This window comes from Sorex fumeus, unplaced genomic scaffold (genome assembly GCF_029834395.1).
Source record: "Sorex fumeus unplaced genomic scaffold, SorFum_2.1 ptg000014l, whole genome shotgun sequence".
NCBI lineage: Eukaryota > Metazoa > Chordata > Mammalia > Eulipotyphla > Soricidae > Sorex > Sorex fumeus.
This window is the reverse complement of record NW_026606071.1, coordinates 4,738,350-4,810,438: the sequence shown is the minus strand read 5'-3', so window position 1 is coordinate 4,810,438 and position 72,089 is coordinate 4,738,350. Positions and strand designations below refer to the sequence as shown.

Sequence of the window (72,089 nt, the reverse complement as noted above, 5' to 3'; positions counted from 1 at the left end):
TTTAAGTTCTTACATTATAATGATAAAGTATGATTTGAAAAAAAAATTGTGTATGGGGGGATGAGCAGTGCTTAGGGGCATCCAAAATAACTTTGGTGACATCAGACAAGACTTTGCCAACAAGATTTTGAATGTCATTAAATTACTTCCTTCTAATAATTTTTATGACAAATGTTAATGGAATAATGTCTAATGAAAAGATTTCAGATGAAGAATTAATACAGATTTGAGTTTTCAACAGTAGTTGGTTTCTTACTAACTGCAAGAGGAAAATAATGGTTAGTTGAATTAAGCTTTCAAATTTAAATGTTTAGACTCCCACAATTTAAAACAGGTTAACAGTAGTTGTTTTAGAATATTAGGATTTAAATAATTATTTATAAAAGGTATGCAAACATAGCAGTTATATAAATACACAATGGTGTTCATTATTACTATTATCATCATTGTCACTACTACTATTATCATTCACATTTTAATCAGGTAATAATAAAAATTAAATAGTAGAAAAAATATTGTGTTTTATTCTTAAGCATCTATATGTTTTGATGTGAAGCAGAATGAGGACTGGACCTGACCTCTCATACCAGTAAAGAAGCCCATCCTGCAAATTTCTAGCAAAACTTGCCTTAAGGTCAAACATTACTGAGTTTACAATTCTTCTTTACAATTCTTTTTGATTACAAACTTTGTCCAGCAGGGCAGAGGTGAATTGCTAGCCCCATTACTCATGCAACCTCTCAGTTACAGCGAACTTCCTAGCATGGAATGAAGTAACAACTCAGTCATCTTAGGCCATCGGTACCATAGCAGAACCCATTTAGGCATGCACAGACCAGTGAGTTATGCAGAGTTTCTGGAACTTAATACATTTCCTAGCAAAGGGCAAGAGAGCTGCAAGACTGGACAAATACTGATGGTTTCCAGATCTGAGAGTTTAGAACCCCTTACCAAGTCCCCTCCAGAGAGTCAGTCATACCTCTGTGCTGTCTCAGTGTAAATCCTCTTCCCTGTCCTTCCACTATCTTCTTTCCCCAATAAACTTTCAAAGTGAATTTTAGTCTCTTATAAATTTCTATTTCTTGAGTTAAAGAAATAGTATGTCTATAAAATATGTATATGGGTATTTTTACATTATTATAACAAAATTCACTTAATCAACCACACCAAAACCATCTTTAAGTGAGAAAGCAAGGAAATATAATTATGTAATGTAAAAATGAACCAGAATTAGACAATCACCTAAATTTACAGCCCAGACTAGAAATTCAAAGCACTTTTTATGAAGTTTTTCTGACAATCATAGGAATGGTGAAGCAAAGAGAAGAAGGAAATAAGAATGAAGTTTCTTGATTGTTTTTTTCCCCCAAAATACACTGGGTACATTGAGGCAGGAGGGGCACAACACAGGACTTAGAGGGACCCTTGTTGCTGGAAATCTTTATGGTGGATAAGTTCTGTTTTAAGTGCTATAGAGACATTTATTAATTTATTAATTGTTAGGTGGTCCCTCTCCCCTTCCTGCTTAGGTAATAGGTTTGGCTGTGTCCTTCTATTCTGTTCTAGTCAACTTTATGATTTATGACCTATTCATCCATATCTGTCCACTTCCCAGAACCAGCCACTCAGAGTAACTGCCTCTGGCTACCTTCCTGCTTACCTGTGCTTAGATACCTGCTTATTTCTTAACCTTTCCCATCACTATAACAATACATCAAGATAAGGCATTCCTTAATTCAAAGGTTTTAGGGAGGACAGAGCAAAAACTGCAATTTAACCCTTACATATCAAATTTTTCTATTTTGCTTTAATGAAAATAGCATTTTGTTCTCCAAAGTTTGAAGATTATTCATGTTTTAAATAATTAAAATAAGCATTTAATTTTCTTTAGTTTCCAATTTAATCATTTTAAAAGAAACATATGGACTAACAAATGAGAATTCTTACTATTCAATAAAAATCATTATCACTATCCTCCCATTGTTCATCCATTTGCTCGAGCGGGCCCAGTAACATTGTGAGACTTGTTACTGTGTTTGGCATATTGAATACGTCACGGGGAGCTTGCCAGGCTTTGCAGTGCAGGCGAGATACTCTCGGTAGCTTGCCAGGCTCTCCGAGAGGGGCGGAGGAATGGAATTCTGGTTGGCCATGTTGGCTGTGTGCAAGGCAAACACCCTACCCACTGTGCTATTGCTCCAGCCTATTCAATAAAAATAATAAACATAACAATGTAGGAATAAGTAAAGAATATACAAGCAAGTTAAAAATGAAAAAAAACAAAAATGTTTAATAAGGAAGTAAATGTAAAATGTCACCATTACTAGCATACTCAATGGAATGCAAGCTATGTTTTGCATATAAAACAGAAAATATGAAAACCTTATAGGTGTTCACATACAGAAATAACCATAACTATGAAGTTCAAATAGGTAAGAACTAACATCAAGTGTAACTACAGAGATAGTACAATCAGTGGGGTACTTGCCTTACACACAGCTGACCCAGGTTCTGGAGTTCAATTAGGGAACCCCCTATGGCGGAGGAGGAGTAATTTCTGAGTGAAGAGCTAAAGTAAGTCTTGAGCACTGCCAGGTGTGGTCCAAAAAGAAAAAGAAAAAAAAAACTGATATAAAGTCTTATTTTTAATTGAAAACTTTCTATCATAATTTTAAGATATTAAGATATGAAAAGAATAAATGTTATCACATTTCAGTTATTGACTAATAAGTAAAAACATACAGACTATGTACAAGTTGGATGAGGGGGTGGTAGAATTTTATGTGATGCTCCTCGGAAATTTTTTGAAGCAGTTTTAGAAGATATTTTAAAAGATGAGAGTCTTTCTTTTGTTTTCTGTAATCATCACTTGTTGATTAATAATTGCACAGCGGTAGGGCATTTGCCTTGCACGCAGCCAACATGGCCGACCCAAGTTCGATTCCTCCGCCCCTCTCGGAGAGCCCGGCCAGCTACGGAGAGTATCTCACCCTCACGGCAGAGCCTGGCAAGCTCCCTGTGACGTATTCGATATGCCAGACACAGTAACAACAAAGTCTCCAATGGAGACGTTACTGGGCTCGCTCGAGCAAACCGATGAACAACGGGAGGGCCTTTACCTTTTTACCTTTTTATTACTAACATTCAATTAACCAGACCCAAAATTAAAATTCTAAACGGACAGTTTTGTTTTGCTCTTTTCTAATTTTTAGATCCTAAGGAGTGTTTTTCATATAGTTGACAGTCTGCCAATATGCATATGTGTTATGTGTGCATGCTACTTTATATGCAATCTTAAAAATTTTCTATGAAATTTGTAAGAAAAATATTTTAATATAATGCATAAATTTATAACAACTTTTTAAAAATCTCTAAAAGTTTCTCTATTAGCAACATTTTTGTGATTCTTAAAAAAAAATTAGTCATTCTGCCTGCCAACCTTTTTTCCTTTCTATTTTTTTTTTTTTGGTACCTGTGTTTAGTATCGTCGGATAAGGGGAACTAGATAATAATTTAATTCTTTAACTACCACTTCATGAATCATTTTTCTTCAGAATTCCAATTGACATTAAATAATGCTTTTGTGGTTCATCTTAGAAAAAAATATTAGTGAAAATACAGACATACATATAACAGAGATTTAAAGAGAGATATGTATGAGTTTATAACAGAGAATATATAGAATCTTAAATAATATCAACAGTTGAGGTTTATATGTGAGTAATATGTATTTGAGTTCGGTCTTTTCCATACTTATACTGCTTTCTATCATTAACAGATACTTTTTATTATTCATTTCAATCTGGTGCTATTTAAAATGAAAATTATTTACACTGACCACATTTTTTTACCAAATAACTTTTCTGAAGAACCAATTGACAATCACAGTGTGAAATTTCAGGAGGAAGGGCTCAGAGGAAGAATGTGGGACACTGTCAGTCAATTTAGGAACAGATGGTGAGATGGAAACCCATATGCTATTATGTTTGCTAGAGTTGAGTTCATGGCAGAATAGCACTTCTCAATAAGGTGTAATTTTCTCTTCCAGGTGAAGCTGTCACTATTTAAAAGTAGCTTCTGACATCTGGTTGAGATCAGTGATGCTAACTAAATATCCATTCTACAAATCACACCCACTGTTATGAAGATCATCTCTCCCAAAGTATCAATAATGACAAGGCAGAGAAATCTGAGGGAATATAAGACTTACATTCTTAGGGACCAGAAAGATAGAACAGTGAGTGAGCTACAGTGGGTAAGGTGCTTGCCTTGCAAGTGGCCAAGCTAGGTTCCATCCCTGGCACCCCATTTAGTTCCAGGAGGCCCATCAGGAGTGATCACTGAGTGCAGAGGCAGAAGTAATCCTTGAGCACTGCTGGGTGTGACCCTAAAAAGAACCCAAAAGAGAACAAATTTAGTTGCTGAGGAGGTCAGTAAACCCAATCTACCCCCAACTGGGTTTGTTTTTGTCTGAGGGAAGGAGGAAGTGTTTAGGAACTGGTTCTCTTTCAGTTTGGTTTTATTCCTGTTTGAATAACCGAGATTATAATCACACAAAGAGAAAGGAAGGATAGCTGGCCTCTTACTCCTTTATCAACTCTAGGTAGATACACATTATCTAATCTGCTGTTCCCTCTGGGGAAGAATCTACAAAGGGATTAATCCATGCATGTAAATTTGAGGGGAATAAAGTCCTAGCTCTTCTAATTTACACAAGGATACATTTGCACCTGGGGCTCATTATTACATAATAATACATTTAGTAGAGTAGTCCTAATACCTGTGATGCAAATGATCAATTAGTTAATAAATCCAATAAGAAGTTCATTAAAATAAAATAGTATACACAGGATAAACAATACAAGTAATATAAGTAAGAGAATGATTGACAGTAAAACTTTACAAAATAATAACAATTAAAAGACCATAAAACTAAAAACTTAAAACCAGTTTTAAGTACAGAAAGGAATTAGAAGCAAAGCAGTTAAGATCTTGAAAACTGAATAATAAACACAAGTTTGTTAAAAGTATGAAGTTCAGGTCTTCTCATTCCAATGTAGAAGCAAACTGGTTCCAGAAATATATAAAAATCACAAAAGTTAAGATATTCTTTTGTCATTATTTTCTTATATATCATTGTTAAGTTCAAGAATTTTGGAGTTAGATTTATTCCTTAAAAGTTATTTTTCCCAAGGACTGTGGGTATAGCTCAGTGGTAGAATACTTGCTTTGCATGAGAGAGGTCCTGGGCTCATACCCCAGCACTGCATCAAAAGCCCCTCTTTTTCGTACGTTATTTAAACTTTATGTCTGATATCATAGGACGTCTCTAAAAAGAAAAATTTATTTAGCTAAGGTTTTTAAATGTAAAATAAAAACTATTAAATAAAATGTTCATTTTTAACTTTGAAACAAAGTAACTGAGCAGGCAATGTATTATTGTTATTGTTATTGTTAATAGTTGCTATTTCATATAAGCATTCTTTGAGATAAAGGATTGGGCAAAGGGCTGGAGAAACAGTACAGGGGTTAAAGCCTTTGTCTTGTGCATGAATGAACACAGTTTGGTCCCAAGTACCACATAGGATTCCCCCCACCCCCAAGTACTAAAAGAAGTGATCCTTAATTCAGAGTCAGGAATAAGAGCTGAGCACTGTTAAGTATAGTCCTCAAAAAAAAAAAGAAAGGTGAGCACATATTTTCCTACTTAACAAATTGCATCTCTCAGGAGACTCACTTTCTTATCACAACCTTTTGCTCTCAGAAAAGTTTTGGGACGTGGTGAAGAACAGGCTGGACAAGCGAGCCCTGTTGTATTTTATTTTTCATGTAGACCTGAGGAGGACAGAATGGAACAAGAGAAATTTTTATCTGCTGAACATCTTAAGTGCATATCAATGTTTCACTGAAGAGACAAAAACACAAAACTATTAATCACATGTACTTTCTCCTGTAACAATAATGGGTCTTATTAACAATGATGGGTCTCATTCTTCTGACCCTGAAGGAGCCTCCAATGTGGCACTTGCTAAAATCTCAGGGCTAGGACGAATGGAGACTTTACTGGTGCTTGCTTGAGCAAATTAATGAACAACAGGATGACAGTGATACAGTGATACTTTCTCCTGTACTGCAAAATAGTTGACTGTAAGTTTACATTCCATGTAGCAAGTCTAAAATGGTATCAAGAGCTATCAAAGTTTCTAATTTACTCGCACAGACCACATTAAACAGAGTTGAGCTTTCTGTTTATAAGAAGTAAAGTAGCCCATTCTGGTGAAATTTGATTTCCTTCATAACAAAAAGGCAATGACAGCAAAAAGAAGCCTCTGGTGAGGTTCATATTATAAAGACACTTTTCTTGCATATCTAGGGTAGAGTTATGCTACAATTTATGCACTTTGTTAGCATGATCACCTTTGAGGGAAAAAAGCTACTAAAAAAAAGGAAAAACTTAAAAAAAAAAGAAAGAAACTTTGTAGCTTTTTTTTTTTTTGCTTTTTGGGTGACACCCAGCAATGGCACAGGGGTTACTCCTGGCTCTGCACTCAGAAATTACTCCAGGCAGTGATCAGGGGACCATATGGGATGCTCGGAATTGAACCCAGGTCAGCCGGGTAGAAGGCAAATGTCCTACCCGCTGTGATATCACTCCAGTGCCCACTGTAGCTTTTTATCTCACTTGATCACTTGATCACTTGATATCCCGTTACTCATCAGTTTGCTCGCATGCGCACCAGCAATGTCTCCATTTGTCCCTGTCGTGTGCTAGTGTAGCCCGATAGAACACGAAGAGCCTCAAACCATTTGTTCAGGGTCTTGACAAAGAAGTCTGACAATCTTGTAGGTGGGCGGCCACATGTTCTTTTGACATCACGTGGAATCAGTCAGTAACAGCTCTAGTCCAGCAGTCTTCTTCAAATCACATTACGTGTCCAGCCCTTGTGATTTTCAAAGCCTTGGCAAACGAAACAGCGTCCCTGATTCTCAATGGTCAACAGAGGTTGGAACTCCGGATTCCTTCTCTCATTTGAGTGAAGTGTAATACTCCAAGCATAGCTCTTTCAATTCCTCTATGGGAGGCCTGGATAGCGTTCTCGTCCCGTTTTCTTAAGGCCCAGGTTGCTGAGACACATGTTAGTGCAGGGAGATGTGCCCAGAACCAGAGATTCTTTGTCCTCTTAACTAGTTCTTTGACGCTCTTGAAGGCATTGCACGCTGCTATCTTCCTCCTGTGCGACTCAGGTGCTAGGTCATTTGTCATGTTGAGTTCTCGACCTAGATACACATAACTGCTACATTCAGAGCTGTTTATTTCGTTGAGAGCAAATGAAATGTCAGGAACGAGTGTTTTTCATAAACATTGTCTTAGTGAGCATTGTCTTAGTGAGATTCAGCTGCAGTCAGTTTTTCCACACTCACGGTCAAAGTTAGCCAGCATCTTACCACTTGGCTAATGTTTAATGTTATTAGAACGATGTTATCAGTGAAGTGGAGGTGGTGTAGTTGCCCACTGTCTATCTTTACTCCCATTCCTTCTCATTTCAGTCATTGCATGATGTTCTCAAGGATGGCACTGAAGAGTTTCAGTGAAATGGTATCACCCTGCCAAACCCCTCTCTTGACATCGATGACCACTTCCTTGTAGAATGGTTAGATCCTGGTGTTGAATCCTTAATACAGCTCATGGAGTTTGAATGCCCTGTTTAGGGCTTTCATGACCGCTTCAGTCTCAAAAGAATCAAAGACCTTCTTAAAATCAATGAACGTTAGACAGAGTGGCATCTTGAACTCCTGAGAAACCTCAATGAGCTTGATCACTGTGTGGAGATGGTCAATTGTGCTGGGTCCTTTTCGGGACCCTTCTTGTTCAAATGGCTGTCCTTCATCTAGTGTTCTGCCAATCCTACTTAGGATTACTCAAGTGAACAGCTTGTAGATGATGTACAACAGGCAGATCAGGCAATATTTGCCAATGTCGTGGATGTCTCCTTTTTGTACAGTAGAATGGTCCTGCTTGTTATCCATTGGGATGGAACCTTGCATTCAGACAGGTAGCATGTGAAGAGCTGAGCCAGTTTATTGACGAGTACTGACTGCAGATTCTTCAGGTGTTCGGGTCTGACCTTGTCTGGGCTGGGTGCTGTTCACTTCTTTACCAACGAAATGGCGTGTTGGATTTTGGAAGGTAGAACATTGGGAACGACATATCCATCCTGTGGAATTTGGTATGTGGGCAGTTGGATGTGGCTATCAAAGAGTGAGTAAAAGTCCTGGTTAATCTTCTCCATTGCCCTTCTGGAAGATGTGATAGATCCATCAGGATATTGGAGGGCAGTCATCTTGGTCTTGTAGTTTGCGAAGGACAGGCAGGCATTGTGAATGCTTTTCCTGGCTTCTGACACATTGGCCAACACTGCTACTCTTCTCTCTTTGAGGTCTTCCTTTATTGCTTCTCTGCACAGTTTTGCAAGCTCGGATGTTTGCTTATGGTTTCCTGAGGCTCACACCAAGCCACGTTGGTGAATGAGTTCGAGAGTTTCTGAAGACAGGTATCTTTTTTGTGGCTTTCTCTCTCTCAGCGTTCCTCGCCCAATCATGGTGGTGCTGAACTAGTCGATCATATTCCTGGTCAATGTCATCAACAACAGCATCTTCCCATGTTGCCACAATAGTGCCAAACAGCTCCAAGTCGGTGATTGTTCTGGGAGTTCTCTTCTTAAACTCTGCAGCCTTTTCTCCCTGCTACGTGAAGTGGAATGTTTCACAAAGGAGCCAGTGTTCCAATCCTGTTTGGAATTTTGGGACAACAGCAGCACTGGTCAGGCAAAACCTTTGATTGAATATGATGTGGTTAATTTTGTTGTGGAACTGTTCACCAGGAAACTCCTATGTGCAACATTTAGAGTCGGCCTTCTGGAACTGTGAGTTACCATAGATGGTTTTGGTCAACATGATGAACTCAGACTGTCTCTCACCCTGTTTGTTTCTTTGTAACCCATGTGGAGTTCTTTGGGTGATCTTCTTGGTCCTATCTTTATCTCACAGTGATTTAATAAATAAATAGATAAATAAATAAAGAGAAATCAGTATGTGCTTTAAATCAGTATGTATTAATTTTAATACATATTTATAATGTTAATGCTTATTGGTTCTGAATTTTGTAAATGTGACAGTGCAATTAGCTAGGAAAGACAAATTTATCATCCCAATACATTGTTTTTGATGATTATATTATAAAGAAGCAGCATATATTTATTCATTTATTTTTGGTTTGGGAGGCACACCTTAGTGGTGTTCTGGCCTTAGTTCTTTCTCTTCACTCAGGATCATGCCTGGAGGGCTCCCAGAAACATATGGGATGCCAGAGACAGACGGAACCTGGTGAGTCACAAACAGGCAAGTGTCCTAAGGGCTACACTAACTCTCCAGCTCAAGAGTAGTCTTATTTTATAAAATTAAAAGACTACCTATTCTTGGACTGGAGCGACAGCACAGCGGGTAGGGCATTTGTCTTGAATGTGGCAACCGGGCCAACCCAGGTTCAATTCCTCCACCCCTCTCAGAGAGCCTGGCAAGCTACCAAGAGTATCTTGCCCGCACGGCAAAGCCTGGCAAGCTCCCCATGGCATATTTGATATGTCAAACACAGTAAAAACAAGTCTCACAATGGCTATGTTACTGGGCCTGCTCGATCAAATCAATGAACGATGGGAGGACAGTGCTACAATGCTACCTATTCTTACCGCCACACTGTGATAAACATGATGCAAAAAAGTTTTAATAGCTACTGCATTTTAAAAATATTGTTTTGATGCTAAGTTATTACCTTGCCTTTATTTAGTCAGATTTCATATTTTTAAAAATAAAACATTTTTGGGGAAAGGATATTCGTCAAATACCCATCCGACAAGGGGTTGATATCAAGGATATACAAAGGACTGGTTGAACTCCACAAAAAGAAAACATCCAACCCCATCAAAAATGGGGTGATGAAATGAACAGAAATTTTCTAAAGGAAGAAATCGGAATGGCAAAAAGGCACATGAGAAAATGCTCTATGTCACTAATCATCAGGGAGATGCAGATCAAAACAATAATGAGATATCATCACACACCACAGAGACTGGCCCACATCCAAAAGAACAAAAGCAACTAGAACAAAAGCAACCATATCCATTAGTGTGGATATGGTCAGAAGGGGACCCTCCTTCACTGCTGGTTGGAATGCCAAATGGTTCAGCCCTTTTGGAAAACAGTACGGATGATTCTCAAAAAATTAGAAATTGAGCTCCCATTTGACCAGCAATAACACTCTTGGGAATATATCCCAGAGAGACAAAAAAGTATTCTCGAAATGACATCTGCACTTCCGTGTTCATCGCTGCACTGTTCACAATAGCCAAAATCTGGAAAAAAACCCAAGTACCCGAGAACAGATGACTGGTTAAAGAAACTTTGGTACATCTTCACAGTGGAGTACTATGCAGCTGTTAGAAAAGATGAAGTCATGAAATTTACGTACTAGTGGTACTACATGGAGAGTATAATGCTAAGTGAAATGAGTCAGAAAGAGAGGGACAGACATAGAAAGATTGCATTCATCTGGGGAATATAAAATAACAAAATAGTGGAACAATATCCTAGAATAGTCGAGAAAAGTACCAGGAGGTTCACTCCATAGCTTGAAGGCTAGCCGCACATGCTAGGGGAAAAGGCAGCTCAGATAGCAAAGGGAACACCAAGTAAAGGGTGTTGAGAGGATCCTTCCCGGATGGGTGATACATGCTGAAAGTAGACTATAGACTGAACATGAATGTTACTCAGTGCCTCTTTTGCAAACCTCAGCACCCAAAAGGAGAGAGAGAACAAAAGGGAATGCCCCTGCCACAGAGGCAGGATGGGATGGGGGGAATGGGGTTTGGGAGGTTATACTGGGATCAGTTGTGGTGGAGAATGGGCACTGGTGGAGGGATGGGTACTCAATCATTGTATAACTGAAACTCAAGCACAAAAACTTTTAAGTCCACAACTGTACCTCATGGTGTTTCACTAATAAAAATTTAAAAATAAATAAATGAATAAATAAAACATTTTGGAGACGTGTGAAGAGTGAAATATTCTCTAATATTTTATTCTCACATATTTTAACTTATTTTGAATTTGAGTGCTAGTAATCAGAAAAATGCAGGAGCAATAAATTATTTAAAATGTCAAGTAATAATAATCTACAATTGAAGAATATGATATTTCAATTGTATTTTCTATGTATTAAATTTAGTTTTTTCTTAAGAGATCTATGTATTTTTTATATAGAAGTATGTATAGAAGGCTATATAGCATTTTATATAGAATAGTGCAATATTTTTATATGAGATATGTGAAATATCACAAATACAGTTGAAGGCTACATTGTGCTATTGTCTTTTCTGGTTGCATTTCACTCATTTTAAGCAAAAGCAGCTAATATCTAATGTGTTTACTATTACCACATGCATACTTATATAAAGTAAGTATTTTTTGTGTGTGTGCATTTCTAAGCTCGAGGAAACAATATTGTTTCTGATTTTGTATTTTTTTAATTTACTGGTTTACTTTCTAGTTCTGGTTGTGTTCATTTATATCCATGTGTATCTACTTTTCTAATCAATGGTATTTTATCAAATTCTAATGACACAATGTCTCGATATTTTCTATGTTAATTTATTTTTAAATTATTTCCATCTTTATGTTTTCACAAGATTGCTTTTGGTATCTTTGTAAATATTGATTGCTATGCAAATTCTGGTGTGTGTGTGTGTGTGTGTGTGTGTGTGTGTGTGTGTGTGTATGTGTCATTTTGGAATTGCAACTAATGGTGTCAGACTTACTTCTAGATCTGAATGCAGGGACTATAACAGGTGTGGTTTGAGGTACCATATGGGATGCTAGAGATTGAACCCAGGCCACTTGTGTGGAAGGCAAGTAACCTACTCACTGCACTATCATTCCAACCCCTGCACAAAAACAATTTATATATTTTTAAATATTATAGAATTTCTGATTATAGATTTTACACAATTTCAACATTATTTTATGTGGTCTTGGAACATTTTTCTATTCAACTTAGTAAGATGATAGGTATTTACTTATAGATTGTAGCTATAAAATCATAAATATGCCAACATCTAAAAACAAAGAGACATTGTACTTAGTAAAGACTCAAAATCCAAGCTCTTTTGTTTATTTATTTATTTTTTATGTAGGAGTACTGCTATAAAATCCAAGCTCTTTAGATTTAAATTCCATTCTTATTGGTAGTCTGAATTAGCACAAATCACTGAATCTTTATGAATTGGGAATAATATGGGCCATTTCGTGTTGTTATTTTTAAAAATAACACACTTAGAATAATATCTGACATTAAGCACAGGCATTAGAAATTAGTAATTATTGCTGAATTTTTTTGCATTGTTATTTTTATGTGTGGCTATATTATTCTTACTTTAATTATAGGATCAGAAGGATTCAATATGAGGAAGCTTTTCAGAAGACATCTTATATTGGATGAAAAAGAATACTAAAAGACCTGGAAAATTATCTGCAAAATTCAGGTATTTGTATTTTTCCAGATTTTTTGTCAGTCTCATAGAATTTCATGATTTTTTTGAAATATTTGATATGTTCAAATAAATTAGATTTATAAAATTAAACATTGGAAAATGTTTCAGTGAATAAAATTAGAAAATAAAGCATAAATAAAAAAAAGAACCTGTTATTTTAATATAGTGGGCAGAAATAAAATAACTCATGATAAAAGCCTGGAATATTATTCAAATTGGAAGTTGAAAAGAAAATTAACAGAGTATGATGAGTAGTGATAAGGAGATATTAGCAATAGATAGGTACTTAGAATATCTGGGAACATCTTGGTAGGTACTTGGAACATATAGATTAAAAGAGTTATAACTGATGGAATAGAAAAATGGTAATAAAATCACAGGAAGAATCTCTTGCAGAGGGACAGGGAGATAGCTCAGAGGTCATGGAATGAAATATCTGACTTTGCTCCCGGGCACTATATGCCCCCACCAAGAATCACTGGGTATAGTTGCCTCAACGGCGCGGGGCCAGAGTAGCATCATAGCAAGGCCTGATCATTGGACATACAGTGTGTTCAGCTGTATGGGAGTATGGTGCCACCAGCAGATCAACTTGTGCCTGCCGGGAGAGTGCATCAGCAGCCTGATGGTGCCTTCAGGCTTCCTGATACCCCCAAATTGATGCTGTGCCTATGGCCAGACACCAACAATTTGGGACCAAGTTTACCAAGAATTTTACTGACCAAAGTTGGGGATGTGGGAGCCACACCCACAAACCACCTCCGACTCAGCTATACAAGCTCATTTACTGGCCTTATTTCAGAAATCCATACATAAATCTCAAAAGAGATCAAAAGCCACAGTTAATCTTGGACCCACAAATGGCTGAACAGACTGGGGTAAATCAGAGGGGGGTGGGTTGGCATGGTGACCCACCCAAGCAGAGCCTTCGGGGAGCTGCCTGCTTATGCAGGGTCTTTAAGTGGACCTAGCTCTGGGAGCTGCCTCATTTAAAGAGCTAAGTGTACTTGGCATAGCTCTCTGTCCTGCCACCTCTAATATGTGGAGTAGTCATTATGTCGCTGACTCAAGTCTACAGAGAAGTTAATACTTCATCATCCTCAGTTTGCAAGAGAAGTTAATAAGAAATGGATGCATTGTGATTTTGTGGCATATGCAGGAAATAACACCTTGGTAAATCATGAAAAGTACACAGGAAGGGTCAGAATGTTCTTCAGTATACTTTGCTATTATTTCTACTGTGTTCTTATTTCCTATTGCTGATCTAAGTAACATTGTTTTCATTATATTATGCTTCCTATATTTGTTATGATCAAAGAATGTATGATCTTGGGAATGTTTTTTTGCAATTACAGTGGATGATTTTACCTTGCAAGTTCCTTATAGAGATGTATAAGAGGCTGCTGAAATAAAGATCAATGCTGCTATTCCACAAGAACTCAGCCTCTTAATCACTTGCATATAGTTTCTTTGATCCTCACCTTCCCTCTCGACCTGTTCGACTGCCGGTTGGTCCAGCAAGAGCCCCCAGCAACTGCTCGCTTCCACAATCCAAAATTGCCTCAATATCCCTGGCCAAACTCCACTGCCTCAGGACAAGACCTCACCAAGTTATAATCTGCTGAAAATTCTGGTATGTGAGTTTTGTGACCTAAATCTCCAAGCTTTCTCAGAGTTGGGGTGAGCTACCTACCCCTACTTCCCAACAGACATGGAAGCACTGACAGTCACCTCCATCAACCAACTCCAGTACCACTCTTTAAGCTCTACTGCTGGCCTTGCTTCAGAGACCACTAAATAAATCTTGAAAGAGATCAAAAGCCGCAGAAAAGCTTGGACCCATTCATGGCTGAATAGACCAGGGTAAATTGGAAGGGGCAGGTTGGCCTGTGGCCGTCCAAGTAGAACCCTCAGCAGTCACTTGCTTCCACAATCCAAAATCACTTCCATATGCCCAGCCTGACTCCACTGTCTCAGGATGAACTTCACTGAGATATAATCTGCTGAAAATTTTGTATGTGGATCTTAGCGTACCAACAGCCCTGACTCAGAGACACAGCAGCAAGTCCTGGAAGACACCATAGTGCCGGAGATCTCTACGGGTCCCATACTGAGCCAATTTCACCAGGGCATCCCATATGGAGCAGGTATGCTCTCCCCACCTACTCCAGATGGAATCTCAGTGACCAAGAGCATCCACAAGCAAGGCCCAGGTATGCGGGTTCAGGAGTGAATCTCCAGACCGCATGGTGGCAGAGAACCCGAGCTGTCCCTCCCCGGATCTGTGCCCACCCAGAAAGAAGACTAGCTGTCACATCCACAATTTGCCTCCGGGCGCCATCTTAGCGCACCAACAGCCCTGGCCCAGAGACTCCCAATTGAATCCCAAAATGGATTAGTGCCATACAGAGATGTCTCTGGATCTCAACAATTTGCAATCTAGAAATTTACATTTATAATCATGGTGGTACGGGCTCTCATGATATTCAAAATGAGCAATGGAAAATAAATTATCTAGCAGCTGCCCTGGCAGGTAGGTTGAATGGTGGGAGGAAATTTTAAGCAAAACATAATGCCCAAAATTAGAGAAGAGAGTATTGGGGAAATTGTCTGCCATAGAGGCAGGGTAAGGACTGGGATGTGGGTGGTGGAAAATGTACACTGGTGGAGGTATGGGTGTTCCATCATTGTATGGCTGAATCTCAAACACGAAATCTTTGTAACTCTATCTCACAGTGATACAATTAAAAAATAAAAAAGTAATGTGTAGTTCATGCCCAATTCAATCAGCTTCAATCAATAGCTGAATAGCAGTAAAGGTAAAGGTAAAGGCAAAGGCCCTCCCGTTGTTCATCGATTTGCTCGAGCGGGCCCAGTAACGTCTCCATTGGAGACTTTGTTGTTACTGTGTCTGGCATATCGAATATGTCACGGGGAGCTTGCCAGGCTCTGCCATGTGGGCGAGATACTCTCGGTAGCTTGCTGGGCTCTCTAAGAGGGGCAGAGGAATCGAACTTGGGTCGGCCATGTTGGCTGCGTGCAAGGCAAACGCCCTAACGCTGTGCTATCGCTCCAGCTGAATAGCAGTACTCCTACGTTATTAAAAAAAAAAAAAAAGTTTAAAAAAATTGAAAAAAAAGAAATCAAAGGAAAAAAACAAAAAGTTGAATGAGAGAATGAGAGATGGAGAAAATGGGGAAGTGAAGATTTTCTGATCCAAAGACTTCATACCTTTATAAATTATACATTTAAATGTTTCATTTAAGTAATAATAACAATATAACATAAAACCAGAGTAAATAAACAGGATAGCTAACATTCATTAAAGAATTGCTATTGGGGATTGTCTCGAGTGCTTTGTATGCTGTATGTAAATATATACATATATATTTATTCTAGTACTTACAAAAATCCCTAAGAATTTTTGTCATCATTTTAGAAGAAAGTAAAGAATTAACAGATCAAATAATTAACCAAAATTTCAAAGCTAGTGAGTAGCTATAGTTACTCATAATCTAACATTCTGCAGTAAATACATGATATTCCCTCTCTTATCAGAGAAATCTTCAAAAACCCAGTCCTCAGATTTTTTAATTAGTAAACTCACAATGTGGATGAAATTACTAAAAAAAGATTACTTTTAATTTTACTAACAATGAAATCACAAATATATATATATCTTAAAACATATATATATATATGTATATATATATAACTATGGGTGGATTCTTTTTAACTAAATACAAAAAGAATACTGGAAACTAAAATATTTACTTAAAATAGTTATGTCTGAAGTTCTCCTGTAAGTGGTTTCTTTTGTCTGTTTCCTCCACAACAAAAAAGGCTTTTGAAAAGTTTAGGGAAATTAGCCTAAATAGAGGGCAGAGTGACCTAAACAGGAAGCCTGGTTATTCCCAACTGCCACTGATCTCTGGAACCAGCTCAGAGGCTGTCTCTTTGCTCCAATAGACAGGAGCGACTTTGGGCTGAATAATCGTCAAATTCTTAGCCCTTTCCTCCTGAGCAGAATCAGATTGCATTTCTTTCACTCTTCTCCACGCCCCCTGGTTCTTGATCAGTTTAAAAGAAGCAGCAGAAAGGATAAATCCTCACTTCAATGCCTGGAAAGGAAAACAAAATAACCTCAACTCCGCTTTGAGAAAAATCTTTCCAAGAACTTTCTTCAGAGATTTTGCTCGTGAGTACTTGGCAATATACTTTTTAACTTATGAGAAATAAGAATTGGATCTTTTTCTTGGGGGATAAAAGCAGGGTAACAAGGAAAGGACGATAGGGAAGACTATTGTTTGTGACCCCAAAACAAAAATCAACCTTCTCTGTAAGTATACTCCTATTGCCATACCAAAATAAGTTCTCAGGACTGTATTTACTTCTTCAGGAAATATTTGTTGAATATATATATATATATATCTATATTTTTAAAATCATTCCCATTTGGGTAATAAACTGGTAAAACAGAGTCATCTAAATAATTTTTTGGATGCAATTACAGCAACTTTATTTGATGGAAATTTTCTGACTTGGTTCACCTTAAAACATTTTTTAGCAACCTATGAAGAAAAACAACAAAGAAAATGACTCATAAGTCAAGCAACTCCTTTATTTGTCATTAATTGTGACATTTAAAATAAAGTATTGAAAATAGTTTCAATGACTTGAGAATTCTTAGAGTTTAAATTAAATATTTTATGACAGAATTAACTCATCTAAGGAAATATTTTAAAAGTTTTCTAAGACTAGAGGTTATACTCTAGCTAATATGTTAATAAGAATATAGGATTAATTCATTATGTACAAAACTATATAAACTAAAGCAAAAGATTACCAACTTAAATGATGTGCTCTCATGCTCTTCTTGATTATAAGCAATTTCAAGCTTTGCTCCTGGTAATAAAAGAAAACATATAATATAGATGTATACAATTACAGAACTGGAATAGGACAAAAAAAGTAAAAAAACAAAAAAAGCCAACACCTATTGAATTATGGAAAAAGCTCATTTGAATAAATAAATTATCAAAAAATAAGAACCAAGAGCAGTGTTATGGAGAGGGAAAAAAAAGTAAAGATAAGCAACTGCCACAGTGTGACTCAGTGCTCTGAAAATTAGTCACAAAATGACTTTGTATAATATGTGATAACATAAGCACAAAGGGCAGAACCCAGGCAGGAAACCTACAGCCTGGGGTGTCATAACTTATGTGTAAAAGCATATTTACACAGGAGACTGAAAGTTGCATCAGTTTTGAGGGATTGCAGCTTTTAGATCAAACAAAATCCTGTCATAAAATATTTTTAGATTAACCAAAGCACACAATTCTGATACATAATTAAAGATATCTATTGTGTATCTCCTCTAATTCTTAAGCTAATGGCTGAATATTCTTTGATAATTTTTGGAGTTAAAAAAGTTAACATTGAATTATTTTTATAAAATGGTGCAAAAATATAAAAACTGATATTGAAACTATTAAAATAAATATGCACATTAATAATCATGAACTTAAGAGTAAAACTGAAAATAGTTTCAGAAATTTCAGCGGTTAGAGCAGGAAACTAAGTTTATCTCATTAGGTGAGTATAGAACCATTTGAAGAACTTTAGTGATGTACATAATGCTTTGATTCCTCTCTTTAATAAAGAATGCTGAATTGCAGATTCTCTTCTTTTTAGGAATATAGTTTTATGATACATTTAAGCATTACATCCAATACCTAGATCAAAATACATTTGGGAAATGTGACTTCTGTTGAAATGAATGATAACCATTCATTAGTGCTAACTAGTTCTGATTGATGGTACATGCGTTTTGACTTTATTTGTTAGCTGTACAGTTATTATTCAGAGACTCTTTGATTCTCTTTTTTTTTCTTTTTGGGTCACACGTGGATGCACAGGGGTTATTTCTGGCTCATGTACTCAGGAATTGCTCCTGGCAGTGCTCGGGGGACCATATGGGATGCTGGGAATCGAACCTGGGTCAGCTGCATGCAAGGCAAATTCTTTACCCACTGTGCTACTGCTCCAGCCCCTGATTCTCTAATTAACAATTATAGTTATATTGAAAAATAATCTGTGAAGTGAATTATTTTTATCATAAACTGTGATTTTCATAACATTAAATTTCATTTTCCTTACAAAATCCTGATTTATATGAGCTAAAGAGATAGTTTAACTGTTCCTACCTTTATGGATAGAGCACTTGCGTTGCATGTGACTGACCTGGGTTCAATCCTGGCTACCATATGGTCCCCCGACCACCACAAGGAAAAATTCTTGAGAGTAGAGCCAGGATTAAATCCTGAGCATCACCATGGTTTCCTAAACATGCCCAAATTTTAAAAATAAATTTAAAATTCCTGATCTTAGTTATCTTTTTATTCAAATTTTAAATAATTGAACCATATGAGAAGATTTATTTATTTCCACAATATCGTATAACCGTACCAAATAATAATGCATTACAGGTAATCTCTGAATAGCCGATTGAATGAAGATCGGGGTTATTTCATTGGTTTCAACTCACATCTATAAAAGATAAAAAAATGCAAAGAAAACATTCTTTGAAAAAAGACGACAGAAAGAATATGAAAAGTAAGAATAGAGTTAGAGGGGATAGATTCGGGAGAGCCCCCTAATAGTACTCTGATGTTGGGAGGTCACTCACTGTAATCCGTAGCCTGGATCAGAAGTCCTGAAGATAGCTGCATGGGTCTAAAAGTGCAGTGCTACTCGGAACCAGCAACTCTGGTAGCCACAAGTACCACCCCAGTGGTGTTCTATGGATCGTAGAGCTCCAGAGATTTCACTCGGGGGCTCTGAGTGAAGGCATATCCACCAGCCTTTGAGCTATCTTCCAGGCTCTAAAATGACAGAATTTTTAAATTCTTGCTTACCTATTCCATAAATCAAATGACAAAATTGATCAAATTGGCTAATTAAATCACTAGTTTTTGCCATGTAGAGAAGATCTAAAAACTGTGCCAAATTCCTCTCATATATCTTTAATAAAGGTCATCACCAGCCACTCTGCTTTTATTTATTGTCCAATGCATTTTATTCAGGAAGTATAGAGTTACATTTCTCAAGACAAAACAATTTAGAAATGTATAACATCAGTTATTATTATTTTGGTTTGGGGGCCACATCTAGAGGTATTGAGAGGCTGCTGCAATCTTGGTGCTTGGAGTGTCTCCCAGGGGTGCTCTCCCAGGACCAATATGATGCTAGAAATTAAACCTGTGGCTACTATGATCAAAGCACACACCTCAACCTCTTGGGGTAGATATACAAAGTGTATGCCCCTTGTTGTATATATTTTATACAAATAATATGCCCCACAGAATAAGAATATTAAATACTATAATTATTCAGAACATGGATTTATTGTTTAAAAAAATAATCATTCCTTTTTTGTTTGTTTCATTGCTTTTTGCTACACAAAGCAGTGTTTAGGGTCTGTTCCCAACTTGATGTTTCGGGGGTCACCCCAGTATGAATGGGATCCATGTGGTACCAGGAACTGAATCTAGGTCTCCTGCATGCAAAGCATGCTCTCAGTCCAAACAAATTTTTCTTGAGATTAAATTTATCCAAAATAAATGAAGGATTCAGTTAGTCCACAGAGTTGTTTATTTGCTCCTAGAACATCTCTTTGAATCTCTGCCTTCGTAAATGACTACTGAGTATCCTTTCTGTTTGTTAGGTTTTCTCTTTTCTTCTTGCCCTTTCTCCACTTCTCCAAGCGGCAGATGCCATACAGAACCAGATGCTAAGATAAAGCTACTGAAAGACAAAGAGTTATTTAGTCATTTCCACTGTTATTTTTTTCTGGCACTTGACCCAGTCTATTAGAGTTCATATTTTTTCAGTCCCCCCTTGGGTTTCTATGTTCTGTCATAGAACAATCACATTTTTAAAATAATTTTTAAAATAAGAGTAGAGGACACAATGGCCCAAAGAAGTCCCAATACTGCACTATTTCTATCCCAAATGTTGCTTCTGGTGGACCACATATCCTTGAGGACCTATTTTGAAAAATCTTCTAACTGAAATACAATAGTAGCCTTCTTTAGACTGAAGAAATTGCATTTGCTGTCAATTAAGCAATTTCAACTTCAGGAAGTGTATGTGCTCATAAATGTTGCGCAAATACAAGGTAAAAAAATGTTTCTGTTACATAGTTTTCCATTGACACCATTAAACTGCACCACCTCTTCAGTGACACATCACTCTGCAGTCAATCCCATTCTATCAATTCCATTCATAACTCAATATCCATTGCATTCCTGAATCCCATTACAACCCACCTGTAAGTCTCTCCTCATTCCTTATTTCTCAGTGCTTAGTTAGAAATTGAGTAAATCTTAGTGGAATGAGTACCTCCACCCCCCCCCCCCCCAAAAGTGTTTATTGCAAGCTTTTGATAATATTGTTAAAGTTCACCTAGGAAAATCCAAAATATTTACATAATGAGTCAAAGTTATGCTATAAAAATATTTTTACTCTTTTTATTTATTGCTGATTTCATTTATTGCTGGAGAAATAGCACAGCTGTAGGGCATTTGCCTTGTGTGCAGCCAGCCTGGCTGAGCCGGGTTCAATTCCTTGCCCCTCTTGGAGAGCCCGGCAAGCTACCGAGAGTATCTCGCCCGCACAGCAAAGCCTGGCAAGCTATCTGTGACGTATTCAATATGCCAAACACAGTAACAACAAGTCTCAGAATGGAGCCATTACTGGGCCCGCTCGAGCAAATCGATGAACAACGGGAGGACAGTGTTTATTTCAAGTACACACACACACAAAATGAGTGAACTTATGACTCATAATACATGGATAAACATCAAAAATATTCTAAGAAAAATAAATCAGGCATAAAGGAACCAAAAAAAGAGAGATATCATTCTATTTACTTGGAATTTCGAGAATAGGCAAATTCATCAATACAATGTTAGTTATTATTTCCTATCAAAGTAAGACATTTTAACCTGATTTTCTAACCTAGAGGTTCATGGTTTTGTTCTTTTTGTTGTCATGTTTGATTTTGTTTCATACACAACAGTGTTCAAAGGATAACTGTGGTTCTATGCTCTCCTAGTGGTGCTTGAGGACCATGTCATGGCAGGCATGAAACCTGGGTCTCCAGCCCATTTAGTCATTTCTCTGATAAGTAGAGACAGACTCATCCCACTGTACAACTGAGGCAGCTCCATCCCTTATGGAAACTCATCCCACCCCACAAATGCGGCATCTGTTTTCCCCACTTGCACTGGGATGGAAGTCAAAGAAGGGAATTAAAAAATAATTATTGAATGTGCATTTTTTCTGACTCCCCAAGTTCCCATTTTATAAGTGATTCAAAGTCAACTACATTTACTCTATGTTTTCCAAAGCGTTTTTCCCCCGCAATGTTTAATTAAAATATTTGCTTAGAAAAAAAGGGAAGGGGGCTACTTCTGACTCTGTACAAGGCAGTTTCTCCCAGTGATTTTTGAAGACCATATCAAGGCAGCATGGCAGTCTCTAGAGGCAATACTGTAAAATATTTGTAATTATTTCTCATTTTGGCATCAGTGTAATTCATGCATCATAGTAAAATTGGAAAGTACTGCTCTCCTTATGTTAAATTTTGTGCAAAATTTGTCAAATAATAACTCCTATGAGAAGTTATCAAAGACTGATCAACAGTTGGTAGGGAGAAGTAAAATTAGGTATTCTTTGTCTAGGAAATTTTTTTATTTGTTCTTTTGTTTGTTTTAGAGCCCAACCAAGGGTCACCACTGGTTGTGTTCTAGGGAATTGCTTCTGACTAGACTTGAGGGTTTAGGACCTAAGCCATCCACATGAAATGTGCTCAACCTATTGAATTAGCTTTTTTAGCCCCAGAAAATCTTTTTTAAAAAGATAAAAAAAAATGTTGAGAACTACACAAGTGATTATTAATAATTTCTTTCCATTCTTGTCATGTACTCAGACAAATTCTTTACTCAGCTTTAAAACTGATATGTATAAAGATTGTAGCACTGTAGCACTGTCCTCTATTGTTCATCAATTTATTCGAGCGGGTCCAGTAACGTCTCCATCATGAGACTTGTTGTTACTGTGTTTGGCATATCGAATACATCATGGGTAGGTTGCCAGGCTTTGCCGTGCAGGTGAGATACTCTCGGCAGCTTGCCAGGCTCTCCAAGAGGGGCGGAGGAATAGAACCTGGCTCGGCCCAGCTGGCTGCTCGCAAGGCAAATGCCCTACCACAGTGCTATCGCTCCAGCCATGTATGTAGATTATAATTAAAAATTTAAATTAAAAATTTAAATATTATGTGTGTAGATTATAATATTTAAATTTTTAATTTTATTTTAGTCATCATGATTTATAATACTGATTATGATAGGGTTTCATGCATAAAACATCCTCCACTATTGTCTATTTTTCTCCACCATTGTCCCATCATCCTTTCACTAATTCCTCTCTCCATTCTCCTGGCAGTGATATGTTTTCTAAAGTTTCTGTTGCCTTTAAGCACGTGTTATTACTCTTACTCTGTTTCTTTATATCCCAGATACCAGATACCATTCTGTGTCAGTCCTTCTCGTTCTAACCCACTTCACTCAGCATGATACTCTCCAGCAACATCTATGTTGCAGCAAATTGTGTGACTTCACCTTTACTTATTACAGTCCACTAGTATTCCATTTTATATATTTGATATTTGCAGGGTGCAAAAAGTAAACAGCGTCATCTGTTTTGCTCATTTATATATTAACACTAAAATTCAAGGGGCTATAAAAATAAATCTGTGGTATTAATTTCAAGAAAATTATGAGTCGAACTATATATTTCAAATGATATAATCCAAATTATAATAATTAAATAGGCAATTAAATATTTTCTTTAATAAGAAAAGATTGTTTTATTCTGGTTAGACAGTTAAGAGTCAAGTTATAATTTGAATAGGATAAAAAGAAATGACAATTTGTACAAATTAACTGGTCTTTATAATATTATAAAATAATGAGCATTCAGTGTGAGAAAGACAAAGAAAACTTTACTGAATCTTCTGAATAAAAAAGGAAGTGCCACGAATTCTCTATCATTTCCTGAGACTACAGATCTTATTTTTGGCTGGAAATGGCATTTACAGACTGAATGGAATGGCTGGAGATCAACTTGTTAATAGTTCCTGGAGGACCATGACTCAGCTGCCTGTGGTTCCCCATTCCTTTCCAGGGTTATTCAGAGCTGACCTCAGAGCCTCTAAATGTATGACTAAAACCCCACAGTTGCATAAAAGCTCAGACCTCTCTCCAGGTACTCTTCACTAAGTCTTATTCAGAAATTCCTGGGTTTTTACACATGCAGACATAATTTACCAGCAAAATTACCCTCACTAAAGAGTAAGAAAACTAGTTGTTATTGGTTTCTTATGTTTTCTTACACTGAAGGTGAAACATTATAGCTAATAGCAATCTCTATTACAATGTTATCTGAAGCAGAAATGTCCAGCCTCAAATTTACTGAATTCAAATTTTGCTTTTATTTATGAAGGAAATAGCAATAATTTGAGAAATTTGAGAAATTTCTATATATGGGCCAATATTTTAGTCTCCATTTCTCATAGAAGTTGAGATAATTGAAAGCAGAAAGATAAGTTCTCTAATATATGTGTCAAGCAGAGACAAAATCTGGGATGACTATAAAATGGAATGAGGAAACTGACCTGACTTTACCTATTGATCTTGAAATAACAAAAGGCAATATCAACCTTAGTTATCTTAGCCCTGAGCCAATATTCTAATTTGAAATGCCAGGAAATTCTGCTCTGCCATTCTCCTCCTGTCCATAGGTATCACACCACATATAAATTTGTAGATTAACTAAAATTAATAATAAATTAATTCTATATTTAACTTCAGATAAACAATCGGTTTATAAATAATAGTTAGACAGACATGAAATCAATGGAGACAAATAGCACTTTGTCTTATTTAATAGGTACCTAGAAAGTCACTCATAATAGCATAAAAAAAGTTATTTTAGGTATTTTTGTATTATTCTCTCTTTTTTTAAATGATGGAACACTTGTTCATAATTTTATATAGGTTCCATATGTATAACATTATAATTTGATTCATCTATACATTACAATGTGCTGACTACCAAATAATAAAAGTGTGGCTTCTACCCATCATCATAAAATTGACCACCTCAGACAAAACTTCCCTAATTTATAAACATATCTGAATTATTTCTGCATCTAAAACAAAAAGAATAACCAAATTTTTTTTATCAGTGAAGCTGCTACAATCTAAAAACATATTTGGAGTGACTTGGCTTTTCAATTAATTAGGGAATTCCAGGTCCCCAGAAACATGATGTTCCAAAACAAAATCCAAATGTACTACTTAGTTTCTTAGTGAATAAGTCAGTCTTCAGTAAGCATAATTAGAATTAGTAGTCTAAAATTCTTCTAAAAAGGTTTTTATTGTTGACTTCATTCTAGTTTTAAATAACTCCGTTTCAAAATTAATTTAGTTACTAGTTATAGAATTTTTGTTTCTTTCCCTACTTTATCTTTAGACTGGATGTATTTTAATTTTACCTAAATATTTGACCTTGTAACAAAACACTAGGAATTATTTTTATGTTAAAATAGTCTTGTTGTGTTCTTAAAGGATGGAATATTTTTGTAGCTTTTTCAGCCTCTTGTACATATTCTAGTTTGATCAGACACTAAAACTCAATGACTTCAGTTTTTTTATAATTTACAGTGCTGGGGGTAAAACTCAGGGCCTTGCACATGCAAAGCAAACATTTCAAAGCAGCTTTAATGATAAAAAAGGAATCTGATCTAGAATTTGAAATATTGATAACATGTCCCTATTCATCAAGTATCTTTTAATTAAAAATTAAGAAAATCTTGATTAATGACAGGTTTAGAAAAGCCATATAGCTGTCACTTAGGTTTCCTATTGCTGCGGATAGAAGATCAAAACTTCAATAAAGAGGCTACTTCTCATTTCACATATAAACTATGAAAATAGGATGCTTCAAGGCAAGTTAATTTAATGTTGATGCAGGTTCTTTATCATCTTATTTCCACCATTTGCAGCAGGTCAGCTCTCAGAAGCTTTGCTTCGATGTTTGGTTGTTTTTGTCACATGGCTCACATACAGACACAGTAAGAGGAAGGAGATACCATGTGTCCTTTTCCAAATAGCTCCAATTAATGCAAGAATCCTTTTCAAAAGCACTACATCCGCAAACCTGGGAGATATTGAAGAATATAGGAAGAAATAGGAAGGCTACTCTCTCTTCTCTTTATCCCCAACCCTGGGAGATATTGAGGATACTCTCTTAGGTCAGAATTTTTTTTTCTTTTTGGGTCACACCCAACATTGCACAGGGGTTACTCCTGGCTCTGCACTCAGGAATTACTCCTGATAGTGCTTGGGGGACCATATGGGATGCTGGGAATCGAACCCGGGTTGGCCGCATGCAAGTCAAACGCCCTACCCACTGTGCTATTGCTCCAGCCCCAAGGCCAGAAATTTTTCATACAAAAATATAAAAGCAAAGCACTCTTAAGAGAAATGGATTTACTAATATTACTTGGATGAGCATGGGCTTTCCTTCTCTGAGAGCTAAATTTATCCATATATTTAGGACTCTGCCACCAGCAGAAAGCAGCAAAGTTTGGCTGTTTCAAAAGCAAACAAATGAAATAACTAAATTATCATTATAAATTTAGTTTAGCACTGTAGCATCGTAGCAGTGTCCTCCCATTGTTCATTGATTTGCTCGAGTGGGCACCAGTAATGTCGCCATTGTGAGACTTGTTAATGTTTTTGGCATATCGAATATGCCACGAGGAGTTTGCCAGGCTCTTTTGTGGGGGCAGGATACTCTCGGTACTTTGCTGGGCTCTCCAAGAGGGGCGGAGGAATTGAACCTGGGTTAACCACATGCAAAGCAAACGCCCTACCCACTGTGCTATTGCTCCAGCTGTAAATTTAGTTTATAATGATAAATCTGGATTTATCATCAAAATGAAAATGTGGATTAGAGTGAGAGTTTAAAGGGCTAGTGTGCATGCTTTGTGTGAGGGAGGCCTAGTCCCAATACAGCCTGGTCCTACAAGTATTTCCAGAGCCACAAGCCAGGAGAAGCCCCAGAACATCACTGGGTGGAGCCCCCAAAGATTAACACAATGTAAAAAGAATGCTCTCATAGACTCATTGACTTACTTTATTTTTCCTTATCAAAATCACTTCTCTATCAAAACATTTTTCCACAGCTGTCATAATGTTGGATACCTGCATTTTTATTTTATAAAAGGCAGTATTATTTTCTATGCTAACTAAACATATGGTACAGTTGCTTATTTTTACAGTTTAGAATTTCCAAGAGTCATTAGTAGCATAGAGTCCCATCAGTGTTTTTAGCAAAGGATGTACAAGTGTAGAAAAAAAAATGATTTGGGGATTAAATAGTAATTCCCTTGACTGTTTGCCTTTTATGTCTAATTATTAACTAACTTTGAATTCTTTAAAACTTTTATTCCTGAATCTGAGGAGAGGACAGTAATGTTTTATTTTGGAGACACAAATTATTATGATTTTATAATGTGGACTCTCAGTTGCCCAGACATATTTTTTCCCCAGAAAATGTTCGATATAAAATCCCCAATAGCCATTTAAATAGAGAAACTGCCAAACTCTCACATCAGTAAACACGGCTTCTTAATATGTCAAAACAATTTTATTTATTTATTGAGTTGGGGGGCACACCTGGTGATGCTCAGGGCTTACTCCTGGCTCTGTTCCAAGGGATTACTCCTGGCGGTGTTGGGGGAACTCTATGGGATACCTGGAAGCAAACCCTGCAGGCAAAGCAAGTGGTCTAGTAAATTTGTGAGAAACTCTTCAACTTCATACATATTCACACACATGTATGCAGCATAAACATATACATACTCATACTTCTGAAATTAAACCTACGTCACACCTAGAAAGAAAATCTCTCCCATGCCTCAAGAAAACTTCCCAGAGTGAAGCCCTCTCCATGCTCAGGATGTTATCCTATTCATTTTGTTTTGTGTTTTTCTCTCCCTCTGTAATTTTAAAAATAAAAAACAATGCAGTCTATTTAAGTGTTCTATAAAATGTCCTCTGAGTTATTATAATGGCTTTATAAAATCAAATTACAAATTGCTGTTTTCACAGACTTTTCCATTCTTGTTAGCTACTGTTCCCACCCCTGTACCAAATCTGTTTTTTGAAATCTTGTTCTGGAGGTCTTAGGCTGTCGGAGCTCTGCTTGGGGCGGGGAGGGAAACTCAACCCGACCCCCGCAAGGGGCCCTGGCGAGGACAGCCTGGCGCGGGGTCAGGAGACTCTGTGCTGTTCTCTTCCGGGAGCTGGGTTTTATAGTCTCTGGGTCTTGGCCGTCGATGGGATTACAAGATGCCAGGAGGCCAGTTGGTAAGTGTGACCCCTGCCTACTGGAAGATGAAAGATCTGGGTGGAGGATGCTCAGTCCTGATCTGAACAGGCTTGGAGATCTCAGCCCCGGGACTCAACCTGCTCAGATCTGGGCTGAGCATCCTCATATATGCATTACTAAAAGTATATTTCATCTAACTTATGACTTTTGTAATACTGTCACTGTCACTGTCCTCCCTTTGTTCATCGATTTGCTCAAGTGAGCCCAGTAACGTCTCCATTGGAGACTTTTGTTGTTACTGTGTTTGGCATATCGAATACATCACGGGTAGTTTGCCAGGCTCTGCCATGCGGTGAGATACTCTCGGTAGCTTGCCGGGCTCTCCGAGAGGGGCAGAGACTTTTGTAATAATAGAACAAAAATTTTATTTTCTCTGCACTGCTCACACATGCAGTATTTATACAAAATATGTGTTAATTGTTTGTGCTATTGTTAAGTCTTCTAGTCAACAAGTCAATAACAAGAATTAACTATTTGTTTTTGTTTTGTACTTGGCCTGCACCCAACTAACTATGCTCAGGATATGCTCCTGGCTCTGTGTTCAGGGATCAACACTTAGTGGGGCTCAGGGTTCCTTATGGAGTGACAGTGATCAAATCCAGATTGGCTATGTGAAAAGCAAGCACTTTATTCACAGCACTTTCTTTCTAGCCCCAAGCAGTTAAGTTTTTGAGTAGTCAAAAGCTATTCTCAGTTTTTCTGTGAAGGGTTTTGTGCCTCTACTCCTGGAATTGTTTGGGGGTCAGTTCCACTTCTCTTAGCTGCTTTGTTCCCCAGATTCCAGGTCTTTTTCTAATATGTGAACTTTTTTTTTTTAATCTTCGTGGCAGAGTTGCCCACCCTGAGATCCGTGTCTATGCATATGGCTTCTTATTTCATGATCCACAAATTCTTCAAACTCAAACTGCTTTACCTTGACTCCACCACCTTCCCAAGCAACATGCTTTTGTTTCTAGGTTTCCCTGTCCCTTGCCTGAAACCAGATATTGGCTCCTGCTTAAATCATGAACAGCAGCTCTCCTTAATTCTTCTCTTTTGCTCACCATCCTAACATGATATAGCTACCAAATTCTCATTTTCTTCCATTTAATCTCCTCATGAATATAACCACTCTTATTAAACCCATTTTCTTTGTTATATTGTATTTCAAACGCACCTCTTAATTCAGAATACTATATAGAAAGAAGGTTTTTGTTTTTTTATTTAATATTCTAAAATGTGCTACAAGTCATTCCTTAAAACATTTGAAGACTTTTTAGCTTTATGTTTCACATTGTACATAGTTATGATAAATGTTAATGATTTTATGACAGGAAATATTCAAAATACATATGACAATGTTTAATGACCTTTTGATAGTGTATGTATTGATAAGTTGTGTGACTTTGTACTCTAAAATCTGAATCATCTTAAAAAGTCTGTCATTATTTATCCTATTCTTTCAATCAATTTCATTTTCTTCCTTTAAGGCCTCCCGAGAAAATCAGTTATATTAGTTACATCACTGTCTTCATTCAGTGTTCTCACAGATAAAATTCTCCCATCTTGACCCGCAGATCATTACCAGGTGTGACTCAAATACAATCCCCCCCCCAAAAAAGCAATTTAATTAAATTAAAATTTTAAAATCTCCTAATTTTCTAGCTCTGTCCAAATTTTTCATGTTTCCTTTTCAAGATATTAAATTTATTTGATTTTTTTATCCTGGATTTGTCATCTATATATTATTTTTGTTAGTTTATGATTATTATTTTGTTTAAGACAGTAATCATAGTATATTACATATATAGTTCAACTTTTGATTTTCATTTTAATCTTATATGGTATCATACAGAACATTGATTAGAGGTATTTACATCAGTGTTAGATACTCATGCATTTGTCACTTAGAAACTGTTTCTTGGAGAAGCTGTGCTATCATTTGATCCACTCTTTTCTCAATTAAATGAGAATAAATTTCATTCCCTAACAATAAGTGTGCGATATCAAGGAGAAAAATAATTCCATTCTTGAAAACTGTTATTTGTATTATTCTTTATTGTGAAAACCACACACTGTAATTTAACAATTTTATTGCAATAAAACAACTTAAAAGTTACGTCTCCATTGGAGACTTTGTTGTTACTGTGTCTGGCATATCGAATACTCTCCGTAGCTTGCCGGGTTCTCTGAGAGGGGCAGAAGAATCGAACTCGGGTCAGTCATGTTGGCCGCTTGTAAGGCGAACGCCCTACCCGCTGTGCTATGGCTCCAGCCCTGAATACATAGTAACTCTATAAATAGTTTTAGGGGTTAATAATTTTACCAGTGACTGAACAACTTAAAACCAAGCGTGTAGGGAGAAAATCTAAAGACTTAATCCACAACACAAAAATGAATCCAGATTATTAAGAAATATCATTATGTTTTGTGTAAACACAAAAAGAGGCCGGCAAGGGGACAGCAGGGGCCTATCTCTCCCGCCTCCCACGTTCGATAGTCTCAGGCCGTTTCCTCACTCCAGGGAGGTCGATGGCGATGGGCAGGCGAAGGAAGGAAACGAGGGCCAGGCAGGTTGGTCTTAGTATCAGTTTATTACATGGAAGAAATATATGTCATAGAAGGCCCAGGATCTCTCAAGCACGTGCTCCCTGTTCTCTCAATTTCTGTCTCCATTTTCTCAGTCTTGTCTCTTCAGTTCTCTCAGTTCCCAGTTCTCTAAAGCACATGTTCCCCCAGAGAGCCCCGAAAATCTCCTTATATAGATCATGGTACCTCTAAAGGGCTCAATACAGTGATGTCATCAAGAGGAGTTACAGAAAGAATATTGAGGCAGCAAAACAAATATTGTTTCTTTACATCTGCAGCAAATTTTGGCCTCCGGGAAGAATATACAAAATCAAGACTGAAACCTTTCAAAAGCACTTTCATAAAGTACAAAAGCACTTGGATTTGTATCTCAAAGACCAGTCTGCTAGAGCTTGGAATCTACATCCCAAAGACAAGTACCTGAGCTTTGCATCCCATCAGGCCTAGCAAGCACCTGAGATCTGTGAGAAAAGGAAAACTACCTCTTACAATATACTGAAATTATTTACTGAAAGCAGTTTGAAGGGGAGAAATGTTCAGCCTCTTCCAAACGAGTCAGGACACACGGGAAAGCCGCTCCTAGGACAGATTCTCGTTTAGCAGATCAACCCACCCCAGAACAGAATCCCCTGGATGTGTTTCTCCTCTCCTTGTCCATCCAACATGTAAGCATACATAATATAAATCATTTTGTATGGACACAGTAAGAAATACTTTAAGCTTAAAGAATTGCTCTCCTAGGGTCATCTCAATCTCAGACTACAGTGCTCAGGCCAGATAGTCTTTCCTATCCCTAGCAGGGTCCAGTCTCATTGTTACTTTTGGATCATGACAGCATTTGCCTATTATCAAACTCTTAACGTATAATTAAGAATCGTGGCACCTTGGCCTGGCCTGTCTTGATGCCAGGGTAGCACATAACTTACCTGCTTGTCCTGGGTCCATTCAATCCCTTGTCGGGACCCTGCTTTTGGGGGCATTAGGAAGTGAGGGCAACTGAGGCTTAAATTGAGAAAGCAGATGCCTGGGAGTGAATAATACTCAAAGCCAATTAAATCCTGAGTTACGAAGCATAATATTCATTGTCTTTCTATATCTATACAAAAAGGACATTGCCTTAAAGTAAACTATTCAAAAGACATAGGAAAGGAGAAATGCAATATTAACTTACAATACAGTTCAGTGTCCTAGAAGGATCTTACCTTACAAATTAACAGATCCTGATGGGGAAAAGTTGATTAACTGGTTGGGGAAGAGAGCACAAAGAAGTGGTTACAGACAGACACAGTAATGGGAATGGCTCGGGAACACTGTGATGAGTGCAACCTGATAAACCTAAGCTCCTTGTACTCTAACAATGTTTGAAGATGGTCTCAAGTATGGGGCTGGAGTGATAGCACAATGGGTAGGGCGCTTGCCTTGCACATGGCTAACCAGGGTTCGATTCCCAGCATCCCATATAGTTCCCTGAGCACTGCCAGGAGCAGTTCCTGAGTGCATGAGCCAGGAGTAACCCCTGTGCAATGCCGAGTGTGACCCAAAAAGAAAAAATAAACAAATAAATGAAATAGGATACGTTTAAAAAAAAGGTCTCAAGTAAAAGAATTTGCTCTTTTCAACTCTGTAATTTAGCCAAGGTTTTTTCTTTCTACCCTAAGTGTTTATTTGTGGTTTCTATTTCCTCTAAAGTTTAGGGGGAAAGGGAAAATATAATACTTGACAAAAATATTTCAATTACTTCTTTTCAACATTACCTTGCGTAGACTTGTTGTACTCTATTCATTCAGATTTGACTGCTGAGTGAACTTGTGTGTCTTGTTTTGGGGGTATAGGGTGCAATCTCATAGGTTTCTCAAAGTTTATAACCTATGTCCACTCTGCAATGTAATTAAATAAGACTTGAGCCAAAACTCAACTTCCATTACATGTCCATATGTGTGTGTGCGAAAGAGTGTGTGAGAAAGATAGAAGTGGAAATATTTATCTAGTAATTTATATGATCATTAATAAAGCAGAACATCTAAGTCAGATGTCGAAATTATTTTAGCAACTCACTGAATTAAAAATTATAATGATCACAGCTACTATGAACACATAGTGGTGAATGAATTGTGCTCATGGTAGTGGCAAGGCAAAGAAACTCATTTTAACTTATAATTCCCTTGGTAATATTACCTCATCTTTTACTTCACAGAATAATAAAAGCAGTATCTCCAAGAGTGATGAATATAGGTATATTCATTTCACTGCATAATAATCACATATTTTATGCTAAATTATTTTTTAAAGTGAAATGCATGTTTTATATGAAGCTTTAAAAATTGTGCTGTATTACTTAAAAATAGAGTGCAACAATTATGTGGTGGCAATGACTATGCAGTGAAATACAGTAGGTAATATATTTAATAATATTTTCTTGGATTTTATTATTTTCTATTTCCTAAATCTTTCATTGAAAACAACACTTTGGAAACAAAAAAACTAACTTGAATATTCATAAAAGCTACAGTGCTTATCAGAGGAAATAGGGAGGCAGAGCCTGGAAATGAGCATAAGAGTGTTTTAGTGATAGGGTGGATGGCACAGAAAATTTAAGAGTGGGTGTGGTAAATCCTGTTCACATAGAGAGATGGTAAGTTATACCCCTTAAATTATATAGTGTTGAAAAACAGTGATTGATTAGTTAAAAATAGAATAATAACTAAATTTAAAAATTCAAATAATGATTTGGAGTATTCCAAAATCTGAATTTGCCTCTGTCACTATCTAGCCATGTCACTATCTAGCCAATTGACATTCTATCTAGGAAAATAAATCTTACCCTCTGGCTACACATTTATCTTTAACTATAATAAATAGATGAGAAACCACTTCAAAAAGTAATTATTATCCCGAAATAATATTGTAGAGTGATATTTATTTTCATTTACAATATCATTTTAAAGTAAACATTATATATATATGCATATATATAAACTCTTGACATTTTACCTGAATTTTAATTTAGATAACTACTCTTGAGGCCACAATAATACTTACATGGATGACTCAGTCAATCAGGAATGTGGTCCCAGGGGGAAGTTAATAAAGAGATAAAGAAGACACTGCCCTGACTTGTTAGAAGTTGGTATGTGGTGAATGTGTGGTTACACAGTTTTGACCCCTCTTGGGAAACTGCTCGAACATTCGCATCCCCACAATGTATTTATTCAGAAAATACTATTTTCCTGAGAAAAGTCTGCTTCTCAGCTTCTCACTGAGATAATGTAAATTCAGTAATCGAAAATTTGCAAAACAGTGTTCTAAGTCTAGAAAGAGATGTTTTTAATCAAAATCTAATTCCAGAACTAGTCATTGTGACCTTTGTGAATTTTTCCTTAAATTCTGTTTATGAAAAGTGACCTTCAAAACATGAAAAGAAAAATGAAAAGCTATTGTAATCTTTCTAAGGTGTTTTCTCTCTCTTATTCAACTGTTATTTTAATTCTTTCTTCCTTTATTATCCTTTGTATTTTTGTGCTGAAAATCCAAAATGAGAAAGAGTCAAGAAAGCAAATAGGTTAAGGATAATGATAGGTGTCAGGGTTCAGTGCACAGAAAGTGCTCCCTGCGGATTGGCCAAATTGAGTGGATGAAAGTCATAAACACCAAAAGACAACCACATTATCCACTGCTGAGCAGAAAATTGGAATTATTCTTTGTTATTTATTTATTTTTTCTGTTTGTTATGTTTTGATTATCATTGGTACAACTTAAAGAAATAGCCAAATGAAATTTCCTCTTTCTCATATAATAAGACTTACAAAAAGCTTGCAATGTTATAAATAAAGAAAATTGGAGTCAGAAAAATTTCAAATGTTTAAAACAGAATGCTAATTTTAGATGCAAAAACAACACTTTTTTATATTAAAGATTAAAAAATAATTTATATGTGTCCTAGAACTAATGCTAGCATAAATTTATCTCAAAATATTATAACCAATCTTCCACTGGTTGTGTTCTGTGTGTCAGAGAAAAATGGACTAGACAAATGGCCAAAAGGCACATGAAAAAATGCTCTACATTGCTAATCATCAGGGAGATGCAAATGAAAACAACAATGAGATATCATCTCATACCACAGAGACTGTCACACATCAAGAAAAACTAGCTCTGGTGCAGATGTGGGGAGAAAGGGACTCTCTTTCATTGTTGGTGGGAATATAAACTGGTCCAGCTTTTTTGGAAAATATGGGCATTCCTTCAAAAACTAGAAATTGAGCCTCCATATGACCCAGCAATACCACTTCTGGGAACATATCCTGAGGTGCAAAAAGGCGCAGTAGAAATGACATCTGCACCTGTATGTTCATTGCAGCACTGTTCACAATAGTCAGAATCTGAAAACAACCAGAGTGTCAGAGAACAGATGACTGGTTAAAGAAACTTTGGTACATCTACACAATGGAATACTATGTAGCTGTTAGGAAAGATGAATTCATGAAATTTGCTTTTAAGTGGATGGTCATGGAGAATAAGTGAAATGAATTGAAAAGAGAGTGACACACATAGAATGACTGCACTCATTTGTGGAAAATAATATATCATAATATGAGACTAACAAACAAGGGCAGTAGAGACAGGGTCAGGAAGATTGCTCCACAGTTGGAAGTCTGCCTTATGAGCTGGAGGAGAAGACAAGTGGAACAGAGAATGGATCACTAAGTCAATGATGGTTGGAGAGATCACTCGGATGGGAGATGTATGCTGAAAGTAGATAAAGGACCAAACATGGTGGCCTCTCATCTGTATTACAAACCATAATGCCCATAAATAGTGAGAGAGTAAGAGGGAAACTGTCTGCCATAGAGGCAGGAGGAAGGGTGGGATGGGGGATGGGGGGTGGGGTACTGGTGACATTGGTTGTGGAAAATTTACACTGGTAGAGGGTTAGGTGTTTGATCATTGTATAACTGAAATTCAAACATGAAAGCTGTATGTGTAGCTCACAGTGATACAGAAAAAAAAAACAAAAAACAATGAACTAAAAATCTAAGGCTCTAAGGCTGCAATTCAGCCTATCATTTGGTCTCTTTCTGTTTTCTGTGAGCTTCATTGCATTTTGAATTTGACTACATATTTTCATCTAATACATAAACTTTGGCGCTCCCTTTGAGTTGTTCTCTTTTAGTTATCAATACAAGTTTCCAAAGTATTTCTATTGCTTCAATGATCTCAAATCTTGAGTATTCATTTTATATTGCTATCTCACCTTATAACCTGTAAGACAGAAATTCTCAATCACCTAATACTAACCAAACTAGAACAAATTTCTCTTTTTAATCTCAGACTCTTCCCAAATTAGTGCCAGGTTTTCAATTCTTTTAGACCTTCAAAAATTTGAAAATGATATTAACAGAAAAGGATAAATTTTATGATATTGAGGTGACATTTTTTACAGTGCATGAAAAATTATATCAATAATTATCTATAGAAGTTATAATAGTGGCTCAGAGATATAGTATAGTGGGTAAGGCATTTGCCTTGCACATGGCTAACTTGGGTATGAGTCCCAGCTCCAGGAGTAATCCCTGAGCACAGAGGCAGAAGTAAGCTCTGCTTACCAACAGGTATTGCCCAGAAGCCCTCACTGCCCTACTCCCCAAATTATGCTAGTTAAATGCTGTAGAAATAGCTCAATGAGCAGAAGCCTATGGTTAGTATGAAGGAATCTTGGCTTGATTCCTAGTGCAAAATTGTCTCCAAGAGTGCTGCTTGGATCAATGCCAAGTACCAAGTTGGAAGTAGCCCCAGAGCTCACTCACCTTCCCTCCGCATTATAGAAAGTTAATATCTGTTCAATTAGCCACATTTCTAATTCCTTTACATTTAATCCTCACACTTTATAAGTTCTAGTAAAATTATATATCCAATGTATTCATGAGCGAAAAGATACAAGGAGGATGGGTATATTATCACACTCCCATAATTAGTAAGTTATAAAAGTGCTATTTGAACCTGTACAATCTGTACTAACTTGCCAGATACCTTAACAAAATATCACTTTTATTGCTCTTCTTTCCTTCAAACTCTGGAGACAAAAAGCTTCAGAGCAAAGTATCAATACGTTTGTTTAGTCCTGAGGCCCATTTCCTGGTTTGATAGCTTGTCTTTCTTCTGACAAGTTTACATAATGAATATATTGTATTTTTCAAGGGGGATATGATTACACATTGACATAATAAAGAGATTTTAAAATCTACATCATAAAAACCTATACAATTGCTAACTCAAATATTAATTTTGATTAACTTATAAACAACTTTTAATATAATAACTAATAACATCTTGCTTAAATAGTATTTTAAACAAACTTAATTTGAAGGATGAAGTTGATGGTGCAATTTAGCAAATAAGTGAATGAAAAATGCATGCTACATAATATAACTCTAAAATATTCTGCAGAGTATACATACTGAGTTAACATGCATGCATACTGTTTTTACAACTAGGAAAAAAAATTAAAGACAATCCTAAGTGACACATGTTATAAATAGGATTTAGAAACATAGCATTTCAAAGGTTATGTAAAATTTTGCATTGCTAACCTTAGAACTTCAACCTTATTGCTACAATAAACACTATTTTTATTCACATTAAATAATTTAATATATGTTTAGTTTCCCTGGGTGGAGGAATAGTACAGCGGTAGGGCATTTGCCTTGCGTGCGTGCATCCGGCCGGCTGAGCTGGGTTTGATTCCTCCACCCCTCTTGGAGAGCCTGGCAAGCTGCCAACAGTATCTCGCCTGCACAGCAAAGCCTGACAAGCTACGCATGACGTATTTGATATGCCAAGCACAGTATCAACAAGTCTCACATTGGAGACATTACTGTGCCCGCTCAAACAAATTGATGAACAATGGGAGGACCATGCTACAGTGCTTAGTTTCCCATTACTATATGCCTACTATATGTGTATATCCTGACAGTTCATTTTAGAAATTATAAATTGTATTTTTACTTAATTCAATTGGGCATAAATTCTTTGAGATTCGAGACTTTGTATAAATGTAAAATTCTCCTTAGTTTCAAATTTACTATTATGCACAACTAGCTACCACTGCAATATATTCAAATATATCTTTCTATATACATATATATCATTGTTTATTTAACACCTTGGGTCAAATTGAAAAGTGAAGATAATTCAGTAAGACTTCTAAAGCCAAGACATCTAAAAGTCACCCATCTATATTAGGACTACTATAAGTATAAATAAGATTACTGAATGATACTCTTGGTCAAAGCAAGGCTAATTGTACATTATATTATGAGAAATTTTAAATAAAACATTTTGTGGAATAATAATAGCAGAACTGTTGTACATGCCTACAAAGAATAAAGAGTATTTGTGTTCTCACCTATCTGATTTCTCCATGAGTGGAAATTTGAACAAGAAACACCACTTGAACTTGGCTAGCTGCTGTCTTATTATGTTTTATATTTTATGCTTTTTTTTGAACACACCTGGCTGTGCTGAGATCTTACTCCTAGCTCAGTGCTTGGGAATTGCTCTTGACATTGCTGGAGGACTATATGGTGCTGGAGATCAGACCCTGGTCCTCTGCATGCAAAGTAGGCTCACCAGCCTTTTGAGCTATCTCTCTGACCTACTTCTGGGGTTTGAGCAAGTATTTAAGTATTTGGTCATGTTGAAACACTAGCCAAGATAAAACTTCAATCTCTTGAATCAAGATTTCCAGTTTGCAAAGGAACTTATATTTTATTATATATTGAAGCAAATCCATTGAAAAGTAGAAGAGTAAGCTAAGGATGAAAAAGTTATGGGAGAAATCACAAAATACATTTTGCTTAGGTTTAGTTTCTTCCATAATTTTTCATTTTTGTTTATTTATTTGTTTTGTTGTTTGGGACCCATGCCCGGAAGTGCTCAGGGATCTGTGCTCAGGGATCCCCTTGTCTGTGCTCCCACCATATGGGATGCTAGGAACTAAAGGCCACATCCACAATGCTTAGGGGATATCCCTAGCTCTGCTTCTGTGGTGCTTGGTGGACCAGATGGGATGCCTGAATCCAACCAGGGTCAGAGGAGCACAATGCAAGCTTCTTATCCTCTGCTATCTCCCCAACCCTTGTTTGTTGCTATTGTTTGATTTTTGAAGATGGGGACTTATTTATTTGAGGCACCAAAGCTGAAGGAGGACTTCAGTTTTTCAGTGGAACTTGGAGTATGGCTGCATTTGCAGTACAGTGTGGAATTGAGGTGAATGAAGCCAATTCCTGGGTCTAGAATCCTAAATCAGGAAGAACTTGAATCTGTCTTTTCAAAGACTGTGCTTGAGGCAAGTGAAACAATGAATAAGTAAATTGCAGCAAGTAAAAGAAGACAAGTGAAACATGGAAAAAGAGTCAAGTTCAAAGGAAATTTGGCTTCTGAGCTTGGGGATCTCAGGGGTCCTCAGACTAGGCTCCCGGTCCCCACTGCCCCCACACTCCCACCCAATTTTAGCCCCGATGTAAGTACCAATTCCTATCCTGGACCATTCCCCACACTCACCCCACTACTTCAGCTCACTGGCATTCAGAATAGGGATACAGAGCTCATTTCATCAATCTGTGGGACAACCTGAGGTTGGGGGAGCAAGGCCCGAGGGTTTAAGTGGGCCTCCCGGTGTCTCTGGGACTCAGTCCTCTTGGAGAATCCTTAAACTTTGCCTTACATCACTGACCATAAATTTCTTTCAATATGGCTTTTGGTTTCAGTATTTTCATTCAACTTGTAAACTTTCCAAGAACAGAGGGAGTGGCTGTCTTCTCAGAGCTGCACATTTCTGTAGTGAAAATAGTCAATTCATTAAAAAATTGTTTATTCTCTGACAGTTTTGGAGCTAAGTGAAGACTAATATCATTGATGCTATTGGAAAATATGTTGGTTAACTTCTTCTTGAAATTCTACTCATTGTATCCAGCTCTGTAGGGGAAATCACTTGGATAAAAATTATTTACTTTTTCACCCAAATCATTTCATAAAAATATAAATTTCTGGCAGTACTCAGTAACACCTTTTGGCTTACATATCCAAGTTTTTCTTTAATTTATGTGATGATTCTTTTAATATTTTTTTCATCTTTTGTCGTCTTATTGTTGGGAATATTACATAAATAATTTGGTTTTATATTCTTTTTTCGTGGATATTACTTTGTCTACAATCCACATCATATATTATTTTAAGGTTGTCTCTGGTTCACAGATGCAGATGGGTGAGTAATTTTTGAGGTCTCAGTATTGGCCTCAGACAAGGAGAATGCCCAAAGGGTACTATTCTGCATGAGAATGCCCCAAATTCAATTTTCTGATGTACATAACTGCCAAATACCACCAGGTATAACTCTGATGGCCTCTGATCATTGCAAGCTACCCTTGACAAGCCCAAGCACTGCCAGATCTGAGCAGCACTGCATCAGTGGTCTGAGCACTGAACCATCAGATTGCACATAGAAAGACAAATTTACAATGTAAAAACACAACTGGTATGGGGTGGGTGACTGGTCAACTTGTGCCTTGAATGAGTGCTGGATTTTATCTCATACTGATTCCATTTTCAAGGACTCTGTCCCCATAATGTCCCCTTTAAAAGACCTTGCCCACAAAATCCACCACCTTTAGGAATTAGAATTCAGTTGAGAGATTGAATGTGAGATTGGGGGATCCCCACACTGACACCATAGCATATTCCCAACAATAACAAAGAAAACACACCCAACCATAGCAAACATTGTCAATTTTTATTAATTTTACCTGTGGCTTAACACTAGTGTTAATTTGCATTTTTCTGATGACTGATGATGTGAAGCACTATTTGATATACATATTGTTCATGTTTATGTAATCTTTAGAGAAGTTCCTATTCAGATTTTAGCACATTGTAAATAAATTATTCAGCTGTATGTCTTTGTACAATTGAAACCTATAGCTTACATATGTAATATGTACAATACTTTACAAAAGCTTACATAGGTAATATGTACAATACTTACAATACTTTCTTATACTTCTCTTTTCCAGTGTCTACTGGTGTTTACTTTAGTGACCAGAAGTTCTTGAGTTTGATAAAATTTAATTAGCCATACTTGGTTTTATTGATGGTGTTTTTATAAACTGATTAATAATCTTTCACAGACATCATGAAAATTTTTCGTAAACATTCTTATATTCTATTTCTTCTACAAGAGTAAACATTGTATCTTTCTCATTTAAGTCTGTTAATAACTTTGAACCATTTTTTTAGCAAGATAGTAATTAGTGTACTACATGTCTATAAAGAGATAGCAATTTAAGAAACAGAGTGCAGAAAGTTAACCAGATTTATGGAAAGTTAGTTAACAAATCTCTAGCTTCAGTGTGAATTTGTCTGCTTGTTTTATTTCTACAACTTTTCTTATTTTTAAAAAGTATGAATTGCAATCATAGTATTAGGGCTGGTGACTCTAATTTATCTCCTCAAATTAATCAGTTCCAAGACAATTTTTACTCTTTAATTTGGTTTGGGGGCCATATCCAGAGATGCATAGTTGTGAGTCTATGCATGGAAATTACTCCTAGTTGGTAGACCATGAGGTGCTGAAGATCAATCCCAGGCCTCTCACATGCAAGCATGTGCTCTCTCTATTATCTGTCTGACCCAATTTTATTCTTTCTAAAGTGGTAGACCTAATTCAGTGTTCTATTGCTCCTGGATATTGAATTGTTTATTGGTTCTTTTCACATTTCCATGGTAAAATATACAGAAGAAAAAAACAATGAGCCAGAAATTTTCTAAGCTGAATCCAAATCCTGGATTAACTATTAATTAGCTGTAACATGCTATGGTGTATACTAACAGTTCTTTCTGTCCAGCAATTTTTCTTCCTTCTGGAAGAAACAAACACATTCCCCTAAGAACAACATTTGTACCCTCCACTGGCAAGACCATATACTTACAGTTTTCCTGTTCCAGTCCTCTGACTTATATAAGGTCTGCTAAATCCAGCTAGTCTCATAGAATTCTTCCTCTCAAATATATTGGTCCCAAAATGAGCCAATTCATCTAAACTGCAACTACTGTTGCTAGTACAAGCTTGTAAAACTTAGTTCATAAATAGAAGCAGTGACCTATTTTGATCAAGGGTCTCTTAAGGTATATAACCCAGAAATCACCATCATAAATCATATTACGTAGGAAAAAGCTGGGTTGCACTGATTGCAACAGCAGTGAAAGATAGATGGTGATGTGTATGAGATGCAACACAAACCTGCCTTTCTAACCCTAGCTTGACCAACCTTCTCTAAAAATAAAAATGAACTAATGAACTTTTGGCCTAAACCAGCCTTTCTGCCTTTGTACATCTATGGACCAGTGAGCATAGCAGAAATATTCTGTGGATTGCTAAAACAGAACTAAGAAACATGGTTTATAACAAGAAAATTTATATTTCTATATTTATTATAGCACTGCTACATTGTCCAGACACCCCATGTGTTAGCAGTAAATTTTTCACAAACCAACAAAAAGGTTCTGCGGACTGACATACTAAACTAGGTCAGAGACTGAGACCACTGAGCTAAACAATCTAGTCTGGCTTTGAGGTTTGCAACCAAAGGAATTTTATACCTATTGAAATGGAATGAGTCTCTAAATTAACATACTTAGAGACATTACTTGATGGATTTAGATCCCAAAGATTAAATTCTTCAGCAGACACCTGACCTTGCCCAGCGACCTGTGATTTTTAAAAAGCATACTGTATCTTATAATACAAAGTGTAAAAGGGATATACTGTTCAAAAAATCAAATGGAAATTGAAGAACTGTCAAAATATTTATTTTCAAAAGTAAGATTACATCTAGCAAAAATTTAGCAGAAACATCTAACTCTAACATATAAGTATAGTTATGAATTCAAATAGTTTGTGATTTAGAAAATATATGTTATTAAATAGCAAATATGTTAATAATACAACTCTTGTGAAAAATAGGAATTGCCTTTAGTAATGAGTCCAATGACATTTAAAGCAAAAGCCATTTGTTATTTTAATACCTACAATAAAGCACCCCCCCATGTTAATGGTGTTTATTCCATCTGTGATTCATTCTCTGCAGAAATAAACAGAGAATTCTCTAATTTGTTTTTCATAGAATGTCTGTTTCTGCATTTGTAAATGTTTACTGTTGAGACATCTCTTTCCTTCCTGATTCTAATACCATTAGTGAACGGATATGTGTGTGCTTCCTTAAGTTCCATTCCCAGGCTGTCCTGCTTTGTTCCATCCCTTCTACCTTTGAATCTGGAAGATTAAAAAACTGAATACAAATTTTCAGGTATTGTTCCCTCCCCACTATTCCCACACTTTGGACCTTCAAGTCATTTTGGAAAGAAAATCTTATACTCCTGATAAAATCTGTTTATTACAGACTCTAAATGCTTTTGTTTGTCATTTAAATTCTCATTTCTGGGAATTGCCTTAGAGTCAGATAACTCCTTAAATTGAATGTAGAAGTGGGGCAAAGGACTGGCCAGTTATAAAAATATTTATAACTATATAAATATTTCTTTTTTTCAACTGTTCTGCTTATTGTCTCACAGAAAATTCATTAAGAAAACCGACCATAAGGGAGATCTATGTTTTAAAGGGAGCAAAGTATAATATTCAGAAAATATTTTTCTTTTTTAACAGGAGGACCAGAGTTGGACGAGAGAGACAGTACTAGGCTTAAGGCACCTTCTGTAGGTTGCCAACCCAGTTTGATTTGGGCACCACATATGATCCGAGAGCACTGCTAAGAGTGATCCCAGAGCAGAGGGCCAAGTTAGCCCAGAACAGCTCCAGGTATATTCCAAAACCCTATTTCTCCCCCCAAAAAATGACCAGAGGTAAAGGAAATAAAAAAACAGGAATTGGATGGTGCATAAAATAAATCACATAAATTTGTAAATACACAGAATAGATTTACTGAGATAGATAACTATAAAAAAAAGATGTGACATTAAGAATTACATATTGGGGATGGAGTGATAGCACAGTGGGTAGGTAGCATTTGCTCTGCACAGGGCCGACTTGGGTTTGATTCACAGCATCCCATATGGTCCCCTGATCACCGCCAGGAGTGATTCCTGAGTGCAGAGCCAGGAGTAACCCCTGTGCACTGCCAGGTGTGACCCAAAAAGCAAAAAAAAAAAAAATTACATATTAAAGTGGGACATGTGAATCAGCATTTACTAAGGGTTCCAAAGTATTGTCATTTTAACATATATTAAGTTTTAAATGTCATACATTTGAATATTGTTAGATATATGTATTGAAGCTATGTTTTCAACAATGTTGAAAGATACATACATGTTTTAAATATGTCATAAAACTTCTGGACAGACATTATGAGGATATGTTAACTGTCACCAAAATTCACATTTGGAGGTATACATAAGAATTCTACTGTTGTATAGATGATCTCACATGAGCAATCTAGTCATTATATATATTTGGGTTCTGCGTTTCACAGGTGATTTATACAATGAAGAAACAGGTATTTTGGGTTTCTACATGTTTGCTGATTAGCTGTGTGTCTACTCTTAATGCTATTCATGAGGAAGATGAAGAACATACGAACATTACAGGTAAAGTGTTAGAGTCATTTATCCTTTTTATGTAATCAAATTTTTTTTCATTTTCATTCAAAAATTGGTTATTCATTATGTATGAAAATTGTATTTTAAAAAATTATTACAGTGGTGTTTTCACAGAAAATATCTTATAAGCAAAGTCTGAAATCTGCTTAGGTTCAAAAAATGTTCCAAGTTCTTTAAGTTAAAAAGTGATGCTTCTTTCAGGCTATAAAAGTAAATAAACACTGAAGCATCTCTGGGAATTTTCAAGGAGAAGAATGCTGTAAAAATAACTCTTTATGATTCCTGATATCATATTTTGGCTGAGAAAAGTGTACGACAGAAAAGGAAAATGCAAATATGTGAGCTTTCACTCATTCTTCTTACCCCAAAGCAAGCATTTTCCCATATGAACCCAGTGAAATAAAGTAGTTAAAAACAACACCAAAATATCTTGGTAACAGAATTCATTCTAATCCCATAGAGCCTTGTATCTAGAAGAAAATATACCAACAATGGAATCAAGAGAAGATAGCATACTGATTACTATTATGAATTTATTATTTTCTTAAAATAAGGAAATTGTGGAAAAATAGTGAATTTTATTTCTTTATCATTTTTTCTTTCTAGTTCTTTAAAAACTTTATTGTAGTTTTGGTAGCATGACCATAATGGCATTAATATTTATGGTACTGATGTATAAAAATAGTAAATTATTAATAGAAGGTCAATGATTGGTAATAAAGAACAGGAGAAAAGTCATCACTCCTATTTATCTGTATATTTATGAGGTACAGATTATCTCCATTAATAGATTCTAATTTTATATCATAGATTTTTTAATTGATTTGAGTTCGATGTATTTAATTTTGTTAAAGAATTCATATTTCTAACATGCCTGAAATTGTGGTTGATGCCAGGGAAGCCATGAGTGATGACAGAGAGAGGAGTTCCCAAGAGCAGGCAGACAGAATATTCCAGTATAAAGTAATATAGTATTTCTTAATCAGGAACCAGATGGCTCATTGTGGGCTACCAGGAAGGGAGCTACTAGTAAAAATCATGTAAATTGTTTAGGGGGGTGGCAGCAAGGTCATAAGAAGGAAACAAGAGCTGAAGAAGACAACATTTATGAAGAGGGGAGAAAAACTGTTGTAGTAAATGAGTGACAGTGGCAAGCATGATACGAGAGGAAAGGAAACACATCCAAGGTCAGTGTGACCAACTGGTATATGCTACATCACTTCAGCCTAGAGACAAGAATTGAACAGTAAGGGCTGCAGGCCCAAGCCCCACCCATAAGCCTTGTTCACTAACTAAGAAACAAACCTGCCTGGGATCCACAGGCAATGAACATCTAGTCCTTGAGTTTAAAAACAGCAATAGTTTTATTTTAATATGCCACTTTATGTGTGTGTGTTTTTACGATGTAATGCTACTTAGTAAAATAAAATTGATAACATTCTTTATGAAAACAAGTTTGAGCGTTATAAAGTGAGGATCCTTAGTACTTTGGGCTCATAAAAAGAATGACTAATATTGCATTCTTTTGGAGTTTGGGTGGAGAGGGGTCTATAGAAATAATTAAAAGGGGGTAAATAAGCAATTCCACCTTGGTAGGCTACAGGAGAAAGGGGTGCTCTGGGGTTCACCTAACCAATTCTCCCTCAACTTGAGAAAATACATGCCAGTCAACCATAGATTCCTAAACTTGTTGCTACTTTTATAGTCAGTCAAGAAAGCACCATTAGTCCACTAATAATTCAAAGTTTAAAATCTCTATGAATTCAGACCAAACTCATCTGAATTATAAGAAATATGATCTTACAAAGCTAGACATGAAGATTATTTAGCTTGTTAGATGTCATGTCTGTTTGACTTTGTTTGGAATTATTCTGAAGATAGCATAACCCACTCAGAGCCAATTCTGTTTTGGAGATACTATTTACCAATATTGTGTCATCATTTTTTAGCATGTTGCTATTTTACAGAAATAAAATTTTACTACTTCTCTCATAAGTCAATACTCAGCCTAAAATAAGTTCATAAGGCCAGGATGATAGTTTAAGTGCCTAGCACATACATGACCCCAAGTCCTATCCCCAGTAACGCATGACTCCCTATCAGCACTATGGGTATGGCCCTGATAGCCTCTATGTAACACACATTGCAGGCTGTGTGAGCCTAGTTTATCCTGGAACAATCTCAGCCTTCTGAGAATGGACCCTATACAAGGAGAAAAATGTGGAGAAAAGGGGCGGGGGGGGACACCTCAGCTATTAGTCCAACCAGTAAGAACATTCAATAGAACAAAGTTCTTAATCAGACAAAAGGAATAAGAAAATAGCTTTAATAAAGGCTTTAAAAACTCTTTTGACTGGGCCAGTCCAATAGTACAGTAGGTAGGGCGCTTTCCCTGCATGCAGTTCTCCTGTGTTTGATCCCTGGATTCCCATATGGTCCCCTGAGAACTGCCAGGTGTGGATAACAGCTAGATATCTCATAACAGAGAGATTGGCACAGCTCACAAACAACAAAAGCAATGGGGGGGGGGGGGCGGGTGGAACTTCATCCACTGCTGGTGGGAACAACAACTGGCTTGATGTTTTTTGAAAACAGTATAGACACTCCTCAAAATACTATGAATTGAACTTCCATGTGACCCAGCAATTTCATTTTTTGACATTCACCCCAAGGGCCCAAACACTCTACTCAGAAAAGATATTTTCACTTCCATGTTCATTGTAGCATTAATAGCTGGAAACAAATCTTGAAAGAGCCCAAATGTGGAAACAACCTGTATATCCAAGAACAAATGACTGCATAAAGTCTCGGGCATATACACAACAAAATACGGCTTGTTTCAGTTTGCCTCTATAGGGGTGTATCTGTATAATATTGTGCTGAGCACAGTTATTCAGAAGGAGAGGGACAGACACAGAATGGTTTTTCTCAGAAGTAGGACATAAAGAAACATAGTAAGGAGACAAAAAATACTCAAAGTCATAAACTGAAAACTAGCCTTAATTAGCAAGCATATCACTGAGGGTGGAAAGTGGGGAGGGGTGTTGGAACAGGACAGGAAGGTGGGACACTGCCACCATGTTAAAGGGAAGTGGACAGTCTGGTGGAAGGTGTGACGATGGAATGTTTTGTGCATCAAACTGCCATTATCAAAATTATAAATCATGATGCTTAAACTAAACATGTTTAAATAAACTCCTTTGAACTGGGAGAGTGGTTAGCAGGGAGTAGATAGAACAATGCATTTATCTTATAAGGTTTCAGTAAGACTGGTCTAAGTTTGTATGAGTAGTTTGTTGGATGGAAGTTTCACAAAATATGAGTTATGTAAACTCTCTGACTTTAGTGGTCCAAACATAAGTAGTTGATGTAAATTACTGTGCGTGTAAGGCTGCTACATAAACTCTATAAAAGCCTGTATCTAATTTTTTGCCACAAAGAAGCACACAGTACATGTCTATGCCCCTGGGGAAAAAAATCTGTTAGATAATGGAATAGCATGCAGATTCTAAGATAATACTTGCCTTTAGGTTCCACTAGGTTCTCCCTCTAAATTCCAGAAGACTGAGAATTCTGACACACTCAAGGACCCTAAATCATGAGAGGGAGAGGGAGATGGTAATCCTCAACATATAAAAAAAATACTAACTACAAAATGATATAAACAAATAGACCATAATTCCACTTATATGGGCCTATTTGTTTTTCTGTTTTGTTGCCCAAGGCAAACCTTGAGCACTTTCTTAGTCACATGATAAGCATCTCTGACCCCCTAATCAAATTTACTATACATTGATATAACACCTTGAACTTCTTGAACATTGATGTAAATGACTAGTATCTGTAGCCTCCTGAATGAAGATCAAGTGCTGATACGAAAATTATTTTTATATCTACTATGACAGCATTGCTGTTCACTTTCAAAAGATTGATCCTAAGTAAGCAATGCACGAAAGACATACCTCCAACTCCTTGGGGTGGAATGGAATGCTATTGTCCCTCCCCTCTTCCACTTTAGGGATTTAAATGTGGGCTCAAGAGCAAAGGAATAGTGCAATAGAAAATAATAGCACAGGTTCCACATAAGAAATACTTTAAAAATGTGAATACTGAGGAAAAATAATTAGCTGTCAATGAATACAGAATAATAAATGAAAGTTAATTCTTAGTTTTTTCTAAGGGTATTTACTTGAATGGAAATGTTTTATTTAATTATATGTGTTACACCTAAATGATAACTTAACAATGTCATTCATACAGGTCCGTTACAATATGACTCAGTTTTTACAAACATTGGATATATCTAGAATAAATCTACATAGGGGACAGGGGACAGGGGACTCTCAAGTTACTGCTTATGAGGTGAAATGAGTAGTTTTTCTGTAATATTCTTTCAAAATGGAGATAAATTCCATAACTCAGAAGTCTGTGGTTATTAAATAATATAACTGAATAGCTCAGTCACCGTATTTAAGTCAGTACCATGAGTTGATGTTTACCAGTATGAAGATAGCTAAAAGTAATGTACACTTCCTGTGGTACCCTGCTGCCACCTGGTGGCAAAATTGTTAAATAGCAGGTTGAACTTGGTAAATCCTTAATATAGTAGTTTTCAGCATGTAATAAGGATTTCCAAATATATTAAAAGTAAAAAAGAAAAAGAAACCAAAGAAAGGAATGATCGATGAAAACTAATCTGATATTAACTATTGCTTCATAAGAATAGAGATGCCTTTCTGAAAGACAGCTTCATACTCTTTAAAGTTGCCTTTAAGGCCTTTAAAGTTCCAGTAACACTCACTTGGGACTCAGAAACACTTTATTATATGTGAAGCGGTAAAGGAATTTGTGAAATAACAATATTTAACAAAAATACTAAAAATTGTATAATGGGGCTGGAGCAATAGATAGCAGTTTGGGAGTTTGCCTTGAACAGGGCTGACCCGGGTTCCATCCCCGAAATCCCAGAAGCACCCCCAGGAGAAATTCCTGAGTACAGAGCAAGGGATCCCTGAATGTCTCTGGGTGTGCTCCCCATAAAAAAAACGTTTGTACTTCTATATTATTCCTCAGAATTATTTAAACAAATTTCTGGTGTGCAGGTATCAGAAAACCACAAAGAATGAGTTTTTCATTGATTACCCTTCACTACTGCTGAACTAAAAGAAATCTCTACTTTTTTCTAGGTCAGTTATTTACAATATTACTCAATTCCCAATTGGTCCAGTGTTACAGTCTTAAGAAATATCTGTACACAAAAGTAGAGAATTTACTCTGCATTTTCCTTTAGCTGTTGTTTGAAAAAGCAACAAATTACCAAAATCAACTATTAAAACTCTATAGTTAGGGGCTGGAGAGATAGCACAGCAGGTAGGGCGTTTACCTTGCATGCGACCAACCCGGGTTCGATTCTCAGCGTCCCATATGGTCCCCTGAGCACCGCCAGGAGTATCTCCTGAGTGCAGAGCTAGGAGGAACCCCTGAGCATCGCCAGGTGTGACCAAAAAAGAAAAGAGAGAGAGAGAGAGAGAGAGAGAGAGATTACTTCAGATTACTAGGAGACCCACTCAAGGGTGAGATCTCAACAAAGTATGTTCTTCCCTCAGTTAGTAATCTACTTAAATAGTTGTAATAAATCTACTTCTAAAAAAGTAAATAAATATAACTCTATAGTTAATAAACTCTGTTTCATTGACGATTTTGTAAATTTTCACTTTTTATGATTAGAATACCTTTCTGTGGTTTCCTTTTATTTATATATTCCACCTTTGTTGTTTCTGCGAGTTGCATGTGCTGGAATGGGGTGTTTGCTGGGAGTTGCGCATCTGCAGGGTGCTTACACACCACACCACAGTGATTGCTGCGTGCCACATATGTCACTCGTGGTGCTTGTACACATGCTTGCCAGGGGTTATATTCATCTAGCATGGTGCTTGTAGTACACACCAGACTTCACTATGGAATCTAAGTAGATGCAGTGTTTACACACTTTAACAGCAGGGCTAGCCCAAATGCCATGCTGTCTGCTGTGCTCCAACAAAGGCCACACACTTGTATTTTGATCTCAGATAATAGAGGTACACAACGTGCTAGGCACTGTGGAAGATGCCAGGAATTGAACTCTAGGTCTCACACTTGCAAGGCCAGCACGGTTTGTCTCTAGTCATTCATTCCCCAGGTAGAAAATCCTATCTTATGGCCATTATAATTAGTTGCTTTAAAGGAAGAACATATTGAGGGCTGAAGAGATAGCACAGGAGTGAAGGCTCATGCCTGTATGAGGCCCACCTGGTTCAATCCCTGGCACCACAAGTTTCCTCAAGCCTCTCTGGGTCCAGCCGTGCAAGTCCTTGAATATTGCCAGTGCAGACTGGGCAATTCCCAGCATCACAGGACCCAAGCAGTGCCTCATTCTATAACCTTCACATTGAACATTGACCTAGTTTGGCCAAGATTTACTATGGAAATCTTGGAAACCCTATGACTCCCTAAGCATAGTTGGAAGCCCTCCCCTCAAAAAAGGAAGTGAAAAACAAAAGACATATTTACAGGGTTTCTGAGGATTATATGCTTTTTTTTACCTTGCAGGTGTCAGCTTGCCACCACTGAAACTTGTAAATTCATTCTGTGCCTATAAACCAGACGATGGACCATGCAAAGCATTGATAACTAGGTATTTTTTCAACATCCGCACTCAACAGTGTGAAGAGTTTATATACGGAGGATGTGAAGGAAATCAGAATCGATTTGAAACCCTGGAAGAGTGTAAAGAACAATGTGTAAGAGGTAGGTTTGTAAGGACACATCACTCAGAGTGTGTATCTAATCATTGATTTCAAAAATCAGAAAAAAGGAGAATTAAGAAATATTGTGACACTTGGAGGAATATCTTTTGCACATCTTAAGTATTTAGATTCAATTCAATTTTTTCTTCCCAATTAGTTGTTATATATTTTCTCCATTTGTTTTCCTATATTCTTGTCCACCATAAGCAACAAGAAATGCCTGGAAGTTTGCAGAACAGCTTTTATATCTATAATGAAGTGAATGTAATAATTTAAGCTTCCTCTGGTGACTGTGAATTGTCAGGAAAGAAATTACTGATCACATTGACTTAGTCTTTGCCTTATTAATACAATGACTTATGGTAATTAATACAATAATCTTTAGTATCCTGACCCTCGTCAGGATACTAAATTTGATCATTCACATTGAGGATGTCAAAGTCATTAAGATATTCTAAGCATGGGGGCTTGAGTGATAGCACAGCGGGTAGGGTGTTTGCCTTGCACGCAGCCGACCCGGGTTTGATTCCCAGCATCCCATATGGTCCCCCGAGCACCACCAGGAGTAATTTCTGAGTGCAAGAGCCAGGAATAACCCCTGTGCATCGCCAGGTGTGACCCAAAAAGAAAAAAAAGACATTCTAAGCATGAATGTGCATACACTCACAGACACAAACACATGTACACACACATACACACACACACACACACCACTTTATGACATTCTTTGGAAACTTGGAATACTATAAAAAAGAAAATCATTCCTGCTGATCTATGCAGACTTTATTGAACTCAACTTTTCTTATCATATTCTTACTGATAAAACATTGTGAAACTTAAAAAAGAGATAAACTGTTATTTTCTTTTATAGATGTTATAAGCATTTTTCTCTCTACAGAATAACCTCCTCACTCTGTCTCAACACACCTTACTTAGCTTATTTATTATAAGCTAATCAATCACAATCACAACCATCCTGTTATTCATCGATTGCTTCGAGGAGGCCCCAGTAACGTCTCCTTCGTCCTAGCCCTGAGATTTTTTTTAAAAAGTGCCATATTCGAGGCTCTTTCAGAGTTAGGAGAATGAGACCCTTCATTGTTACTGGTATTTGGCATATTGGGTACGCCACGGGGAGTTTGCCAGACTCTGCTGTTTGGGCAGGTTACATTCGGTAGCCTACCAGTTTGTCCAAAGTAGGAATGAGATGATATTCGCGGCCGCTCGCTTCCAGGAGCTGAGTGTGATAATCTCTGGATCCTGGCCGTTGTTGGGGTTACACGGCAGTTGGTGGGTGTAACTGTCTAGCTACTGGCAGGTCCAGTCCCAAACCGTGCAGGCTTGGAGATCTCAGCCCCGGGTCCCACACACCTGGGTTCCTCTGCCAGTTCTTCTATGTGTGAGGCTCATCCAAGTGTGTGGAAAGTGGTCCCAGCATGGCCTTGGCTGGGGCCCGGAGGTCTTCAGCTGTTGGGCCCTGGTGGGGACAGTCAGGCACAGGGTAGGAGACTCTGCCTTGTTCTCTCCCGGGAGCTGAGTCTGATAATCTCTGGATCCTGGCCGTTGTTGGGGTTACACGGCAGTTGGTGGGTGTAACTGTCTAGCTACTGGCAGGTCCAGTCCCAAACGTGCAGGCTTGGAGATCTTAGCCCCGGGTCCTACCTAATAAAAACTAAGATAATAAAAACACAAATGATTCTACAACAGAACTTCACTTATTGTATTCATTTTAACTTTAAAAATAATATTTAAGCTTATAGCATATAATACAGTACCATATAATATAACGTCTAAATAAGAATACATTGAAGTATGTTGGGTCAAAGACAGCATAACATTTCAGTCCTTAAGTAAGATAATTCAATTAATTCTATGAAGTTAAACAAAAAGGAAATAATGTGTTACATATACATTTTACTTTATTACTCTTCTGTGCTTGAGTTGAGACAACAAGGATAAGTGTGGGGAATAATAAGGAAACATAATCTGGACCTTTCCACCGTTATACTTGATCCATTGTGGAAATGATTCATTTTTAATATACAAAGTAGTTTATTTAAATCACTTTCATGTTTCATATTATGTTAAAAAAAACAACTAGTTTAACATGGACATTTGAGTAACAAGTTCAGTACAGCATAGATTCTTGTTGGAGATTATGGGCCACACCCAAGGCTGCTCAAGGCTACTGGTTCTGTTTTCCGAGCAGTGCTCTGGGGATCTTGTAGTACAGGGGATCAAACCCAGATTATCTGCATGCAAAACAAGCTCTTCAACACCTGTGACATCTCTTCATCTCTATAAATTTTTATTTTTGCAAATATGTTAGAAACTTTTAACATAATTTTAGTGACTGTTAAATTAGAATGTAGGTAATTTCATGGAAAGCTTTTTTAGGAATACAAAGAAATATTATTTATTTATATTCTGCCTCAAAATAATAGTAATGGTATTAAAACATTATACATGTATTTTTTTTCTTACAGGCTATCGGAAAGGAAAATGGGTAAAGAAAACACTTCACAAAGGTGATCATATTTGTGTGTTATTTGTGTAAAAATATAGTTTAGATGTTGCTAGTTTACTTTTGTTCTCAGATCTGTAATCCATTAATAAGGTCAGCATTTATGAGTATAAGCAGTTTTCAGACAATGCGAATGTATATATGGTTCTCAAGAATCTATATGCAAAAGTAATTGGAGATATTACACAATAAATAATGGCTCATTTATTTTGTTTAGCTTTTATTTTATTATTTTTTATTTTTTGCTTTTGGGTCACACCCAGTGATGTACAGGAATTACTCCTGGCGGGCTGGGGTACTATATGGGATACTGGGAATTGAATGTGGGTTGGCTGCATGCCAGTTACCGTGCTAACGCTCCAGCCCCTAGTGGCTCATTTTTGCATTATTTGGTGCATATAAATATTTTTTTAACTTTTGGGGGCTGGAACAATAGCATAGTGGGTAGGGCGTTTGCCTTGCACACAGCCAAGATGGCCAACCCTGGCTCAATTCCCAGCATCCCATATGGTCCCCCCGAGCACAGCCAGGAGTAATTCCTGAGTGCAAGAGCCAGGAATAACCTCTGAGCATCACCAGGTGAGACCCAAAAAGCAAAAAATATATATATATTTAACTTTTGATAGAAATTTTTTATTTATTCTTTATTTAACTAAAAATAAACTATTTTTGTTGAATACATTATATCAACACAAGAAAAAAATTCTCATCAACAGCAATAAAATCAGCTACTTTTATTTATTTTGGGCAGCGGGTGCTCATGAGTGGTGCTCAAACAGGGAGTACTCTTGGCAATACTCTAAGGGCAGTTCAACCTAGAGATCCTGCAGGTTCCCACCCCCAGAATCTGATACCCATTCCTTTTTAATGATTCTCTAGAAAGTGATTTGATCCAGTTGCAATATGTGGTAATGTGATATTTACCTTTGAATGAGAAAATAGCAACAAAAATCAAATTATTAACTATGAAAATGTTACAAAGTATAACATATATATTAATTTCACAGATTTTTACTTGTGTGAAAAAAAGGCTGAAAAATATTCTCTTGCTTCACTAATAAATTGAGGCAGTTTATTGCCCAAAATATGAACCAGTTTTAATTCAAACAAAAATTTAGAAATAAAGTTTGTACACACAGAATAAGTTAATGAATTGACTAAAATTGCATTCTATAAATATGGAATTATTCTGAGATTTTTTTAATATTTCAAATAAATTATACTCATTATATGTAATAACAAAGACTACAACATACTTAAAAATAGAGTTTTTGTTGTTCATATGTTTTAAAATTTAAGGAGTCCTATGAAGACCCAGAGAGATAGAACAACAGACCGGAGAATGGATTTGCTTGCAGGTGGAAAAGCAAATTTGATTCCCAGCATCACGCTGATCCCTGAACCCTGCCAGCAGCTACCCCATGCACTAAACTTGGAGTAAGCCCTATGCATTATCTCCCCAATTTTTTATGTCAATAAATACTTTCAGAGTTCATAAATAAAAATTAGTTTTTAAATATTTTTCTTTTTCATAAAAGAACATAAGAATTTAAAGGGCTTTTTTCCTCCTCTCATGTGTTAAGTTTAACTACAATATTTACATGGGAGTAATACTAACATACTTTGAGAAAAACTAAAAAATAAACCATATCAAAATAACTTTCAAGTTAGTACTTTGAAGAACCAGAGCCATAGTACAGTAGGGAGTGCACATTTGCCTTGAACTCAGCTAAAGCGAGTTCAATCCCTAGCATTCCTTAAGGTCCCTTGAGCAGTGCCTGGAGTAATTCCTTAGTGCAAAACCAGGATTAAGCTCTGAGCTTTGCCAAAACCAAAGGCCAAACAGACAAAAGTAAATTATTACTTGAAATCCTAATTGAAAATACATAGTTGCACAGTATTAAAATGGTATTTTACATAATTAACAATTTTCAGAGTACAGTGATTTTATTATTTATTTTTATTTATTGGGCCACACCTATAGTGTGTTGTGCTTACTCCAGGCTCCGGCTAAGTAATTACTCCTGGTGGCACTAAAAACACCACAAGTAGTGCCAAGAAAAGAACCTAGATTAGACACAAGGGCCTTTTGTCATGTGCATTGTCTCCTGGACCCCAGTGTGCTTTTATATGCATATATGCAATTTTTGCATAAATCACTAATAATGGTAAGTACATGTGTGTGTATTATAGATGCATCATCGTGTTTTTGTTCATTTTTAGACTAATAATGTACAAGAAATAAATTTAGTAATTCAGATTTTACCTTAAAAACTCAAGCCTAATATGGTTTGTAATTTTGAAAATTAATAAAACCTTTTCATAACAGAGTTTGTAGTTTTGCTTGGAGATGAGCCTTGTTAGACAGACAGTAGAACTCAACAGCATAACTTTTGTGACAGCTATGTTTAGCTTGCTTTGGAGCACTATCAAAGGATAAGTTTGAAGTGCCTTTTCAATCCTTGAACATGTATTTCCTTTCTGTCTCTGCAAAGTTGGAGTCTTTCCAGTGTTGGAGAAGGAAGACAAGTGATAGATATGGTGGTGAGGATGCACCTAACACAGATATTAATTTCAGCTAAGAATTCAGGAACTTCTAAGAATAGCCATGAAAGCTTCCATCACAGTTTCTTCTTCAAATATTTTGAAGTTCAAACTATTATTAGTGAAGCAATACATTACATTTCTTTGCCTACTTAGATGTCTACAACTAAACGGTGAAATTTTCATAAATATTTCTTAATTGTCAGTGCACATAACTATAATAAAAAATAATTTATTATTTTTCTACAGTGTATTTTTATTTCCAAATCAAAAGTAAAATAACTTTATTTATTTTGCCTCAATTCATGAAATGTTCATAATTAATGTCCTATTAATTTTATTCTAAGAAATTTAAACCTCAAAATTCCATTAGCAAAAAGTGTAAATAGTTACAATCTATCCTAAATATCATTGAAGACATCATAAGAAAATTTTAATAGGGTATGCCTGTAGATTAATTTATAATTTTGTCTTTTCTCTCTAAATTCTTATGTCTAAATCCTTGCCAAATTTAAATTGATGACTTGTACATTTAATTCAATCTTTTTAATTAACCAGAGATCATTTGTTTATACATTTTTTACATTTTAGTAAAGCCAGATTTCTGCTTTTTGGAAGAAGATCCTGGAATCTGTCGTGGATATATTACTAGATATTTTTATAACAATCAGTCCCAGCAGTGTGAAGATTTCAAGTATGGTGGATGCCTTGGGAATCTCAACAACTTTGAATCATTGGAAGAATGCAAAAAAACCTGTGAGCTTCCATGTAAGTCTATTTCCCATATGATTTTACTTTATTCATAAACATTCATTTTAAAATTAATCTCTTAGAATATGTTCAGGTGCACTTGGGTATTATTTTGCCGATAAGTATATTTATTTTCAATATATCTGAAATAATTATAGTTGCTATGTTAAAAATAAATAAAGCTGGGCTGGAGCTATATAGTAAAGTGGATAAGGTGCTTGCCTTGCATACAGCCAATTTGGGTTAGATCCCCGGAATTCCATGTGATCCTCTGAGCCCTGCCAGAACTGATCTCTGAGTCAGAGCCAGGAATAAATTCTAAGAAACATTAAATATGAACTTCTCAGTCCACTCCCCCGCCCCCTAAAAAATTAAAACCCTAAGGATTTTTTTAAATCTCTGTATATTATATAAATCATTTCTATAGATAAAACTTTTCATGTTATAATTATTTAGTATTTCTTCTTAAGCATAGTATGGCATCACTTAGGCATGTGGTTAGGATCGCTAAAACCCTTTGTTTTTTCAACAATTTGAGGAGAAATAATTATTTGAAACCCGCCATCTGCATTTCACCTGAACATAAAGTTTATTAAAAGAAAGACTAAAACATTAACTTTTACATATGTACAAAATGCACATGCAAAAAAAAATGCACATGCATATACAAATTTGTGTAAGCATATTACATAAATCCATTGCTTCCTTGCCATAGAGCTCAGGGAAAAATATCTAAAAATCTACATTTCTTAAACTCTGCTATGCTTTGTATTATACATACAATTATGGACTATGATAGTGTCTTATATTTTAATTTACTGGATTTTACCAGTGAATGCTTTGGAAGATGATGATTCTAAAACCCAGACTGATGCAGTGAATAGTAACTCCTTGGCTCCCCAGCCTACCAAGGTTGCCAGATTTTTGGGTAAGAATTTCTCTCTCTTGTTTCAATTGTTGTGAAATCATGATCAGAGAAGATGTGGAACACTAGAATTGTATTTATAAAATATATGTTTTGTTATCTAATAATAGGTGTGTTGAAAACTGAGTTTTAAAACATTGATGACAATTCCACAAAAGTGATAATTATACTAATTTAGTTAAAAGTATGCTTTAAAGTAGAGTTTTGATAATATTCATGTGAAAACAACAGTATGTCAAATTTAACTTATAAATTGTTAACCTCAAAATCTGATGGCAAATGAGATTATAGCAGTACTGTGTCAAAGCTAGTTTATAATATTTTTAAGCTGATGACAGCATCAGGAAAATTTTCTGGTATTAATCATGGACAGTAAAGGAATTTGTTAAAAGTCTGCCTGCAAAGGAGATGCCATTGAAAGGAATTTAGTTTGCACATCTGAAGATGTCCTCTCTGTACTCTAACCTGTCAACATGCATATCAAATTTAAAGAAAAATACAGGAAGTATGTCCACAAAAATGCAAAGCTATGGAAGATAGTGGACATATTGGAAAACCTAACCCCAAACCACAAATATGTTGGCAATTAGAAACAACTTCAAAAAACTGAAAAGTTAAAAGGAAAAATGTAAGTTTCTACCCAGATATAAAAAGTACTACTTTTAAAATATATTTATACTTTTTAAATATAGACATTTAAATTATGTTCAAAATTGGTGATTTGGAGACCAGAAAGTAGTATTACAGGTAAGGCCCTATTTGCACCTGAACAACCCAGTTTAGATCCTGGAACCCTATATGGTCCTCTTAGTCCAGACAGGAGTATTGCCTGAGTACAACGTCAGGAGTCATCCTTGAGCACAACCTTATGTGCACATCCCCTGCAAAAAAAAAAAAATGTAGATTTCTTACAGGAAGTACACAGGAAGGATTAAATGTTAACTTGGAAAGAGTTGAAAGAGATTTTTGGAGATCCGTGCCATCGCAGCAGCATAAGTGAAGTATGTCATATTTTCACCACCCTAGCTTTAAGACAGAATCTGATGTCGTCAGCATGTCTTTAACCATCTTTCTTTCCACCAGGCAAATAAGAGAGCAAGCAAACAGAATGCATATTAAACTTCTGCAAGAATAGATGTGAAGCACTGCAATACTCAGATGGGTTATCCAACATAGGGATGTAAATGTTCAGTTTAGTATCATACTGATCTGATGATGTCTATGGGACTTTCTTCAGCTCCAAATGACACTTTAGAATTCATAATGACTGAAAACACAGAAGTAGGACTGAAAAGTGTAGAGGCACAAGCTTGAGTCAGGGACACTGCAGTGCATGAAATACAATCCTGTGAAAGAGAATTGAGTTCGTTTATGCCTGGGACTTGATCCTTTCCATTTCAGTCTCTTCACCACCCATTCATAATCCCTCAATCCAGTCTGAAAATAAGGATTACCTCACAGAATTAAATATAACTGTCTTTCTGTAAATATGTTTACTTTTTAATATGAAATATTCAAAAATGCACACATATCATAGGAATTAAATTTCTTAAGTGATATATATACTCTTGAGGAGTTTTTTCACAGCATTTGAGATATCCTAATGGGCACAGAAAGTTTTAGTCAGAGTTGGACAATACGGTAATCAAAATGCTGAAACATTCTAGGTTTGTTAATAGAGCAGAAAATTCAAAGCTAAGTGAATGGTATTGATTTTTAAATACTTTTTTTTATAAAAATGATAGCACCTTTGTAGTTCTAATTTATAATACATAAAATTAATTTTATCACATTTTTTCTGTGTCCTTCCAGCACTGTGTGTTTCCGTGATATTTTGCTTTCTCTGGTCAAGTGTCACATGTTGAAAGAATACTAAATCGCATTGCTTCATTGCTTTGACATATGTAAAAGATTAGAATGGCATACTTGTTAGAAGTTAAAGGTGCTTATAATATCATATGTCTGCAAATAAATGAAATGTATAAAATCAGTTTTCAATGTTTCACTGTATTTTGCTTAGATTATTTATTCAAATATTTCATAATTTAAAATTTAAAAATTGTAAATATAGATCAGGAGTTGGTTTTGCCTACAAATTTTATGAAGAGTACGGCATACTGTCTAAACAGAGGAAAATAAAGTGTTAAATATGACACTCAAATGCTTTTGTGGATGCATATTTAAAAAATGCAATACTAAATTAATGGTCATAATATAAATTTATTATCTAAGGAAAGAGTAAACACTTCGCAAAATAAATTTAAAATAAAACAATATTGTTGCTTGGATAGCTAATACAGGGATTAAGTTGCCTGCAGAGAACCAGGTTGTATCCTAGGCATTGCGAGATCCCCAAAGCAGCATTGGGACTGACCTTTCAGCGCAGAGAACAGAAATACCACGCTCCCCCTCCCTATACCTCCCACATCCTGCACTGCCTGCAGCGTTCCCTCTTCCCCCTGACCTACCAATAAGGAAAATAAAACGGTATTGAAGGCAGTGGATTCCAGTCACAGGGTGCAGCTCCAAGGCTGGTCTGGAGCCTTTTTTACAGCGCTGATGCTTGTATGAGCCGAGCACTAGCCCTGTACTTGATCTGTCTCCTTCCACGCCTGAGTGAACTCTGATCCCCTCGCCCTTGCCTTGCATGGGAACGTAAATCTCCCTGAACCGGTAGACATAAGTGCCACGTTTGGATGTGATGCATATATACTTTGCATCTGAACAAAAGAAAACAATGCTAAAAGGATTTTTATTTTAAATAATATTCATTTGAAGAACAAATCTCTTAAAGTAATTGCATTTTAAAATTAGAACAAATAATCCTTTATTTTCAGAAAACTAGTTTGTTTATTCTCTACATTTGCCTCAAAAATCTAAATCCCACTATCCAATATAACCTATTTTCCATTTTTTTCTGGAAATGTAAATGTATTGCTTTCTTTTTGATGTTTGGGCCACACCTAACTGTGCTCAGGTCTTAATTTCTGGCTTTGTGCTCAGGGATCACTCCTGACAGTGCTTAGAGCATCATATGTGGTGCTGGAGAATCAAACTTGGGTGAGCTTTACACAAACCAAGGACTCTACTGGCTTTTCAGTCTTTTCAGCCCTTGTTTCCTTTTCTTATGGTTCCTAATGATTTTGGTTTAAAACATGAATAATGCTGCAATAATTGCCATAATAGCACAGCGGTAAGGCATTTGCCTTGCACGCAACCTGCCTGGCCGAGTCGGGTTCGATTCCCCCACCCCTCTCGGAGAGCCCGGCAAGCTACAGAGAGCATCTAGCCTGCACGCAAAGCCTGGCAAGCTACCCGTGATGTATACAGTATGCCAAACACAGTAATAACAAGTCTCACAATGGAGACGTTACTGGGCCTGCTCGAGCAAATCGATGAACAACAGGAAGACTGCTACAGTGATACAATTGCCATAAGTTTCATAGAAATGGAAACCCCTCAAGGATAGCAATAAAATCCTGGCCCCATTGCCCTGACACCTGGCTGTTCCCTTGTCTTCCCTGTCCAAGATACAGAATATAGAAATGCAGCTGTCCTGCACTATCAAAATCTGGATGATCCTTTTCATCCCATCCAAGTGGAAAAGCACAGGAAGGAAGTTGTGTCCCCACCTGTCTTACTCCCAAATGATCCTTCAAAAAAGGCCTTTTGCAGTTCTGTAAAGACTCTTAATGTCAGCTACAGATAATTATATCAAGCATAATCAGTACAATTACAGTAATATTAGCTGTTATAATTTAAAAATGTATAACTATTTTTGTGGTTTTAACAATGTGTAGTATTCTCTATGGATATCTGATCCTTTGGAAAATATCCCATAAGGTTTGGTATTGATATCAGTCGAAACAAGCCCATGGCACAAATAGAATGTTATTCATAAGGTTTTTCCCATTAAATAAAAATCTTCAAGTAGGATATGAATATTCAAAATATAGTTGGACACTATCATTGTTATAAATAATAGGCATGTATATTTAATGTTTTTAAATTATATTAGAAATTAATTTCAGTTTTGTTCAGTATTGCTAATAAATATTTTGGTAGCCTTAAATTTGTTTATTCTTAATTATCACAATTTTTAAAGTGAACATTAGAACACATTTACATTCAATTCTCTTGACGTGATGTTTGAATGCTAGTTAAGCACAAAGATTAATTTTCTTTTTTAATTTTTATATTTTAATGTTAATAGGATACTGAGTTGATCTAAATGGTTGTGCCTTATGCTTCCTGAGAGAGAATTTTATTAAATGTTTTATAAGCATATCCCTTTGCGTACTAAGAGTAAAAGATCTGTTCTTGGTAGACTTATGAGAATACAGTCAAACTAATGTTTTTTTTTCACTCCAAGTATGAGAAGAATTATTCTAAAACTTTCTTCATATGTACAGTTTTGTCAAAATCATGATGAAAGACTATAATAATTGGTTCTATTGACAGTCCTACTATATATGATGCACTACAATTTGGCAATGCAATCCAGTAAACATTATACATCATGCATATAGCAATATAAAAATTCAATGCAGTACCATAAATACACTCAAATTCTACCTCTTCCATTTACAGGTTGTGAAAATTTAAAATATTTTTGCCCTCTCAGCAAATTTTCCCACTGTAAAATGAGGATGGTCACAATTAAAGTACTTTTTACTTCCTGAGTTTTGTTATGAGGTTAAATTAGTCAATATGCATAGCTCACTTTGAACAGTGCCTAATAAATATTCAGTGTTTGGTATTCTTTTTTATTGCCAAAGTGGATCTGCGAACTGCCTCCATACTCCTCCTAACATATGCCTTTAGGTTATAACAGCTTTATGATATTTGATGGGGGAGGGAGAAAGAAAAAAGAAGCTTCAGTTAGACTTTCAAAGTTTATTGCCAACTCACTCTGAAACTTTCTCTCTGACAAGAAAAAGAGAACACATATATTTGGTCCCATATTGCTTTCTAGCAGTCTCCAGGCTAAAGGAAAAAAATAATTGGATGTCATTTTGAAGGCCACTTGGGTTACTGAAAGTCTCTCCTGATTACATAAAAAAAATATGATCACTATGCATGGCCATATTTTACGTAGGTGTGAAAAATTAAAACAGAAAATCAATTATTTTTGCTTGCTTATTATTGACTTTCTGGGCAAGGTGCTACGCTCACCAATTGCCTAATAACAGACAGCTAAACCCATTATTCTAAAATTAATTTATGGACTTGCAAGAGAATGTCATCATCACCCATTTGACCTCCTGTTTGGGATGTGATTACATAAATAGCAATGTTACAACTGTGGAAATTTACTGGAAAGAAAATGCTCCCATCAACTAAGGAGTTGCATGCTCACTTGCATCACCAACACTGTTGACAACTCTGAAAAACTCAGTTTTATCAACAATCTATATCTTATATCCACAAAGAAGCTTTCTGTTTCTCATTATGAGTTCTTTGACTTCCCTCATAATTCAAATATGCCTGCATGTGAATACATGTAATTCTGGCACATATTTGCTAATTTTCTGGAAGCTGATTTTCCATAAATAGATAACTTCTGGGAAACCTCTATTGGCCCTTCTTCCCGCTAAGAGCACTACTGGTGAGAAACAAACGTTATGCAGCATTTTATCTCTGCCAAGACTGCTATCTTCCAAAGACAGTCATCCTAAGTGACCACTATCTACTTTGGTTAATCCCTTTCTTCCTAGGTCATGACTGGTTTTAACAAACAATTTTTTTTTTTTGGTCTCAGTCATGAGCCTTCCAGAGAAGTGTTTTTCAAACTTGAAGAATATGCATATACCATTTGAAAAAATTACTAACTTCTAATTAATTACTAAACCAGGTTGTCAAGAAATTTGAATTTACTTTATATGAACAAGAAAAATAGCCAGAATATGCTTTGATCATAACAAAACTATAAGATAAATCTAACTCATCTATGAACATATTATTACAAACTAATGCACAAGCACACTAACAATACTAATTTTATAGCATGTGGCTTTTATTGGGCTAGAGCAATAGCACAGCGGTAGGGCATTTGCCTGTGCGCAGCCAGCCTGGCAGAGCCAGGTTCGATTCCTCCGCCCCTCTCAAGATACGAGAGAGTATCTCTCCCGCATGGCAAAGCCTGGCAAGCTACCCGTGATGATGTAAGTCCTCTTTAAAGATTTGGAAGAATTCACTAGTGAATCCATCCGGACCAGGACTTTTGGGCTTGGGGAGACTTTTTATTACCATTTCAATTTCCTTGATGGTGATAGGTCTGTTCAGGTATTCCAGGTCTTCTTGGTTCAGCCTTGGGAGTCTGTAGGAGTCTAGGAATTTATCCATTTCCTCGAGGTTTTGATGTTCCATGGCATAAAGCTTCTCAAAGTACTCCCTGAGGATCCTCTGAATTTCTGTGGTTTCTGTTGTAATGACCCCCTTTTCATTTCTGATTCGGTTTATTAGGGTTTTCTCTCTCCCTTTCTTTGTGAGTTTTGCTAGAGGCTTATCGATCTTGTTAATTTTCTCGAAGAACCAGCTCTTGGTTTCATTGATCTTTCGGATTGTTTTTTGGGTTTCCATCTCGTTAATCTCTGCTCTGAGTTTTATTATTTCCTTTCTCCTGTTCGGGTTGTGCTCCTTTTTTTGGTCCTTCTCCAAGCTCTTAAGCTGTGAGGTTAGGTTACTTATGTGTGCTCGCTCCTCCTTCCTGAGGAATGCTTATAGAGCTATAAACTTTCCTCTTAACACAGCTTTTGCTGTGTCCCACAAGTTTTGGTAACTCATGTTCTCATTTTCATTCGTTTCTAGGAATCTTTTGATTTCCTCTTTGATTTCCTGTCTAATCCACTCGTTGTTCAATAGCGCTCTGTTTAATTTCCAGGTGTTTGATTTAGTTTTCTGTTTTTGTGTGTGATTTACTTCTAATTTCAGTGCATTATGGTCTGAGAAGATTGTTGATACAATCTCTATCTTCTTAATTTTATGGAGGCATGTTTTGTGGCTCAGCATGTGGTCAATCTTGGAGAATGTTCCATGTATGCTTGAGAAGAATGTGTATTCAGCTTTTTTTGGATGGAGTGTCCTGTATATATCTACTAAGTCCCTTTCTTCCATTGTTTCCCTCAGATGAAGTATGTCCTTGCTAAGCTTGAGTCTGGTTGATCTATCAAGAGGTGACAAAGCAGTGTTGAAGTCTCCCACTAGTATTGTGTTGCTATTGATGTCTTTTTCCAAATCTATGAGTAGTTGTTTTAAGTACTTTGCTGGTCTCTCATTAGGTGCATATACATTTATTATTGTAAGTTCTTCCTGTTGTACAGATCCTTTGATCAATAAGAAATGGCCTTCACTGTCTCTTATGACCTTCTTCACTCTGAAATCGATGTGGTCTGATATTAGGATGGCTACCCCAGCTTTTTTCTGGGAGCTGTTTGCCTGTAGGATTGTTTTCCAGCCTTTGACTCTGAGTCTGTGTTTGCTTTGACTATTGAGATGTGTTTCTTGCAGGCAGCAGAATGTTGGGTTCAATTTTCTAATCCATCCTGCCACTCTATGTCTTTTAATTGGTGCGTTTAGCCCATTGACATTGAGAGAGATTATTGTTATGGGATTTGTCCCATTGTTCTGTTGAAATTTGGTGTATTTCAGTGGCCTTTCTTGCCTTAAAGTAGCCCATTTAGTTGTTCTTGTAACCATGGTTTTGAGTCTATGAAGTTCCTGAGCTGTAGTTTGTCTGTGAAACTGTGTGTTGTTCCTTCTATTATGAATGAGAGTCTCGCTGGGTAAAGTATTTTGGGGGAGGCATTTATTTCATTGAGTTTTTTCACTATGTCCCACCACTGTTTTCGGGCCATGAGGGTTTCATCAGAAAAATCAGCTGTGAATTTTAAGGATGCTCCTTTGTAAGAGATTTCTTTCTTCGATCTTGCTGCTTTCAGAATTTTGTCTCTGTCTAAGATTTTGGTCATTTTGATCAGAATGTGCCTTGGGGTATTTTTATTCAGATTTCTTCTAGCTGGTACCCTTCGGGCCTCCTGAATGTGGTCACAAGTCACATAAATTAAAAATTGAGGGAAATTTTACACCAAACCATAGTAGGTAGAGAGTAGAGGTCAAATTTTAAAGTACTTTTATTTTAACATTTACAATGACAAATTGTAACTAAAGAGTAAGAACAGTTTTCGTCACTGAAATTAATAAGAAAATTTTTGTTATTAGAATTTTTAATTTCTAACTGTTAGTAACCAAATTTGCTTATTTAAGTTATGAGGTGGTTCATAAAACTTATGTTTGATACTAACATAAAATAAATATGCGTGTGCAATGAGAGTAAGAGAACATGGTAAATATTCCAAGTGAATATAGGTTCTAAATTCACTTAACAGATTTCAGGAAAAAGTTACATATACCACTTTACATATAAAACTGACCTCAGAGCACTGCCTTTCAACATAGCAATGACACTAAATTGTGAAAATTGCTGGCAGAAAATAAGAATTCTGAATTCTGGAAACCTCTCAGAGTTTCTATAAATGGAAGATATTCAAGTTGTTATTAATGGCAAGATCAAGACAGAAAGCATTCAGTTATTAAATTCCCTTTGGAAAATTAACAGAAATCAGGTTAGTGTCTTTTTATTCTATGTTAAACTTCTGTGAATAGTTATTATCTAGGCCAAATATCACTTGGTGCATTACTTCAAAACCTTTATATTTCTTTTATTGTAGATAACAAAGTCTGGATTTTGAATAGGTGAGTGCTTATGGTTATGTAGAGTAAAAATGTTAATGAAAAGTAGTCAAGCTCACAAGATACAAAATTTTTGTTCAATTTCCTGGGGATGAAACTCAGGTCAATTGAATGCAGGGCAAGAGGTTTACCTGCTATATACTCCCAAGCCCCAAGCAGAATTAATTTCTGAAGAGAGCACAGATCTTTAAGAGTTCTAGCACAGCGGTAGGGCATTTGCCTTGCACGTGGCTAGCCTGGCCGAGCGGGTTTGATTCCTCCACCCCTCTTGGAGAGTCCGGCAAACTACCGAGAGTATCTCAGCTGCACAGAAAAGCCTGGCAAGCTCCCCGTGACATATTCAATATGCCAAACACAGTAAAAACAAGTCTCACAATGTAGACGTTACTGAGCCTGCTCGAGCAAATCAATAAACAACAGGAGGACAGTGCTACAGTGCTATGTATTCTGGTATATGTCTATTAACTAGGCATTTTGAACTTTAAATAGAGTAAGGCTATTATTATTGGTAGTGATATTTTAAAAAATAAAACATTTAATGACATGATAAAAATAGATCAATTTCCTCATCTTTAGAGATTATTTGGGTGGTAATAAAGACACAGAAATATTGAAGCTATAATAAACCACCCACTTCATTATGTTAATATCTTAATTACTTTGTGGTTTATAGTAGAGGAACCAATGATAGAAATTCTGCCCATAGTTCAAATAAGATGTGTTTTAATTTACATATGTAGCACTGTAGCACTGTCCTCCCATTGCTCATTTATTTGCTCGAGCGGGCACCAGTAATGTCTCCATTGTGAGGCGTTGTTTCTGTTTTTGGCATATTGAATACGTCACGGGGAGCTTGCCAGGCTCTGCAATATGGAGGGATACTCTTGGTAGTTTGCCAGGCTCTCTGAGAGAGACAGAGGAATTGAACCAGGTTGGCCACGTGCAAGAACAAAATCCCTTCCCGCTGTGCTACTGCTCCAGCCCATATCAGGTATAATTCATGTTCCAGAAAATAATGTGTATATGGACACCCAACTGAAAATAACTTATTGTTTTATCAAAAATTTAAGTTATGACTACATATGTACCCACACATAGATAGTTATATATACGTATATAAACATATTTAATGATTAATTTCAGAAGTTATATTCAAAATATCTCTATTTTTAGCATAATAAACCAAATATTTATCTGGGTAGAAAGTGAATTGTATTTGGTCATATTGATATACTTATACTACTAGATATTAAAATCAAGACAAGAAAAGTGAAGCAAACAAGCAAGCAATTGTCATATAAGGTCAGAGTTGAATGAACGCTCATGGAGTAAAAGAATAAACTTGTCATGAGGGAGAATTTAAATCTGTACCCCAGATCCCAGTCAAAAGCAACATGTCAAACACTTCTGAAGGTTTGATAACCTAAAAGTTATTGTGGCTTAATACATCTGGTGTATAAAATGCTATGAAATAGAAGCACAAGTAATTTTTCATCATGTCACACAACTATTATAAAGTCTCTGTGAGTGTTAGTTGAGAATAGATAAAAAGGAATATTGATTTTCTTCCCCCGATTTTCCTGTTTCTCAAATCAGGTTAATTATTTGTGGTGTAAACACAGATGATGGTTTGGAAGCTCATAGAGATAAAAGTTTCAGTGAGTGAATATCGTTCTCAAAGTCTGTGCTTTAAAGTTGATGAGAATTCACAGTACACATGATGAAAAAGAGATTTAAAATAGTAGAGCTCAATTACAACATATGTTTTGACTAACATAAAACTCTTCTTATATAAACCATTTTTAGTGATATATTTTCTTAATTTTTAGGAGGTTAAGAATAGTTTCTCACTACATGGATTTGGATTTGGATTTTTGTAATTAGTAATCATATACTGTAACCCCCAAATAGGATGGTAACAGATGATATTGACAACATGATTTTGAATTATAGCACAGCGGGTAGGGCATTTGCCTTGCAAGCGGCCAACATGGTCGACCCTCTGCCCCTCTCGAAGAGCCTGGCAAGCTACCGAGAGTATCTCGCCCCCACAGCAAAGCCTGGAAGCTACCCATGACGTATTCGCTATGCCAAACACAGTAACAATTGTCACAATGGAGATGTTATTACTGGGCCCACTCGAGCAAATCGATGAACAACAGGACAGTGACAGTGACAGCCTAAGTTTCAAAAGGTCCTAGGAATTTTACTTTAAATTTTTGTGTATAGACTCAAACACATAAATAAAACAATATTCTCTGTGATTACAGTTCTTGTTTTTGACATGACATGACCTTTCTAAAATTTCTTCTTATTTATCATGTAATAATATCATTTCTTTTTGTATAGTTTTCAGAACTTCTCCTATTCTGTCATTATAATGAGACATTCTAATCTTCATATAAGTAACTCGAAGGCATAAAGTGGCTAACATACTTACATCAATTAAATATTACTTTTCATTCTTCCTCACATATTTAGTTGTCTTGTATTTTACAGTATATTCATCTGGGGTTCACTTGCCATCCAACTATTTCTTGCTTTCTACAACACCTTTTTGTCTCCACTGACTTCTGGATTCCTCAGTTTTATTTTCTGCCAATGTTGAACATTTAACAGATTCTCTGTCTTTGTTGGTTGTACCATATACCACTATTGACCAAGCCATAAAAGTTTTCTTATACTCACCATCTACCAACAGCATATCTGCAGTATCTAAAATCAAGAATTTTAGTCCTGATGTTTTCTTTACTTTTATTGCCTTTGGAAATTTCTAAAGGAAATAGAAACTGCCATTAGACTGAATAATTTATCTGCCTTGCCTTATGGAAATAAACGTTCAGTTATTATCCTCGTTGCCATTTTTTCTTCTGTTTTTAAAAGTGATGGTTCCATTGACTTATCTTAAACCATAAATTTTTTGACTTACTCTCTTCAGCAATATTCCTTCTTTTGTAATGATACTAACTCATCTAGAACTGATACTTCAATTCATGAGAATATTTTTGTAACTAGGTCATATCATTTCTTCTGGACTCCTTCTTAGTAACAACTGAATTCTTGTTCTCCAAATTGTGATTATTTTAAATCATTAAAAACTTTCAAAGTCAAGAGAAGATGCTCTTCCTCAGCTTCTGGTTTTATGTTATATAATAAATAATAATTTTGTCCATAGGATTTTTCTCCAAAGTTAGGCATTCATGAACAATTGATATATGAAATTGATAAACTTTTAAAATGAAGATTATTAATAAATTTTCTGAAATTAAATTGCTGAATCATGATTGTTTCAGATACATAAACAAGTTGAACATAATAAAGTATAATCCCCACTTTCCTTTCAGCAAATGTATTAACTTTTTTATTTATTGGAGAAAAGCCTTAATACAGTAAACACCTAAAGATGGGTTAAAAATTTTCCTATAATTAAAATACAGGTTTTTATTAAGTACCACTTTTATGCATTCATATTATCATATATAAGTAAGCATTATCTATAAATAATATGTGAAGTCACAGATCAACTATTATTTACGACTAACCATGTTTTCTTTTTGTTCTTAGAATATCGTGGTCCCTCCTTGTGTAAGACCCCAGCAGACAGAGGTCTGTGTAGAGCAAATGAAACAAGATTCTACTTTGATTTCAGCATCAAAAAATGCTGCACATTTTCATACAGTGGATGTGGAGGGAATGAAAACAATTTTGTTTCTAAAGAAGACTGTATTAGAGCTTGTAAAAAAGGTATAGAGGACTTTTTTCTTATTAATCTTTAGAATAATAATAATAGTTAAGCTATGCATGAATCTGTTATAAATTATTTATATATTTTTTATTTATTTTTTTTATTAGTGAAACACCATGAGGTACAGTTATAGACCTACAAATTTTTGTTCTTGGGTTTCAGTTATACAATGACCAAGTACCCATCCCTCCACCAGCACCCATACTCCACCACCACGGGTCCCAGCATCCCTCCTACCCTCCATCTCCCCCATCTCACTCTGCCTCTGTGGCAGGACATTCCCTTTTGTTCTCTCTCTCTCCTTTTGGGTCCTGTGGTTTGTGGGTGTTGGGAGGATCCTTCCAGAGTGGAAGAAGCATGCTGTGAGTAGACTATAGATAACTTATTTATATTTTATTAAAAACAAAGTCCTTTTTAAAATTAATGTGATGCTTTTAAAATTACAGTTAAATAATATTTCTGGATTTTTTAACTACAACTCTCCTAATGTGTCTTCATAAAATAATAATCAATTTTAAACAAATTTAAATTTGAAAAACTAACTACATACAAAGTTTTTATGTTTAAAGATTATTTTTAAAAGACATTGAAGGGCCAGAGCAATAATACAGTGAGTAGAGCACTTGCCTTGCACACAGCAGACCCAAATTTGATCCCCAGTATTCTATATGGTCCCCCAATCACTGCTAGTAGTAATCCCTGAGTGCAACATCAACTCTAATTCCTGAGCATTGCTGGTTATGGTACCCAAATAAACAAAAATATATTTAAGCTTTCTTATAATGCTCAAAAGTTTGATATATGTATTAGATTTCTGAATATAGAAATGTTTATATGATAGAATACTATATAAATTTAAACTATGATTCCTTGGGCCAGAGCAATAGTACAGTGGATAGGGTATTTTCCTTGCACACAGCTGGCCCAGGTTTAATTCCTGGCACTTCATAGCGTCCCCCAGAGTCTGCCGGGAGTAATTCCTCAGTGCAGATTCAAGTGTAACCACTGAGCACTGCCAGGTATGACCTAAAAACAAAATAAACAAATAAACCCCAACAACTATAATCTTTGATTTCTCAATTATGTTATAGTAGATATCCACTATTTTTAATAAATTAGCATAAATTTCTAACTGAAAATAAATAATGAACATCAATAACATGTTTATGCATTTTCCTAACTTTAATATGTGCAAAGAACTTTCTTAGAAATGTGATTTAAACAAATCATGTATGTTTTGGTGAATCATTAAATGTAAAATTTTAAGTGAAGTATGTTCTTCTGTTCCTTTATCATTTATAAATTTGTTTCTCTTCTCTTTTATAGGTTCCTTCTGGAAAAGAGTAAAGGGCAGTTTGATTAAAACCAAACGAAAACTGAAGCTACCAGTGATAGTAGTACATGAAGAAACTACAAATTAAAATACATTGATTTTAATGTCATTAAAATATTCATTCTACTAAATATCTTGTAGAAACTCCTTATTACAATTTCTACATTTTGTTTTCCAAAATTTTAAAACTATTTTTATGAATTTTTTCTTTATCTGAATATCATGGGTCAGCTGCAATCAATACATTTGTATCACGGTTCCCATTTCTTTTTATTTTTTTATTTATTTGCTTTTTTGGGTCATACCCGGCTATGCACAGGGGTTACTCCTGGCTCATGCACTAAGGAATTCCTCCTGGCGGTGATCAGGGAA

At 36.1% G+C, this 72,089-nt stretch overlaps 1 protein-coding gene across 1 annotated transcript; it reads left to right on the top strand.

Moving 5' to 3' along the window:
* Positions 1 to 16,708: 16,708 nt before the first annotated feature.
* On the top strand, positions 16,709 to 71,805 carry TFPI (tissue factor pathway inhibitor). Its single transcript, XM_056111961.1, has 9 exons — positions 16,709 to 16,800; positions 43,411 to 43,563; positions 44,234 to 44,348; positions 50,949 to 51,146; positions 53,632 to 53,673; positions 56,805 to 56,981; positions 57,796 to 57,891; positions 70,204 to 70,383; positions 71,711 to 71,805. The coding sequence occupies exons 3-9, from the start codon at positions 44,246 to 44,248 to the stop codon at positions 71,803 to 71,805; spliced, it is 891 nt and encodes a 296-aa protein (XP_055967936.1). The 5' UTR covers positions 16,709 to 16,800; positions 43,411 to 43,563; positions 44,234 to 44,245.
* The last annotated feature ends 284 nt before the right edge of the window (positions 71,806 to 72,089 follow it).

Excerpts from the sequence above, each read along its gene's own strand:
- TFPI (XM_056111961.1), top strand. The coding sequence starts at position 44,246 with ATGAAGAAACAGGTATTTTGGGTTTCTACATGTTTGCTGATTAGCTGT. Across the intron at positions 44,349-50,948 it reads AGAACATACGAACATTACAG|GTGTCAGCTTGCCACCACTG; the intron begins GTAAAGTGTTAG and ends TTTACCTTGCAG. Across the intron at positions 70,384-71,710 it reads TATTAGAGCTTGTAAAAAAG|GTTCCTTCTGGAAAAGAGTA; the intron begins GTATAGAGGACT and ends TCTCTTTTATAG.